We start from the raw sequence: 72,089 nt of genomic DNA, 5'->3' as shown, positions 1-72,089 counted from the left end.
CTATAGACGAGAAATTTTCCACAAATTGTCTATAATAACTTGCCAATCCCGAAAAACTTCGAACTTCATGATCAGTTGTAGGTCTAGGCCAAGTCATTACTGCCTCTATTTTTTAGGGATCCACAAAGATTCCTTCTCCACATATTACATGTCCAAGAAATGCTACTTGGTTCAACTAAAACTCGCATTTGCTAAACTTAGCATAAGGCGAATGTTCCCTCAAGGTCTGCAAAACAATCCTCGTGTGTCATTCATGCTCCTCATTACTCCTCGAGTAAATTAGGATATCATTGATAAAGACGATAACAAAATGGTCCAAATACTCCTTAAATACTCGATGTATTAAGTCCATAAATGCAGCTGGGGAATTAGTTAATCCAAACGCCATAACCGTAAATTCATAATGCTCATATCTCGTCCTAAACGCCGTTTTCAGTATGTCCTCTTTCTTTATCCGCAACCGATGATAACCCGTCCTCAAGTCTATCTTAGAAAACATTGAGGCTCCATGTAACTGATCAAACAAATCATCAATCCTTGACAACGAATACTTATTCTTAATAGTCACTTGATTCAGTTGCCTATAATCAATGCATAGTCGTAACGACCCATCCTTTTTCCTCACAAATGCATCGGTGCCCCCCCAAGGTGACACACTCGGCCGAATAAATCCCTTGTCTAACAATTCTTGCATCCGAACCTTAAGTTCCTTCGGTTCCGACAGGGGCATCCTATACGGTGCTTTTGAGATTGGCTCCGTCCTAGGGGCTAGTTCAATCACGAACTCAATTTCCCTCTCTGGTGGCAATCCCGGCAATTCTCGAGGAAAGACATCGGGAAATTCACGTACCACGGCAATACTCTCCAACCGAGGTTCCCCAACTATCGTATCCACTATCGAAGCCAAATAAGCTTGGCATCCCTCATTCAACAGCTTTACTACCTCAAATGACGAGATTAAAGGAATCGAGGTCCCTCCTCGACTTCCTACGAATTCGAATCTAGAGTGATCATCCGAATTGAATCGCATTACCCTGCTACCACAATCAACTACAGCCATTTGCTTACTTAACTAATCCATTCCAATAATCATATCAAAATCATATATAGGCAGCACCACCAAATCTATTCTTTTCTCATTATCACCAACGATTATGCTACAGTCCGCACACCCTAATGAAACTATCACTTTATCCTTTAACGGGGTAATAACACGCAGCATCACATCCAACAATTTCAATTCAATACCAGCCACATTAGCAAACTAAGCAGATACAAACGAATGTGATGATCCATGATCAAATAAAGCATAGGCAAGATAATCGCATAATTTAACTGTACCAGTAACCATGCCAGACGCTTCCTCCGCCTCTCTACGTGCCAAAGCATAAACTCGTCCTTGTAGTGGCGGTCTATTCAAATGGTCTCGCGGGGCTACAGCTAGCGGTCTTGCTCGAGGTCGCGGTACTTACAATCCGGGTCCCGGGGCTTGAGTCGGGCAATTCCGGATGTGATGGCTTAGCTGGCCACACTTGAAATACACACCCGTTCTAGTTGGGTAAGGTCCGTTCCCATGTCTTCTACCGCATAGACGGCAAATCCAGTTCGATTGATGCGGTGGCTTTCCAATATTCCTCTTAATGGGAGGGACAAAGCGTTTATTGCTTAACATCGGCCTCTTGCCGAACCGGCGATTTTCCCTCAACGGAGCAAACCGTGATCCAAATGCGGTAGCTCTTTCCTTCATATCCCTCTCTATCATCCGGCTCCCTTCATATATCTCTTTATAAGTTCTTAGATTCAAAGCCACCATCCGATCGCGGAGTTCCAACTTCAACCCATCTCGAAACCTCCGTACTTTCTCCTGCGGATCCTCAACCGATCTCGGCGCATACCTCGACAATCTAGCAAACTCAGCCTCATACCAATCCACGCTTAGTTGATTCTGACGCAACCGCAAGAATTCTACTAACTTCTATTGTTAGCTAGTGAATTCACCTAGAGGGGCTGAATAGGTGATAACGTGCGAGTTTAAGATTTTATTGTGGAATTCAAGTCACACGGTGTAAAACAGAAATCTTAGATGATCAAGCAATTCAATTGATGCTAGAAATGTAATAGGATCAATGCGTATTGTCCGTGTGCGGTTTAGCTATCACAAAATATTTAGAAAGATCAGAGTAAGAGATAAGGAAAACTGCACATAGGGATTATAGTGGTTCGGCTTTGGTTAAGCCTACGTCCACTTCTTCGGCGGACAGCCAATCGGCTGGATTCCACTATTAATCTGCTCGGAGGTTACGGATCGGTGATCTCCTTGACACGTAGGACTTCACACCTAGCGTTCAACACTCTTGTGTACACCTCCTCACAATTACAATGGATAGATCAAGAAGTGTGTTAAAAAAATGGAGTACACTCTATCTAGGAATTATGAACACTTTTCCCTCTTTATGCCGATCTCTTTTCCTTTCGTCTTCGAGATGTCTTTTATACTTTTCCGCCTCCAATCTAGCCATTGCAAGGCATCCAGAAGAGATCTCTCCAAATCTACCTTTTTGGACGAGATGTTTGCAAAAAGAAGATCTCTTAGCCGTTGGGGATCGCCAAAGGAAAGTCTTCCCTATTTGGATCAAATCGCCCATACAATTATGATCCCGAGTTTCCATAGATGGCTTCTTCCATTTAGAAAGTCTTGGTTTGTCTCCTTGATTCCGCATCCTTGATTGATCTTAGTCACCGAAATCTACAAGAATGATCCAGCTCGATGGCATCCGTTGATATGCATCAATTAAGCTCAATTTGAATTCCTCTTGAAATTCTGATTATCGCTAGTAAAGTACTTCTCTCGAAGCTTAAGCGTCATTCCAACGTCTAAGCTATCCCCACTCAACGTATGAGCTCGAAACAGCATCTAAAACTCTCAGAAATAACATCCGAGCCAAATCCTTTTGCCAGATTCAATCATGTGCATCTCCGCACCAAAAGATAATCCGCAAAACAAGTAAATCACAGCATTATCTCAAAATACGAGAATACTAAGATTGTTTTGTCAACTTCAAAACCGTCTAGAGATTTTTCTCAACAATCTCCCCCTTTTTGATGATGACAAAACGATCTATTGTAGTAATGAAGAAATTGAGTTTAGAAAAGAATGAGCAACTTCAACAAAGTTACTCTAGAAATAATCTTGCTAAGTAATAATTTTGAAATGTCGTTCATTGTACTTTTAGCAAGAATAAGTTCTGAAAAAAAAAATCATTTATATGCTATGATGAGCAATCTTCAGAACTTATATTATCTCAATCGAAAAGTTTGTATTCTAAATGCTTTGAGATATTAAACAGTTTCAAATATGAACAAGTATGAAGATTGTAACTCCTCAAATCATCACGCTTTTGTTGATGCTCAGAACTTGTCTTGTTTAGTCAGAGCTTTCAAATATGTGATGTTGAAAAAGTGGAACTTGTTCACCTGTTCTGTTTAAGAGAAGACGTATGTTCCTTCTCAGATGATGTCTCCAAAATTCATGCTTTTGTATTCCGCAAAACATGCATCCCGTATTTATGGATATTTGCCAGAATACACATATATCTAATAGATAACACCATCAAAATATTAATTTTCTCCCCCTTTTTGTCATCGACATTAGGGAATATCCTACATAGTCAGATAGTGATAAAACATTGCTCCCCCTGAATTCAAGGCATGTTCATGCAATGTACTCAATACAAACTAGCATTAAAAAATGAATCATCAAATTAGATGCTAGCATTCAAATTGTCAATCTTTCAATCAAAGAAGAATATAGTGCAGAGTAAGATTCAGAGTACAGATCCAAATCATCAAAGAAAATTTTCTTTTAAAACATTAATCTTTTGGTGTTTGGTCCGGATGAGAAGATGTTGGGGCTTGAACTGAAGTAGAGGCTTGGTCCGTAGGTAGTTGAACAAGGATAAACTTTGATAGCTGATTCAGCTTTAAGTCCGGATCCTTCTTCAGAGTGAGGATCCTGTTGTCCAAGAAACCCAGCTGAGATTCCGAATGATCATGAACAGTTCTCTAAATGTTTGCAACCTCAGCATCTACCTTTGTGCTTAGGCCTTCAACTTCTGAGCGCAGAGAGGACCAAAGGTCCGACCATTTTTGGTCCATTTCTTGTTGCCTCTATGCTATTTCCCTAAGAAGATCCGAGGTACTGTCTGTCTCATCCGTCCGAGTTCCTACATTTGTTGACTCCCCCCGAGTCCTTGCATGGTGTTCGGATGATGAAGCGGATCTATCCGGGAGATTTGCTATTTCAGCAGCATTGGTTTCTATTTCAGCTTGCTCCCTCCGAGACATTTCTTCTTGTAGAAGTGGCCCCTCTGTCTCCGTTCCCTGTTCTGGAACAGATGATGTTTCTTCTCTTTCTTGAGCTCCTCCCGCTTTTGTGTCCTCTTTCTCCTTTTCCTGCTGTTCCAATTGAATGGCAGTCTCATCCTCATAAGTTGTTTGTACAATCGTTTGGATCAGCTTTTCTAGTTCTGAATCATCCGCCGCTAAGCTATCCGAGATATGCTCTTTTTCAATCCCGTCAAGCAGCACCTTAGCAAGTTTTCTTCTCTTGCTAGAAGGTCTAGTTGATTTGTGAGCAATCATCTTGATCCTTCTATTTCAATGGACTCGGAGGATAGTTATGAAGACTTGTTCGGGGAGGATTCAACAAAGGCCTCCTTTTGAGGAAGGTCTATGAAGATCACTTTCTTCTTTCTATCCCTCCAGCTTCCATTCTCAAATCCGTAACCCATCTTTGTGAGCATAGTCTCACCCACACTTCCCCGGGGAAGCTCTATGGATCTGAGCTCCAGAGGTACCACTATTCGCAGGTACTCAAAAATTCTGCTTATCAAAGAACCATAGGGCAGCTGACCCTTGTTCTTCTTTACTGCTCTCATCATATGTAGAAAGATTAAATGAGGCAAAGAGAAGGGTTGTCCATTTAGAATGGCCCAGATAAGCTTTGCCTCATACTTTGAGACATCTGTTTTTGAGGAGCCCTTTGATCTTAGGCGCTTGATAACTACCTTATGCGGTATAATAGTCCTAAGAGGAAAGTGATGATGCTCAATGTGTGGCTTGTTGGCTCTTGACAAGTCAGGGTTACCAGATAGCTTCTTATAGACATCTTCATCCGAGACATGGATTTTGGCGAAGTTGAACAACTCGGCCTGAATAATATCTGCCATGTCTTCAGCACTCGGAATGATGTTCTGTCCTTTGTAGGAAAACTGAATTGTATTTCTATCAATCATTGTGAAGTTTGAATAGAAATAGGCAATCGGTTCAGTGTAAGTTGGTGTAGATAAGGAGCAGAAATTGTGAAGCTGCGGGTTTGTGAGAGGATAAAGAATCTGCAGACCATTCCTTTCGAAAAGTCTCGAATCAATAGGTATGTTAGGCATGACTCCTCTAGCAAGTAATGCCTTGTAGAATTGTTCATGTTCTTTTGATCCGAACAATTTGTCTGCCTCTTCTTCATCAGCCAAAAATTTCATGGGCACAGACTTGAAAAAGGAATAAATCAATTCATCATCATCGTCTCTCATATGTTCTTTGTCCAAGGCGCCCAAACCGGCGAGAACCAACCGCTGAAGATTTCTGTGCGGAGGGATTTGTGGGTGCCATGAGGAATGAGATTTGTTGGGTAATCCCGATCGTAGAGCTCTGAAGGTTTTAGGGTTTTTGGATTTCGTAGGGTGAGAGAGTGGTTTTTGAGATTGAACGAGTGGAGAAGGTTTAGGGTATATGAAGCGTTTTCTCGGAAGGGAATTCTTTTTAGAAAAGATTTTGAGAATATTTTCAACTCAATCAATCAATCAAGGCAATCAAATATTCAATCACAACAATCAGCACAATCACAAAATATTTGCCGAATATTTAGGAAGATTGTGTTGATGCGTACCTTATTTATTGCCAAAAATAAAATAAAAACGACTTACTCACCAAGATTTCGAACGATCAAATCTTTTGTCGTATCTCGCTCGAAGATGTTGTCTACAGACGATTTTCCACGTTCTGAGATCCGTAAGTTCCTTTAGAAGATGCTTTCAAGCTTTGAAGTCACTAAAGGTCTTCGGATGATACTTTCCAAGTTTTGAAGAAATTTCTCCTGTCTAGATCTCAACTCAAATAGGAATCACGGTAATACCCAACTCTTGTCTAATGTACTCAAATGTATTTGTATCGAGTGCCTTAGTGAATATGTCAGCTAATTGATGTTTAGAATCAACAAATTGAATGTTGACATCACGCTTTATGAACATGATCACGAATGAAATGATGCTTAATTTCAATATGCTTAGCTCGTGAGTGCGAAACCGGGTTCTTTGTGAGGTTGATGGCACTTGTGTTGTCACATTTGATTTCCACATTGTGAGCTTCAACACTAAAGTCCTTCGATTGTTGCTTCATCCATAGTATTTGGGCGCAATGACTTCCTAGTGCAATATATTCAGCTTCTGCGGTTGATAGAGCTACGGTGTTCGTTTCTTGGAGAACCAAGACACCAGCATTGATCCCGAAGTTGACATGTGCCCTGAAGTACTTTTTCTATCCAACTTACAACCTGCAAGATCAGCATCCGAATAGCCATGTAATATAAGATATGATGTTTTGGGATACCATAATCCTAGATTTGGATTAGTTCTTATATACTTGATAATTCTTTTGACAACAGACATATGAGATTCCTTAGGGTCAGATTGAAATCTCGCACACATGCATACATTGAATATAATATCAGGTCGAGATGCGGTAAGATATAACAAAGAACCAATCATGCTCCCGTATAGCTTCTAATCAACCTGTTTGCCATGTTCATCCTTGTCTAGTTTGGATGAGGTAGACATAGGTGATTCTATTTTCTTGCAATTGTTTTAACCAAACTTCTTCACTAGTTCCAAGGCATATTTTTCTTGATGTATGAATGTGCCCTGATTAGTGTGATTTACTTGTAGCCCTAGGAAGAATTTAAGTTCACCCATCATGTTCATCTCAAACTCATTCTGCATGTTTTGAGAGAAATTCTCACAAAGATGTTGAGACGAGCCAAAGATAATATCATCAACATATATCCGGATAAGCGGAATGTCTTTACCTTCCCTTCTGATAAAAAGGGTTGTATCAACTTTACCGTTTTCGAAACCTTTTTCGGTTAGAAAGTTACTTAACCTTTCATACCAAGCTCGAGGTGTTTGCTTCAGCCCATAAAGAGCCTTCTTCGCTTTGTACACATGATCCGAGTTCTTTGGATCTTCAAAACCTGGAGGTTGTTTGACATAAACTTCCTCCTTGATGTACCCATTTAGAAATGCGCTCTTAACATCCATCCGGTACAACTTGAAGTCATGATGGCAAGCGTAAGCAAGTAGCAATCCGATAGCTTCCGGTCTTGCCACCGGTGCATAGGTTTCATCATAATCAATCCCTTCTTCCCGTGAGTAACCTTGTGCAACAAGTCTTGCTTTGTTCCTAACTACCTGTCCTTTGTCATCCAACTTATTCCGAAACACCCATTTGGTTTCGATGATAGGATGATTCTTTGGTTTGGGTACAAGTTCCCAAACTTCATTCGATTTGAATTGTTGTAGTTCTTGTTGCATAGCTTCGGTCCAACTTTTATCTTCGAGAGCTTCTTCAATTCTTTTGGGTTCAACTTCAAAAACTACATCAAAGGCATTTATTGTATGCTTGAGTCTAGATCTAGTTCTGACTCCTTCATTTATATTCCCAATAACCCGATCTGCGGGATGACTTGATCTGTATTTCCAGCTTCTATTTGATTTGTCATGATCGGTCTCAGTGGGGTCTTCATCATTTGATCCTTCGGATGATGTGCCTTGCAAGTTGTTTTCCATGTTTTGAAATATTTCGACTAGTTTTGCGTCTTCGGATGATGGTTTTTCTTTTTCAGATGATGTGTTCTGAATTCCAGATCTTGTTGTTTCTTCAAAATCCATCGTCCGAGTAATCCGCTCTTCTTCAAATTTGACATTCATTGATTCTTCAACTGTTTGAGAATTCTTGTTGAAAACTCGGTATGCTTTACGAGTAGTGGACTAACCCAATAATACACTTTCGTCCGATCTTTCATCAAACTTACCAGTCCTATCATTTGCATTCTTAAGAATATAACATTTACTACCAAACGCATGAAAATATGAAATATTTGGTTTTCTTCCCTTATAGAGTTCATAGGGAGTTTTCTCAATCAATGGTCTGAGAAAAACACGATTGATTACATAACATGCAATCGAAACAACTTCAGCCGAGAAATAAGGTGGAACTTTACTTTCAATTAAAAAAGTTCGTGCCATTTCTTGCAAAGATCTATTTTTCCTTTCAACAACTCCATTTTGTTGAGGAGTATAAGGAGAAGAAAAATTGTGTTGAAAACCATTTTGATCACAGAATTCAGCAAAGTAATTATTTTCAAATTCTCTTCCGCGATCGGTTTTGATACTAGTAATTGAATAACCTTTTTCATTTTGAACTTTTCTAGAAAAGGTTTTAAAGAATGAGAATGCATCACTCTTGTGAGTAAGAAAGAATACCCAAGTGAATCTTGTATAGTCATCCATAATAACAAGACAATACTTTTTACCTCAAATACTCTGTGTTAGAGTGGGTCCGAAAATATCCATGTGCAATAGTTGCAGAGCATGAGTAGTGATGACTTCATTAATGGGTTTGTAAGAATTTCTTACTTGCTTTCCGAGTGTGCATGCTTCGCAAAGTTTTGTCTTTTCAAATCTGGCATTTGGAAGTCCTCTCACCAGCTTCTTTTTGGAGAGCTTGCTTATTTGCTTGAAGCTTATATGTCCCAGCTTTACGTGCCATAGTTCTAGATCGTCTTTGACCGATAGAAGACATTTTTCATCTTCAGATGATGTATCCAAAAGGTACATGTTCCCATTTCTTCGTCCGATAAATGAAGACTTGTTGTCTTAGCTTGTACACGAGCACTTATTTTCTGCAAAAGAAATTTTGTATCCAATATCGCATAATTGGCTAATACTAACAAGATTGAAATTCAAACTAATGAAACATCTTTGATGAGTAGATTGCCAATCTTCACGGTTCCTTTGTCGATAATTGTTCCTTTGTTGTTGCCTCCAAAGGACACATTTCCTCCATCAAATTTTTTGAGATTAATGAATATGGATGAATCACCAGTCATATGTCTAGAGCACTCGCTATCAAGGTACCATTTGTTTATCCTTTTGTTTAGTATCCGCAATGATCAAAGATTCTCACTTTTTCTTTGGTACCCAAATTTGTTTAGGTCCTTTGAGGTTAGTCGTAGAAGTGTATCTAAGAATGTCACGAGTTGATCGATTGATCTTTAAGAAATTGCTCCTGGAGTGTTTCGGATCACCACAATTTGAACATCCCGAGAAATAGTGACCTTCAAATCTTACAAATTGTTTCCTAAAATGACTTTGATAAGCACGTTTGGAAGATCGTTGCTTAAGTCTTCTTTTACGTTTGGAAAATAATTTTTCTCATCACTTTCTTTTTGAAAACCAAGTCCAGACTTGTTATAGTAGGGAACTTGTATACAAAGTATGTGTTGCAAAGTTTTTGAACCGGATGAGAATTTTTTGTGTATCTCTAAAACTTCCTTTTTCAAAACAGAATTCTCTTTTGCGAGAATATCTTTTTCCGTTTTCAGAGAAAGATTTTCCTTTTCAAAATGATTTCTTTCCTTTTTAAAGAAATCGTTTTCTTTTTCAAGAGATTCTATCCTTGATTTTAATTGCAAATTTTCGCAAGATATAGAATCGGATTTCTCATTTAGTTGACAATATTCCTTTTCGAGAAAGCAGATTTTATCTTTTTGCGAAATATCCTTCTGTCTAAAAATGGCAACTTCCTTCTTCAATTCGGAAAGTCTCTTAAGAGTAGCTTTGTATTCTAAACATAGTTCATCTATATACGCAGATATTTCAGGAGAGATGTTTGGGTGAGTTACCTCGATATCATCATTTGAATCTGCCATTAGACAAACATTTGCATATTCTTCATCACTTTCACATTCGGTGTCGCATCAAGTTTCTGCTTTCAAGGCTTTCTTGGATTTTTCATCTTGTCCTTCTTCTTTAACAAAGGGCAATTGGGTTTGATGTGGCCTCTTTTCTTACATTCGAAGCAGATGACTTCTTGGCCTTTATTTTTGGTCTCAGATGATCTTCTCTGATTGAATTGTCCGAGATCCATTCTGTTTTTGAAATTCCTGCCTTGTTTGGCCATTCGTCTAAATCTTTTGACCAAGAGCGCTAACTCTTCATCATCTTCGACTTCGAAATCGAAACATCATAATCAACATTAGATTTTAAGGCAATTGACTTCTTACCTCTAGTTGTGGTTTCATCATTGATCATTTCTTCTTCATAGGATTGAAGAGTTCCAATGAGCTCATCCATTGACAAGGGAGATATTCTTTGAGTCTCTCGAATTGAAGTTTTAATGTTGTCCCATTCCTTTGTAAGAGCTCGTAGTAGTTTGTTGATTCTCATAGGTCCAGACCGGTTGCCCGTGATATGTGAAACCATTCACTATTTCGATAAACCGTCAAACATCTCTTTCACTGTCTCATCGGGCTTCATTTTGAATGCTTCATATTGTCCGAGTAGAAAGTTGACTTTTGTCTCCTTTACTCTGTCTGTTTCTTTGTAGGTGACGTGAAGCTTATCCCAAATTTCTTTTGATGAAGAGCAATCCGCAATACGTCTATATTCGGTAGGAGATAATGCAATATAAAATGAATAAATGGCCTTTGCATCAAGATCATCTTTCTTAGTTATCTCTGTTGCGATTAGTGCGATCATCGTGTTATCCCCCGCACTTGTAGTCTCCGTCGCTGGATTTACTCCTCTTTGTACGACATCCCAGATTTGAGGATCCCGACATCCGAGAAATGCTTTAAATTTGTTCTCGCGATCGCTATAATCTTTTCCTTCAAAATATGGTGGCCTGTTGTTGCTTCCACCTTCAATCCAAGAAGGAGAGAAATTGCTAGCCATAAAGATCGTTAGCTCAGAAGTAAAAACACTTCACAAAATACGAGAACCTGGCTCTGATACCAATTGTTGTTGGCTAGTAAATTCACCTAGAGGGGGGTGAATAGGTGATAACGTGCGAGTTTAAGATTTTATTGCGGAATTCAAGTCACACGGTGTAAAACAAAAATCTCAGATGATCAAGCAATTCAATTGATGCTAGAAATGTAATAGGATCAATGCTTATTATCCGTGTGCGGTTTAGCTATCACAAAATATTTAGAAAGATCAGAGTAAGAGATAAGGAAAACTGCACATGGGGATTATAGTGGTTCGACTTTGGTTAAGCCTACGTCCACTTCTTCGGCTGACAACCAATCGGCCGGATTCCACTATTAATCTCCTCGGAGGTTACGGATCGGTGATCTCCTTGACACGTAGGACTTCACACCTAGCGTTCAACACTCTTGTATACACCTCCTCACAATTACAATGGATGGATCAAGAAGTGTGTTAAAAAAATGGAGTACACTCTATCTAGGAATTATGAACAATTTTCCCTCTTTACGCCAATCTCTCTTCCCTTCGTCTTCGAGATGTCTTTTATACTCTTTCGCCTCCAATTTAGCCATTGCAAGGCATCCAAAAGAGATCTCTCAAAATCAACCCTTTTGGACGAGATGTTTGCAAAAAGAAGATCTCTTAGCCGTTGGGGATCGCCAAAGGAAAGTCTTTCCCGTTTGGATCAAATCGCCCATACAATTATGATCCCAAGTTTCCATAGATGGTTTCTTCCATTTAGAAAGTCTTGGTTTGTCTCCTTGATTCCGCATCCTTGATTGATCTTAGTCACTGAAAATCTACAAGAATGATTCAGCTCGATGGCGTCCATTGATATGCATCAATTAAGCTCAATTTGAATTCCTCTTGAAATTCTGATTCATGCTAGTAAAATACTTCTCTCGGAGCTTGAGCGTCATTCCAACGTCTGAGCTCAAAACAGCATCCGAGACTCTCAGAAACAACATCCGAGCCAAATCCTTTTGCCGTATTCAATCATGTGCATCCCCACACCAAAGGATAATCTGCAAGAGAAGTAAATCACAGCATTATCTCAAAATACAAGAGTACTATGATTGTTTTGTCAACTTCAAAACCGTCTAGAGATTTTTCTCAACAACTTCCTTTCTCGCGCCATCTTTGAGAAATACTTATCATTGAAGGCGATCTTAAAAGCGGTCTAAGTCGAAGCAATGCCCTTTGGAAATACTCCAATCTTGGTGGCATTCCACTGGTCATTAGCGGTACCTTCCAGCTGGTAAACCGCTAGGAGTACCTTCTCCTCATCTGTGCATCTCAAGACTCCAAAAGCCTTTTTCAACTTTTCTATCCATCTTGGTGCCAGTTCGGGGTCTCTAGTACCATCGAATTGAGTGGGTTTTAACTTTATAAACTGTTCCACCAACCGACCCATCGGTCGATGCACGTTCTCATCTCTTTGGATATTAACAACCTCATTACCTTGATCATTATTCCCCTCATTGCCATTATTTCCATTAGCCTGATTGGCAGCAACCCACAACAACTTGGGCCGCCTTGCGCAATATCGGCATTCTTATCCTCGGACTCGTATATCCATCAAGTTGCCAATTCATTCTAAAGCTCTTATGACCCGATCTACTCTAGGGCCCTCTATTGTTTGCGGCCTCGAACTAAATGCTTCCCCTTTGGGTCTCCCGGGCCGATGGTTCATCTTGCTCCGACTTACAACACACGAATCACTATAATTCCCTCATGGAATTAGAGACCTAACCCAACTACTCAAGTCCGGTGATTCTACGTTACGCAGCAAGGAAACAATCACATATATACAACTAACCACTCAGTAGCAATCAAGAGCACATTAATCGGGGATTTACAATCATACTTCAAGTCCAGACGCATCTACAACTTAATATATTCACAATTAGCCATTGATTCACTAACCAGGCCATTCAACAACAACATTAAGTGCTAAGTACGGAGCTTGGTATTCTCATTATCAACCACGATGATGCCACTTCAATATGCCAATCACACGTGCCAAGTCAAATGATATGCATTTCATGCCTAATTCCAATGAATCTCTTAAGGTCTCACTACCAAATTGTCGCGACCCTCTTCGAAATGCCGGCGATTGGCGAGATTAACGATCGCCACCAATCAATTTTTTGGAGGGTATGATCGGGAACCCTATCGAGCGGTTGGGAGAAACCGTTCGATTCTACAAAAACCAGAGAATTGGTCCGGGGACTTGGTTACGCCGAGATTTGGATCAATGCCCTTTCGGTTACCGAAGTTGAGTGATTTTCTAACCTAAGAATTCATGCAGATGAAATTTAGGGCGAGGTAGGTTCTAACGATCTAGGATATCATGCAGAGGGGGATTTACTAACCTATCAATCACAATCAAGAATATGAAATGTGCAATCAAGATAATCGCAATCAAATCAATCAATCAATAAAATAGAACACGTCTAATATGGCCCTATCGGCCCATAGAAAGTCCTATTCAAGTTCCAGGGTGGTTCGGGAAATTTTTGGGGCGAAAGGCCCAAAAGGGTAAAACGGTCATTTGGAAGGTTCGGGACCCAAAAACCACAAAATAGGGTCGGACCAGTTGAATGTGGCCATTTCCCATTTTTTTGTGATTTTTTAGAATTTTTTGGAATTTTTCTAATTTTTTTTTGGATTTTTTTATTTTTTTATTTATTTTTCGAAAAATGAGTAATTTTTTAGATCGATGTAAATCAACCCTCAAAACTTTGAAATTTCTCGATCCAGACTATAAGAGTCTCGAATCGACCTAAACATTTTTTAAAATTTTTTTGGGAAAATCCGGGAATTTTTATGAATTTTTATGAATATTATTGATTTTTTTTTTGGATTTTTTGGAAAATTTTTATGTATTTTTATTAATTTTCTGGACCGGGTCAACCTAGTCAACGACCGGTCAACCCGATCCAGACCCGGCTCAGACCCGCTTGACCTCAAAACGACACCGTATCTCATTTATTTCTATTTTTTTTTCTAAAACTAATTTCCTAATATTCGAAAATATAGAAATAAATCGGATGGCTAAGATTAATCCTAGAGATGATCTCGACCGTTGGTTCACTCGCGCCTATATGCGCCTCACCACACTAGATTTGGTCCGCCCCTCGCATAAAATGATGCCGCATCAAATAATGAACGGACGGCCACAATTAAACCTAGACTCGATCTTGGCCGTTTGTTCATCCAAGCTATAAATCGACGACGCATTCGCCTTATATTTTAAACGACGCTACACACTACTTACACAAAACGGCACCGTTTTTGCATTATTTTTTTTTCTAACTAATAAACGAATTATCAAAAAATACAAAAATTCGATCCAACGGCCTAAAATCAAATTTATCTAATTATCGCAACCGTTCAATCAAGTTTGACTCAACCAAGGCGTGACACCTTAGACTTTGACTTGCTGACCTACCGGGTCAGCTTCGTCTTCTTCCTCGCGATGACGACTAAACTAACGGCTGACATTTCTCCGGCGAGATCTAATGGTGAGATCTCGCCAGAATGACGCAAAACCACCTCCAATCAACTCGACTCGCCGAATAGATCAACATATCCTAAAATCAAGCAATTTCATCAGACAAATCACGAGTTATGAACTACGCACGATCGGCCATCATCGAGTTCAAACATGCAAAATCAAGCCAAATCAGGTTAATCAATTCATACACAAGCATCATAAGAGGTTCATGAAGCTTACCTCGAGCTCCGATTGAGCTCGCGATGGCTAGAAATGCCTGGCCGATGTTCGACTAGACCGAGGTGTGTGGGAGGTTCGACTCGGGTATATCGCGCAAAATCAATGCAAAAACGAGATGCGATCATGGTTAGTGAGGTATGGGGAGCAAAATGCACACATCAATTGAGAGAATTATGCTCGTGATAATATGATGCCATGAACGCACAGAATGAAGCTTGAGAAGTCGACTCACCGATTTTGGAGATCACTAGCCAATTGAGCTGGTGCGATCGCTTCCTCCTAGCTCAAGCGAACTTTCGATGATGATCCGTCGCCTTGATTTGGCTTGGATTGGTCGGGCTGAAGATGCGAAGTCTCGGTTTGAAGCTCTCGCAATGGCGAGATGCGAGAGCTTCTCTCTCTCCCTTCTCTCTCTCTCTCTACTCTATTCGGTTTCTCGACGAGCACAAATGAGCCTCCCTCCTCTTCGCGAATCTTCCCAACTTTTATATCAAGTTTTTGAAAATTGGTGCGCATGGGAGGAGCTTCGCCGACCTTCCTTCGCACGTGCCTAAGCGTGCGAAGATGTGCAAACAGCGACGGCAACGGTGAGGAATTCCATCCAACCTATCTCATGCTCCAACGTGCGCGAACTGTCGTTTGATCGATTTTGTGAAATGTTGACTTTTTGTGCCGTCGGGACTTTGACTACTCCGCCGATGCTCCTCCGGCGACCATTGGTTTTGTCGTTGGATCCCAATCGACGCGTATTGACCTAAGGAACAAAACGCCCAAGGTAATTGGTTCAATTAAGCTCGAATTGATCTTCAATTTGATCACCAAAATTCATTGTTCAATCTGTTCAATGGCGCAGAGTTGGGGAAGAAGATGACACTATTTGGACATGTTCGACCGGCGGTCAGACCGGTCCGAACCGGTTCAGACTTAGAATTTTCAAAATTAATCAAAATTTGTGGGGAATTTTTACAATTAAACCTCAAAATTGAACTTAGGGGCCTAAATATTATCTAGAAATGTGATTTTGCCCAAAAGTTCCCATCAATTTCTACAAAAACCCCAAATTTTTCTAAAATTGCAAATTGGGGAAAAGCTCAATTGAGTGCCAAATTGATCAAATTGGATCAAATTACCCCTGCCAATCGATTCAAAATGTATGAAAACCTTAGGGGGTAGTCCAATTTTGCTATGAAAGTCCCTGGATTAAAAGTAATTTCAAAAATTGAAAATCCTATGGACTAAATTGCAAAGATTTTGGGGATTCTTGCCCAATTCGTGCAATTCGTGCAATTGAGGGTGTAATTGATCAAATTGAAGTTGCAGAGGACTGAGATTGAATGTCTTGACTCAAGATGTGCAAAAATTACAAATAAAAAGACTCAAATTGTATTTTTTAGGCGAATTCAACCCTTGGTGTTGTGAAGAAACACCTAAAATTGAATTCAATTTTTGATTTTTCTTGAGGTCAATATGAAGAGGGAATTAAAAGAAAAATATGGAACATTTTTCTATATTTTTGTGACCTCGGGAAGTATTTTTTATGAATTTTCTTGTATTTTTCTATTTTTCAAAAATATTAAAAAATGTGAAAAATATGAAAAAATTATTTTTTGCTCAAAAATGGTTCCTTATGCTTGGTCAAGGCTACCAAACTTGATTTTTCAATTTTTTGATTTTTTTATGAATTTTTGTGAATTTTATGAAATAAAACTAAGAAATATTTGATTAAAAATTAGGTGTCAACAATTGCCCCTCTTTGAAAGTAATCTCGGTTAGAGGTTGCTTTCAAAGACAAGGTGACACCTGAATCTTTAATCGACTCTACTGGGGAAAAGTTTAAGGAAAAGGAGTTTCAACATTCAATCATCTTACCTTTGTCGTTGAAGCTCAAAATTCTATGGAGAAATTACTTCGGCTCATTTTTTATGTGAGAGAGAAATGAGGAGAGAGAGATTTACTTGTAGCTCACCTGTCGGTGGTTTGAAGATTGTTGGTCGGAGGTTGATAGGATGAGTGTATAGAATTACCTTTGAATAGTTCGTGAGGTCCTTTTAAAGATCAGCGTCCGTCCGATGTTAAGTGTCTTTTCGTGGCGGTTTGAAGGTTAAAAGGAAGGTTTACCCCGTAATAAGGGATTTACCTTGAAAGATTCAAAAAGGAAGGAGATTGGCTATCCTGTAAGAAGGAATTCACCGATTAAAAAGGAATTGGCTATTCTTGTAGAAAGGAGTTCACCTATTAAAAGAGAACTAGCTATCCCGTAGAAAGGAATTCACCGATTAAAAGCGGTTTGGCTATGCTATAGGAAGGAATTCGCCGATTAAAAGGAGAATTGGCTATCCCGTAGAAAGGAATTCACCATTTAAAAGGGGATTGGCTATCCTGTAGAAAAGAATTCACTATTTTAAAAGGAGATGGGCTATCCCGTAGGAAGGAATTCACCGATTAAAAGAGAATCGGCTATCCCGTAGAAAGGAATTCACCATTTAAAAGGAGATAGACTATCCCGTAGAAAGGAGTTCACCTATTAAAAAGAGTATCGGCTATCCCGTAGAAAGGAATTCACTATTTTAAAAGGAGATGGGTGCCATCTAGGAAGGACCTAGGATTAATAAGAGAACCTACGTATGCTCAAACCGGAATTTCACCATTTAAAAGGAGGATGTGACCATCCCGAGGACCTAGGAGTTCACCAATTAAAAGAGAACGCTATCATGTAGCTCAAACCCGAATTTCAACATTTAAAAGGTGAGGGTGCCATCCCGAGAATAGGATTCACCTAGCAAAAAAATACCCTCAACTTCCTTCAGGATTGACAGATTTTAAAAGGATAGTTTCAAGGACCTAGATTACTAAACCTTTGGAAACTGAACTTAACTCTATTAAAGGAGATGGGTGCCATCCGAGGACCTAGGATTACTAGCGTACCTACGAAAGCTCAAACCCGGATTTTCAAATTTTAAAAGAGTAGGGTGCCATCCGAGGACCTAGGATTACTAGAGAACCTACAAAAGCTCGAACTTGTTTTTCAGATTTTGCAAGACGATAATGCCATCGGAGGACCTAGGATTACTAGAGAACCTTCAGAAGCTCAAACCCTATTTTTTAGATTTTAAAAGGGAGAAGGTGCCATCTGAGGACCTAGGATTACTAGAGAACCTACAGAAGCTCAAACCCAATTTTCAGATTTTAAAAGGGAGGATCCGAGGACCCGGGGATGCTAGAAGACCTGCAGAAAATCCAAATTAGTCAGATCTTTAAAAATGTAGTTATTCCGAGGATTTGGGAACACCAGGGAACCCGCAGAAATTCAACTGAACATCATTAGAGTTGCTTTCTGAGCAATCCAATGGGTTGAGACCCTTGGATTATGATAAAAGAGTGGTGATCCTAAATTCTGGGGAGAAACTTAGGAATCCCAAACAGATTTTCAAATTGCATTTGTGAAGGAAGCGTGTCCAAACACATTGTCGAATAGCACATCATGTTCAAATCTCCACTAGGGATGAATTTTGAATGTCATTACCTGAGTATTCTTCAAAAAGGTTGTTTTAAAAGTTTTTCAAAAGGGGTTTCCTTCATCCAAGAGGGCTTCTCACCATTTGGGAAGGCTTTTCTCAAAACTCGAATTTGCTCACAGAACACCTAACCTTGAGGTTTCGGGATCATTCGAGATGCATACAATCCGATTGATCGGAGAAGGCATTTAAAAGGGACCGTAATTCAGGCTAGGTCAAAGGTTTATCAAAGGATATTCATCTTGAGGCTAAGAAATGAACCTTGATCGAGAATAGCTTCTTCGGGTCTACAAGTCAAGAACCCTGAAGATATGATAAGACAAGATTGTACTTACCTCTTTAAGCGGTAGCTTCCTATGTGATCTCTCGCATCAACCCGAGACATCTCTAGATCAGAAAATTTTTGGGGATAGGTTGTATCTTGGTTCAAGGTGGGTTTTTTGAAAAAGGCCATATTTTCAAAAGAGGGGTGAACATGGGTGATCACCTTGATATTTTTACCAGCAGTCATTTGCTTTAAGGAAGATTCATGAATGTTTTTCTTCAGTTGACTTTGAGGATTTTCCTCCTTTCATTGTGATTTTTCAAACTTTGTCCCTTTACGGGATGCTTTTAAATGGGCTTTGGCCTTTGCTTTTACCAGGCACTTTGCTTTTTCTAGCCCTTTTGTCTCTTGTTATTTTTCGCATTGACTAGCTCTTTTCGAGACCGGGATTGAAAATTCTTCCGATTATGCTTTTGACTTATTGCTGGTAATTCCTTTGTTTTGCCCCAGTATAGGGAGGTGATCACCAACAATGGTTTAGAAATGAAGATTATAAAGGCTCAAATTGGCTCTTCAAAGGATAAAGTGTTTGGGGATATAGAAATGAAATACTTTTCTTCACTTGAAGGTGTTCCAAGCCTCCACAAGAAATCACCTGAAGCTATCACAAAAAGATTGATGCAGGTTAGCACAATAAAGTCTTACCTTGATCTTTTCTCCAAGGAATCAACAAACGAACCTCCAAATATGCCCCAGTGTGGGGTGGTTCTTGACAGGGTTTTATCCATAAAATTTCTCCCTTTTTTGGTTCGAAATGGTTGTCAAGGGATATAAATGTGTATGGAAAATTTGAAATGAGAATGCCTTTCGTCATTTCAATCCATGTAATCACCGCGAATGATCCCTACGTCCCAAGATTAAGCTTTTTCTCTCTGTCACTTTCACTCATCGCTCAAGTGTATCGGGGACGTGTTTGAGGATAAGGTTTGCCTCTTTTCATCCGAAGGATCATCCTCTTGAAAAGCTTTCAAAACATACCCTTTTATAGAACCTCAAGGCGTTTTCATCAAAATTCACCATTTGTGGAAATTTTCATCACAAAAGATATATTCAAAAGGTGTTTGTTGAAATTTAAAGGGGATGTTTCTTTAAAAGGAGGCCTTGCGGCTTTGTAAATTAAAAATTTTTCAGTGTGAAGCATGATAACATTTTTTATTGAAGATGAGTATCCTTCATAAAAGGAGAGAACCTCAAACCTTTTTCTTCAAATGTCGATTCATGTTCCCTGGATAAACAAAAGGAACCAATCGATTATGGATATTCAAAATTTTTCAAATCGAAATGATTTCCTGTTTGATCAATCGCTCTACAGGATTCTTCATGACTCCGAAGCTCCCTACAAAATACAAACATATGCAAATGCAGGTATGCAGATGTCATGCGAATGCAAAGTTTTATGTGACTCAGATTTGCTCATCAATCACTTCGAAGCTTGATTTTATTTCGGGGATAGTATTTCTTCACGGCATCTGCATTTACCGGACTTGCTAATTCTTCTCCATCCATGTTTACAAGGATAAGAGCTCCCCCGGATAAAACTTTTTGAATCACGTAGGGGCCTTCATAGTTTGGCGTAAATTTGCCTCCCGGGTGTTGAGCATTTGGGAGTATCTTTCTCACAACTAGCATCCCCGCTTCAAAATTCCTAGGCTTGACTTTCTTGTTAAAAGCTCCGGCCACTTTCTTCTAATAGCTTTGACCATGGCAAATGGCCTTTAGTCGCTTTTCATCAATCAGATTTAATTGCTCATGCCTTTGCTGATTCCACTCATCTTCCGAGAGTTTAACCTGAGAAAGGATCCTTAAAGAGGGAATTTCAACTTCTATTGGCGGGATTGCTTCCATACCATATACCAAAGAGTAGGGAGTTGCCCCGGTTGAAGTACGAATCGAAGTTCAATAGGCCATGAGAGCATATGGCAATCTTTCGTGCCAATCTCGATATTTCTTAGCGGTCTTGGCCAATATTTTCTTGATATTCTTATTTGCCGCTTCCACGACTCCATTCATTTGTGGGCGGTAAGGTGAAGAATTAAGGTGTCGTACCTTAAATTGATCCAACAAGTGATCCACAATCTTGTTGTTCAGATTGGAGCCATTATCTATAATGATTGCTCTTGGGACTCCATATCTTGAGATGATATCTCGCTTGATAAATTTAGCCACACCGTTTGCGGTGACGTTGGCATATGAGCTGGCTTCAATCCATTTGGTGAAGTAATCAATGGCCACTAGAATAAAAAGATGTCCATTTGAGGCCTTTGGGTTGATGGGACCAATCATATCAATCCCCCACATAGAGAATGGCCAGGGTTCTGACATTTGATGCGATTCATTTGGCGGCGCATTTATCTTGTCGCCATATACCTAGCACTGATGACAAGACCTAACATGTTGATTGCAATCTGACTCAATAGTCATCCAAGAATATCCGAGTCTCATGATCTTCTTGGCGAGGAGATGACCATTCATGTGCGGCCCGCATTCTCCTTCATGGATCTCTTTCATAATGAGATTTGCTTCTTTGGCGTTTACGCACCTTAGCAAGACCGAATCAAAGGATCTCTTGTATAGGATCTGTCCACCGAGGAAGAATTTAGAAGACATCTTGCTGATGTACTTTTTATCTTCTGGTTGGCTGTTTTGTGGGAATTCGCCCTTCAAAGAGTAATTTTTGATATCATGATACCATGGTTCTTCATCAGGTTCTTCTTCGATGACCATGCAGTATGCTGGTTGATTAAGGATGTCAATCCTCAATGGTTCTATCTCAAGGCCATCTTGTACTTGTAACATGGCCGATAATGTGGCTAAAGCATCGGCAAAGTGGTTCTAAGTTCTTGGTAAATACTCAAATGTGATCTCCTCAAAATGTTGGATCAGCTCTTCAAGGAATTTATGATAAGGGATAAGCTTAGGATCCTTTGTTTTCCACGCTCCCTAGGTTTGTAAGATGATGAGCATGGAATCTCCATATACCAACAACTTCTTTACTTTCAATGAAATGGCCAGTTGTAACCCAAGGATGCAAGCTTCATATTTAGAAATGTTGTTGGTGCACGGGAATACCAACTTGGCCGAGACGGGATAATGTTAATCTTCGGGGGATATTAAGACGCCCCAAGCACCTAATCCAGAGAGATTCATAACGCCATCAAAGTACATTGTCCATTTGTCTTCAGATATGTTCAAAATTTGACCTCCATCATTTTGCTTTGGGATGTCCTTAGGGGGATTTTCGGCCAACATGTCAGCGATCGCTCTTCCCTTGATAGATTTTTGGGGAGAGGTTCTTATGTCGAACTCCAAAAGGAGCACTTGCCATTTGGCCATCTTTCCCAACAAAGCTGGTTTTTTTAGGAGGTACTTGATAGGGTCATTTTCAGTGACCAATTGGATATGATAATGCAAGGTATATTGCCTCAATCTATGGAGGACCCAAACCAATGCTATACAAGTTCTTTCCACTGATGAGTATTTAACTTCAGATGTGGTGAACTTTTTGCTCAAATAGTAGATGGCTCGTTCCTTTCGATCCTTGGGGTTAGTTTGGGCAAGTAAAGCTCCCAAGGACTCATCATGAACTGTCGGATATAAAGTCAAAGGAACGTTAGGGATAGGAGGTACCAGTACTAGGAGGTTGTACCAAATATTCCTTGATCTTCTCGAATGCTTGTTGACATTTGGAATCCCATTTCACTTTTGCTCCCCTTTTTAGGAGCTTGAAGAAGGGTTTCGCTATCTCCGACAATTGCGATATGAATCGGGATATGTAATTCAACCTTCCAAGTAGACCCCTTACTTCTTTAACGGTAGAAGGAGTCCCTATTTCCCATATAGCTTTGATCTTAGAAGGGTCGATTTCAATACCACGATTGCTTACGACAAATCCAAGTAGTTTTCCAAATCCGGCGCCAAATACGCATTTTGCGGGGTTCAGCTTGAGTTTGTATTTCCTTAGTCGATCAAATAACTTTCTTAGCACTTGAACATGATCTTCTCTAGGCTTGGATTTGGCGATCATATCATCCACATAGACTTCCACTTCTTTGTGTATCATATCGTGAAATAGAGTCACCATAGCTCTTTGATATGTTGCCCCTGCATTTTTCAATCCAAAAGGCATGACTTTATAGCAAAGATTCCCCATTGGGTGACGAACGAGGTCTTGATCTTGTCTTCTTCTTTTAGCATGATTTGGTTATATCCCGAGAAGCCATCCATGAAGGAGAACAATTCAAAGCCCGCGGTGCTATCGACGAGCACGTCAATATGCGGTAGGGGAAAGTCATCTTTTGGACTAGCTTTGTTCGGATCTCGATAGTCCACGCATATTCGGATTCTCCCATCCTTCTTCTTAACTGGTACAATGTTGGCGACCCAATCAGCATATGGGATAGCTTCGATGAACCCCACTTTAAGAAGCTTCATCACTTCTTCTTTGATTTTGTCGACAAGCTCGGGGTTCATTCTTCTGCATGGTTGGTTAACTGGTTTGCATGCGGGATTTGTGGGCAATGCATGTTCCACTATATTTCGGTCCAATCCCGGCATGTCAACATATGACCAGGTGAAGATATCCCGATATTCTTTAAGCAATCCCGTCATTCTCAAAACGTCGGTTGCAGATAAATGTCCCCCTATTTTCACCTCTTTAACACAAACCGAGTCTCCCAAGTTGACAATAATAGGTTCTTCAAAAATAGGAGGCTTGGACTCTTCAAAACAATCCCATTCTCTCTTGATATCACTCACATCTGCTTCTTCTATCATCAATCTCATATGAATAGTCATCGAGCTGATCTGAGTCACATATTAACCTATTATGCATGGGTGGGATGATATGCTTGAAATGCATCAAGAAAGGTTAGTATGCAAAAAATGATAAAATCACAAAATGCATGACCTATTTTGACAAAAAACATTTTTGAATTCCTTTTTGAAGGAAAAGAACAAGGAAAAGAGAACTAGTCCTTGATCTTTCGGACATCCTGGTTCTCAAAATGCTATTTTAAAACCCAGGATCATATGGCGGATCGGGCCTCAAGTTTCATGGTCAGGGCAATTGTCATCATCGGACCAATCCGTTGTTCCATATATCCTTAATAAAACTGGAGATGATTTTTATTGATAGATGCAACTAATGGCAATACAATATTGCACTTCTTGAATCACGATATGAGATCCAAAGGGTGCTTAAAAGAAGAAACAGCGAAAAGCTTTAGCTATAAGAAACAAATGCAGTAATTGAAATGCATTGAAAGGTAAAGTTCGAGAAGAGCCTTTTACTCGGGGGTGGGAAAGTCGTCATCGAGCCATTCAATGATCACATTCACCCGATTGTCCAAAAATGGGTTGAATAAGTCTGGCTCCGCAACATCAGAAATATCTTCATCCTCAAGCCATTTACCTCCTTTGGAGAATACTTCAAATAAGGGATTTTCAAACATTTTCCCTCTAGCTTTCCAGATATTAATGCCAATAAAGCGGCTACCTCGGTGTCCACGACGTCCTTGGTCTCCATAACATTTGTTTCGACCTCGGCCTCGACCCATATCATATCCTATTATCTCCTTATATCCCAAACCAACCTTGTGGTCATTTGAGTTAAGACTCAAGGGATTACGAATTCCCTGGTCATATTTCCCCAATCCGGTGCTAAGGATGAAACCATTTGTGAGGAGCACCTTTCCAGCCATAGTTGCATGTTTTGACAATTCTGGGATAGCTATCTTCGCATCGGATGGTACGTGCATAACGGATACGATATCAAAGGTGTGATAGCTAAGCTCATCCTCCTTTAGGGGCTCAATGTAGGGAACCATTCCTTTCAAGGAAGCACGATGTCCCGTTTCACCGTGGATAGTGATCAATTGGCCTCGGACCACAAATTTAACCTTCTGATGTAGAGAAGAAGGTACCGCTCCAGATACATGGATCCATGGTCTTCCCAAGAGCAAAGTAAAAGCACTAGGAATATCCAAAACTTGAAACGGTATGGAGAAAGTTACCGGCCCAATGGAGACATCCAATTCAATCTCGCCCACCACGTTCTTAGAAACTCCGTCGAATGAGCGGAATAGTCGCCTTTGGACGTCTTGATGAAGTCTTCATTTATCCCCAAGCTCTTCAGAGTGCTTAGAGGACACAGATTAAAAGCCGAGCCATTATCAATTAAGACATGAGGTACCTCTTTTCCATGGCACCTTACGGCGATATAGAGAGCCTTGTTGTGAACACGCCCTTCTCTCGGGAAATCTTCATCCGAGAAAGAAATCTGATCCTTTAAAAGGATGGCTCCCACGAAGTCTCCCAACTGGACTTCGTTAATAGTCTCGAGAATGTGCACTTCATCTAATACCTTCGGAAGGGCATTCTTGTGCTTCTCTGAATTCTTAAAAAGGTCAAGCAAGGAGATTTGTGCGGGCATTTTCCGAAGTTGGTCTACAACTTCGTACTCACTGGTTCTCACAATGGATTGAAGCCTTTCGACTTCTTCCACGGTTGGTGCTTTCTTCTCGAGTTCCGCCTCCCTCGGAGGATAACATCTCCCAGATCTCATCACGGCGTCAATTTCACCGGTCCCATAATCCCAATGTACCGCTTTAGGATCATATTCTTCTACGGGTGGCAGTTTAATCTTTATAGGTTTAATTCCATCGTCTCGACCTTTCGAGACTTCCGTTGCTTCCTCACAAGATGAATCTAGTGTTGGTGGCTTTTCCGAACCGGAAGCTTCCCGGTTATCCACCTTATTAGATCAATCACAAAACGGATCGGGACATCTACCATCCCAATCATCTCATCCTCATGGATGCTTTTAGGATTATGTTCGGGACATGGCCTTACCGGTATTGCATCAGCGGCGTTTCCTTCATCAAAGCGCCTTTGTTTTTCCCTCCTAACTCTCATGATTATGCCCTCTATTCTCATACCAATATCCACCATGTGTTGGAAGGAGGAATATGTGTATGCGTACATACGGTCAAAATATTCCGCCGATAACGATTTGAGCATGAATTCCAACATTTCCCTTTCCGATAGCGGCGGTTGCACCATCATAGCATGCTTTTTCCACCTTGTGGCGAAGAGCTCAAAACTCTCATCTTCCCCTTTTCTGATATTCAACAAGTTGGCTTTGGTGAAGTATCCTCTAATCCCAGCTTCAAAGTGCCGCACAAAGTGCTCTGATAGTTCTTCCCAACTTGGGACCCAATCTAGGTCAATTGATTGGAACCAAGCCAATGCGAGGCCGGTTAAACTATGTTTAAAATTCTGGATTAAGGTTTCATCATCTTCATGATGACCAACCATTTGGCGGAGGTAGTACGAGATATGTGCCAGAGGACACCCAGCACCATCATACTTCACGCGGAAAGTCACCCTCGGATTCACGCCTTGGGGCGGAATATTTCTAACTTGGGTGATTGGCGCGATCAACTCTTTCAGTTCGTCCATCTTCTTTGAAATGTCATCGCCTTGTTCTTGCAACAATGTGATACGTCGATTTTGCGTTTCAATAGTTCGCCGTATCTCCAGAATCTGCATATTTTCTTCCATCGTCGTGGTATTGTTCTTGACCACCGATTGAGATAACTCCGCCACCATATTTGTCGAATGACGTATGTGGGTTTCCAAATTAGAAAGTCGCATATCGGACTCTTGATTCTTTTGTTCATTTTGAGGGACCTCTTGATTCTTGACTTCATCAACTGTTCCCACGAACTCTTCACTCTCGGGGTCATCCATTCCACCCCAACCGTCGGGAACTATATCTCCAAAATCAATGAAAAAGCTTGGCGGTGCCGAATACAAGACTTTAAAGTTGTAACCGCCGCTATCTTCTCCAAGATTATCAACTATCTCGCCTCTTTCAAGAGCTTTCTCCATGAACCTTCTATCACCTCGGCGAGCTTTCTCAAGGCGGATTTCATAATCATCTAGCTCTTCAATTTCTTTGCCATCTTGGACATTCATCAAGTATCCCGAAGGAACTCTCCAAGTCTTCCCTCTTGTAGCTCTCATCATGAACTCCTCTGCCACCATATCAATGGTTACATAGGTCCCCTTAAAAGCGACGTCTTCCATTCTTCCGATGATGCCTAGATCGATCAGTCGTTCCAAACATGCATCTTTTTGTTCCCTCGAAATAGTTTCTCCCCCTAGGTATTGTGAAGCTAGCGTTAGGATGTCTTGCATTCTATCCACGTCCATTATGAACTCCAAGACCTCTTAAGGATCATCTTCAAATATCGCGTTCACCTCGCGATGTTCCGGTAAAGGGTTCTGTTGCACATTTGGTTCAGTCCTATCAAATTCCAGGACCTTACCATCGATCAAGGCTTGCACCTTGTATTTAAGAGCGAGACAATTGTCAACATTGTGCCCCCTTTCTCCCATGTGATACACACATGTCCAGGTCTCATCAAACCCAACGAACCTAGGAGGATTTGCTCTAGGAGGCTCCTTCGCAACCAATCGGTTCTCCAACAGCATGGGTAGTAGTTTAGACAAAGGTCGAGGTAGTGGGGTAAAAACGGGTTGGTTTCTCTTTCTTGGTTCCGGCGGTTTAGGGACGGTCCAAGAAGAAGCTCCTTGGGTAGGGGTAGAAGGTGAAAAATTTTTCGGTTTAGGTGGGTTAGGGACAAACGCCACATCCCATGTTTGCTCTCTATTATCCCTTCTCATGGGGTATTGGCGTCTAAAGGATGACTCGGGTATCTTCTTCTCCCGCAATGCCCATTCATGACGTTCCGCCACCTTAATCAAGTGCGCGAACGTTTGACACCCGTAGGTGTTCAACTTGTCAAAGTATTCGAAGGGTAATGCCTTGAGGAAGAGGTCCACCAACTCTTCTTCAGGGACAGGTGGTTTCACTTGCACAACCTAAGGCTCTCCACCTTTGAGCGTAGGCGCGAACGGCCTCATTCTTCCCTTTGGCGGTCCTCAAGAGGTCTTCCCTAGTAAGGGTCGTCAAAGTGTTAAATTTGTACTGCTTGAGGAATTCATCAGCTAACTTGTCCCAATCGGCGAGCCTTTCGGGTTCCAGCTCGATAAACCATGCCAAGGCTGCCCCAGATAGGCTTTCTTGGAAAGTGTTGACCAACAACGGGATATTGTCTAAAAATTGAGACATGCGGCGCAGGTAGTACTTCAGATGCGCCTTGGGACATCCGGTCCCATTATACTTCCTCACAAAATCGGGCTCCTTGTAATCAGAAGGAACCTCGATTTTCTCAAATGGTTTGACTTTATCAAATCTTGAGAGCTCGTATCCCCGACTAGCCAAGCATTCCTCAATCTTGGCGAGTCTCTTAATCTCTTCCTCCATCTTGAGGGCTTGTTTTTCTTTCTTCTCTAGATCAATTACAACTGGAGGGTCTTTAGGTGGCCGCTCTGGATTTGAAGAAGGGTGCATAGCGGGGGCCGGATTAGCACTTGTACCATCTAATGCGCTCGGAGGAGCTTGAGAGTTTGGATCAATGGGATATTTCCCTTGACTAGCAATCAGCATTGCCTTCATCTCTGCCACCATTGTGGCTATCATGTTCATCTAGTTCTCCAGGTTACCCACACGAGGTGCGAGTTCTTCTTGCTCCATTCTTATAAGGCGCGTTTTGCTACGAGTCCTCGTGATTATGAGTCACCTATTTTTCATGACATTAATCGGTCGAGAACGTATTCAAAATTTGAAAGGATTGATCCGTGGTAATTGTATTTCCTATATGATGATGCGTATGCATGTAACGCGCATAAAGGAAATAAGATGCATTTATTACAACCCAAATTGTTTAAAAGTGTTCAAAAAGATAACAATATGCAAAACTAAATGGGGGAATGGATCTATCCAAGCCGAGGACGCTTGCATTCTTCTTGTTCCTCCGATCCGTCCGAATCCCACAAATAAGGATCTTCTCCTTCTTCAGACATCCAAAGCTCCGGATCTTCGGGGATGTACGGCTCCACTCCCGGGACATATGGTACTATGTACTCGGGTACATAGGATTCCACTTCTTCAATGCGGGGAGATACGCACTCAGGTACATATAGGCTCGACCAATGATTTGCGGTACTCCTTGAACTTCTGAATATACTCCTTGGAAGCCCTATGGATGTTCATCTCATCATCTAAGTAGTCGGGCCATTCAACTTGTTGCAACAGGGAATTCTTCAAGGCATGAAGGATAAGCTTGATTCGGGCCCGATAGAGCTTCTTTGCTTCTTTGGTGAGCTTTCCATGTGACATATCAAATGAGAAGATCCCAGGACAAGTATCTGGTGGCACTTGTTGTAAAATGCCGAATTGCCTCACCACGCGAATAGGATAATAGGCCACTGCACCGGTATATCCCAATAGAGGAATAGGGCTATCATCAATACCAGTAATGCGAGCCTCCAAGATCTTAGGCCAAGTCAGACGCCATCGGATATGCTCGGGCTCCAAATCTCTCAATAGCTCAACCCATTTCTTGAAAGAATGCTTAGGTACGAGGGATTGGCACTTGAGGAAGGATTTTAGAGGGGATGAACATGCTCATTGATCTCATAACATCCCACTCGGAGTTGGAAAGTTTTTATGTGAGAAACGAACCACATGTGAAGTAGTCCGTTGGATGCTTGGAAAATGGCTTTTTTGGAAGTTTTAAAACGGTTTAGAGAGAGGAAGGTTTCAGCTAGGATCATGTAGGAATAGTTCCATCGGCAACATGCTTGTCGAGCTATGTGGACTATGGAAGGATCAAAAGTAGTCCTAGAAGTAGGAAATAGGACGAATGCAAAGAAAGCTAGAATGAACACCTTTCCCGATTTATGACCGGTTTCGGCGGATAGAGAAGAGTAATTGTCAAAAAGGAATGAGAAAGTGAATCTACCGGAGTTGGATTTGTAGACCTTTTCTATCTCGGAAGTTTTGAGGCGGAGGAAACTCGATAGAGAAAGGGTAGGATCCATATCTAGAGGAGGTTGAGCTATATGGTCATCAAACTTGGCCCCAATGATAGCAGAATATTCTTCGAGTGTAGGAGTCAACTCGAGGCCTTGAAAGTTGAAAGTCATCGTGTGCATATCCCATGTCTTGGCCAAAGCTTGAATAAGGGCCGGTTGATACTCTACTCTGATCAAATCCACTAGTCGGCCCAAGCGTCCTTCAACATATGCTTTGTTGATCGGGTTGAGACGGTCCCACCATTGAGAGAGTTCTTTGCGAGGCACCGGAATGATCTTGATATCTCCATTCCCCATGATCTAAAATATGCAAAATGATGATTCTAATGTCAATTACCACGGATTATGATGGATATGCATGAAATGTGATGCAAATGCACTAACCAAATTCCATGTCATCTTTTGGTAACATGAGGGTCAACTACTCCCATTTGACTCAAATAAATCAAATGGGGTAGTTATGGACCAAATCCCACCCAAAGATGGCATGTAATTGATTAGGATCGTTTAAGTGTAATCGGGGGAGAAAATCACTATTACAACTTTGAATCTTGACAACCCATGAAAATTCACAAGTCTAATTCAAAGAAAAGAATAAAAATATCTAAAGATGTTCGACCAATACATGTCAATGAAAATACAAAAACAACTCGGAGGAAATGCAATAAACCCTAAAAAAATGCCCCAAAGTCCAACTAAGACTAACTAGTCGAAGCGACGTCCTCATCCGACGATATCTCTATCAACTCGGGAGGATCAACTTCTTCATCATCGGAGGATATGACAACAATTTCCCTCTTCTTGATTGGAGAGTGATTTGGGATCGTCTTGATCGCACGAGGCCGCCTCATCAATTTTGCATATAGCTCTTGGATCCTTTCCTTTCCCCGTTTGAGCTCCAAATGTCGTGCGCAACTTGTATAGTCACAGTTTTCACCACGGATGCGGTTACGTCCATTGAGTTCCCTCCCATGGACAAATCATAAGACTTGGAATGTATCCGGCTCTCGATCCTTGCGTCGAATGGTCTTTCGCTCCCACATGAACACATCGGGGACATTGGTCCAACCTTGGGGCGTCATCTATCCTAAAAAGAAAAATTGACCTTCAACCCCAATCACTTAAACGATCTTACAAATTTTGATGATATGTTCGTGAAAAGACATGCTATGCATAATTTAAATTTACAAGTTCAAAAGGGGTAAAAAGCCTTACCAACCGATGTTACTCTTTTTTTTTTTTTTTTGGTTTTAGGTATACCAACCTTCCATTCACATGCGCATGAGACAAGTGAGGTTTAACTCTAAAGAAATCAAAAAGGCTCGGGTATGGACCTAAAAAGGCTCCCGCTATACGAATTGATGAGCCACCCACAAGCGCAATCAAACAACAAGTGGGTAGGATCATCAACCTCGCATAGCGAGCGGGATTAAATATGGTCAACCCCAGTGCAATCAAACACAGGAGCTTTGCATACCAATCCCTATCTAAGGCGACCTAAAAGGGTGATTCGCGGCTTGGGTTTAGGCGCTTGTGTGTGCAGTGTCGTGATCCTCAAAATATGCAATACATGCACAACAATTTATATCAAAACACCGCTTCAATATGTGCATAAATAAACACTTAAAACCCGAAACACCATATCTGCACAAAATTGGTTAGCATAGACGCCACCCCTTATAACTCCCATCTGCATCAACATTTAACACTTTTCGTTAGTGAACGTACCTCACCTTCAAGAGCATCTGCAGAAAACGAGGTTAGAAAACACTCAACTTTTTTATCGGCTTAAGTCCTCTTAATGATTTTGCAACCATTCTCCCCAGTGGAGTCGCTAGTCTGTCGCGACCCTCTTTAAACTTTTCAATGCGAGGCGAAGAATGAGGTTAACGAGCCGCGCTTCCGACCCAGTTGACGGTGGATCTTGGCGCGCGGGTCCCTCCCGAGACCCATTACTCGAATCGCGATGTGAAGAAAATTTTTATATCGAGGTCGACCTTAGTGTGGTCGGGTGACATGTGCATAGTGTACATGCATATGGAGTCGCCACCGATCAATTTTTGGAGGGTATGATCGGGAACCCTATCGAGCGGTTGGGAGAAACCGTTCGATTCTACGAGAACCAGAGATTTGGGTCCGGGGACTTGGTTACGCCGAGATTCGAATCGACGCCCTTTCGGTTACCGAAGTTGAGTGATTTTCTAACCTAAGAATTCATGCAGATGAAATTTAGGGCGAGGTAGGCTCTAACGATCTAGGATATCATGCGGACGGGAATTTTCTAACCTATCAATCACAATCAAGAAATTTAAATGCACAATCAAGATAATCGCAATCAAATCAATCCATCAATCAAAATGAGGATAATACGCCTAATATGGCCCTATCGGCCCATAGAAAAATCCAATCAGAGTTTCGGGATGGTTCGGAAAATTTTGGGGCGAAAGGCCCAAGAGGGTAAAATGGTCATTTTGGAAGGTTCGGGACCCAAAAATCACAAAATAGGGTCGGGCCAGTTGAATGTGGCCATTTCCCATTTTTTGTGATTTTTCAGAATTTTTTGGAATTTTTCTTTTTTTTATGGAATTTTTATTTATTTTCTAAAAAATAAAAATTTTCCGAATCGATGTGAATCGACCCTCGAAACTTCAAAATTTCTCGATCCAGACTATAAGAGTCCCAAATCGACCTAAACATTTTTTAGAAATTTTTTGGGAAAATCTAGGAATTTTTATGAATTTTCTATGAATTTTATTGATTTTATTGATTTTTTTAGAAAATTTTTATGATTTTTATTGATTTTTTATTAATATTTCGGACCGGGTCAACCCGGTCAACGCCCTATCAACCCGGCTTGGACCCGCTCGGACCCGCTCTAGACCAAAACGATGACATTTCTTATTTATTCTAACATTTTTTTTTTTTTCTAAAAAACTAATTTCCTAATATTCGAAAATATAGAAAATAAATGGACGGCCGAGATCAATCCTAGAATCAATCTCAGCCATCGACTCACTCGTGCTCGAATGTGCCTTGCTATACCATATCACGTTTGGCCCATGCATGAAACGACGCCGCATCGTTTAATGAATGAACGGCCACGATTAAAATTAGATTCGATCGAGGCCGTTAAATCACCTAGACTACAAAACGATGATGCTTTGGGCCTATACTCTAAACGATGCCGCACACAACCTACACAAACTAAACGGCACCGTTTTTGCATTTTTTTTATTTTCTATCTAATAAACGAATTATCAGAAAATACAAAAATTCGATCCAACGGTCCTAAATCAAACTCACCTATTTATCTCGACCGTTGGATCGGATTTGAGTCGGCTTATTCGCGCCAACGGTTAAGCTGACTCGGACACGAGCTGGACCTATCAAACAATGACACCTCAGACTTGTTGACTCGCTGACCTACCAGGTCAACTTGTCTTCTTCCTCGCGACACTGCCAGACTCAACGGCCGACATTTCTCCGGCGAGATCTAACGGTGAGATCTCGTCGGAATGACGTGAAACCAACTCCGTTCGACTCGCCCGAACTTCTCTATCAACATATCCAAAATCAAACGATTTCATCGACTAAATCACGAGATACATGCTACTACGCACAATCGACCATTGCAGAGTTCAAACATAAAGATTAAGGCCAAATCAAAGCAATTAATCCATACACAAGCATCATAGGAGGTTCAGGAAACTTACCTCGAGCTCCGATTGAGCTCGCAATGGCTAGGATTGCCCGGCCGGTGTTCGGCCGGACCGAGTTAGGTAGGAGGGTCGACTCAGGTTATTCAAGCGAAATCGATGCAAAAGAGAGATACAATCATGGTGATAGATGTTCCAGAAGTAAAATGCACACATCAATTGCAAGAATTAGGTTCGTGAATGCATGATGCCATGAATGCACGGAGAATGAGCTCGAGAAGTCGACTCACCGATTTTGGAGTTTACAAGTTGATTGAGCTGGTGCGATCGCTTCCTCCAAGCTCGGGCGGAGCTTCTAGAATGAATCCGCCGCTTTAATTTGCTCTGGATTGATCGGGCAAAGAGCTCATAGTTCGAGCTCAAGTCTCTCATCGCACATGGCGAAGGACGAGACCTCTCTCTCTACTCTCTCTCTCTCTCTCTCTATTCTATTAATCCTTGCTAGCACAATGAGCCTCCTCTTCTTCGCGAATCTTTGCCAACCTTTTATATCAAGTTTTTGAAAATTGGCATGCACGGGCGAGCTTCGCCGAGCCTTCCTCTCACGTGCACTCAGCATGCGATTGTGCAAACGGTGACGACGGAATCAGTTAGAATTCCGTCCAAGTCCGTTAGGCTCTCGACGTGAACCAAAACGAGCACGTAATTTGACTGATTTTTTTGAAAATGTTGACTTTTCTAAGTGCACGGGGACTTTGACTACTCTGCCGGCGCTCCTCTGGCAACCATTGGTCGTGCCATTGGTGTCAATCGACGCGTCTTGACCTGAGGAACAAAACGCCCAAGGTAATTGGTTCAATTAGGCTCGAATTGACCTTCAATTTGATCGCCAAAATCCATTGTTCAATCTACAAAATGGCGCTGCGTCAGGAAGAAGATGACATTGTTTGGACCGGTTCAACCGGTCCGACCAAATCGACCGGTTCAAACGTTTAGAAATTTTCAAAATTAATCAAAATCCGTGAGGAATTTTCACAATTAAACCTCAAAATTGAACTTAGGGGCCTAAATATTATCTAGAAATGTGATTTTTCCCAAAAGTTCTTATCAATTTCTACAAAAACCCCAAATTTTTCTAAAATTGCAAATTGGGGAAAACTTCAATTGAGTGCCCAATTGATCAAATTGGATCAAATTACCCCTGCCAATCGATTCAGAACATGTGAAAACCTTAGGGGGTAGTCCAATTTTTTTGTGAAAGTCCCTAGATTAAGAGTAATTTCAAAAATTGAAAATCTTAGGGACTAAATTGCAAAGATTTTGGGGATTCTTGCCCAATTTGTGCAATTCACGTAATTGAGGGTGTAATTGATCAAATTGAAGTTGCAGAGGACTGAAATTGAATGTTTTGACTCAAGATGTGCAAAAATTACAAATAAAAAGACTCAAATTGTATTTTTTATGCAAATTCAACCTTTGGCGTTACAAAGGAACACCTAAAATTGAATTCAATTTTTTATTTTTCTTGAGGTAATATGAAGAGGAAATTAAAATAAAAATATGGAACATTTTTCTATATTTTTGTGACCTCGGGAAGTATTTTTTGTGAATTTTCTTGTATTTTCCTATTTTTCAAAAATATTAAAAAATGTGAAAAATATGAAAAAATTATTTTTTGTTCAAAAATGGTTCCTTATGCTTGGCCAAGGCTACCAAACTTGATTTTTCAATTTTTTTATTTTTTATGAATTTTTGTGAATTAATTTTAAAAAATAAAAAAAAAAACAAAAAAAAAAAAAATAAAAAAAAATTTCTAAAAAAAAATAATTAATATAATTAATAATTTTTTATAAAAATCTAAAAAAAATTAAATAAAACCCCCCTTTTTTTTAATAAAAAAAAATAAAAAAAAAAAAACCAACGCCCCTTAACCCTAACCCCATTACGTAAATAAAAATTTAAAATTTTAAAAAATATTAAATTTTTCCTTTTTTTTTTTTTTATTTTTTCATTCCTTTTTCCTCCTTCCTTAACCCACCTTCCCTTTTTTTTAAAAAAAATAAAAAAAAAAAAAACACATTTTTCCACCCTTATCATTTTTCATATATTTTTATTTTATTTTATACTCCGGAGGCTGGATATGGTAAAAACAACGGCCTAATAAAAAAATCAAAAAAAAAAACCAAAAAAAAAAATAGGTACCCCGGTTTCTTATATTTAATTTATTTTTTATTTTAATTCTTTATGGAAGTAAAAAAAAAAAAAACATCCACTTGCTCTTTTTCCCTCCTAAACTTTTTTTTAAAAGAAGAACACTATCCCCTAACCCTCTCACCCCCACGTTAGTCTCATCTTCATCCTCGTTTTGGTTCGCTTCGGGGTTGTAATCAAAAGAACTGTCGGATCACACCTCGGTGGCATCCTCCTCCTCCTCCTCCTCCTCAAAATCAGAAACCTTAATTACTTCTATGTCTTCTTCGAGAGTAGTAGTTCTCTCGGGGATGTTTCTTGAACCAACCATACTAATCTCCCGTTCAACCTCATCTCGGATCGGATGACACCAAGTGGGCACGACTTCTCTAGGAACCTCGGTTGGCTTCAGTGGACTAGTGGTAATGTCTCCAACCCAGCGATACCATGCCTCAAAACAATGGGATATCAAATGGTCCTTCCCTTCTTCAACCCAGACGGCAGTCCATTTTCTAATATACACAAAACCTCTACCATCGGAAAACTCGTCAAAAGTGGAGGTCATCTCCTTGGGGTTACCCAAGCGAACATGTATCATCTTCGAGGTGCGGGATCTAAAAGAAGGATCCCACGACGGGGTGAGAATAAATCTCGGTAAATCAACCCTAACTATAGACTAAGCCACTAGTACCTCCGGACTACTTCTCAAATCAAAGATGTCCGAAGACGTCAATAAAAATAGTATAGATATGATGCAAGCACAAACATAGACATTGGCAATTTAAACAATCACAATAATCGGGCATTCAGTAGTTCAGAACCAAGCTCTACGTACTAATACGATAATCTCATTCTTGATATCAAGGCCCGCGTAATAACGCATCAAGCTATCTTGATGTACTTGGCAATACCAGCATAATAATGCATCGGGTTTATATATAATTGCCAGGACCCGCGTAATAACGCATCGGGTCAAATCCTGCGTTTAACGCCTCGGGATAATATCAAAGCCCTGCGTCATAATGCCTCGAGGTACAAATGATCTCATAACCCATGTCATGACGCATCAGGTTAACACAACTCATATATTCACCGGTCGATCGATCAAACTTAATCTCGATCAAAAATATTTCCCATTGGCCAAGGGTTCACAAATATGATTCTCATTTCAAACAACTTCATAATCGAGTACGGCTCGACTTAACGAGCATTTAATTCATAGCACACGAGAATACTCAAGGCCACATTATACTAGGCCCAGTACAAATTGCGTCACCATGCAATCAAGTCAACAAGCATAATTTTCATCAATTCAATCATAATTCATTATCGTGCCATACAAAAGATTAAATATTATACAGTCATTCAATTCATTCGATCATGCATAATTCAACTCATAAATCACCCGATTGGATCACAAATTGGTCCCTTAGTACCCTAATGTCTTAATAAAGGGTTAAGGGCAATTTATCTATTCCAAAGAGCTAGTCGCGACCTCCAATTCAAGCTTCCGAGTCCAAGATTAAATCTGTCCAAAACAGGGCAATCGCTAATTAAGTTTCGTCACGCCATTTAGTCACAATTCCAGCTCTAATCACCAAACCACTTCACATACTCTTCATTAACATACTAATATACGTCGTAGCATGTCTAAATGAAAAATTCAAGACAAGGAGACACCAATTCCAGCCTTGAACAGAACCAGACAGCACCTTCCCAGAACAAAGCGAAAACCGGTTCTGCTTATACCACCTCCAACAGTCCATAATTTCATCCTAAGCTCCAATTCAATATGAAATCAACTTGCTAAAACCTTCCTCTATATGTTTAATAGGTTCACCAAAAATTTGAAGCCAATTGAACACCTTGAAGACCTCCAATTAGTCTAATCCTTTCAAGTGTGCAAACTGTCAATTTCTACTCCTCAAAACCCATCTCAAAATAACCAAGAACACCCATCAATACTAAACTAAAATTATCATTCCAACTCAGCCAAGTCAAGTAATATATGTCTAGAACATCTCACAAAAATTTTGAAACAAAATGAGCTCTTGAAACTGTTGTAAGAGAGCTCTCTCTCAAACCGGGTCAGATTCAATCCCAACTGGACCTTTGTCCATTCAATCAAACCTATGGGAAAAACTACCAGGCCAAAATTTTTTCATAATATATCCCTGGAAATCCAAGACAATTATCTTTCAAATGGAGGTGACCTTACCTCAAAGAGACGTCGGACGAAGGAGATATGGCCGAAACAAAGAAGGGCGTTGGGGCTTGCCGAGGTGAGCGATTTTTTGTGGGTGTAGAAAAATGAAGAGGAAGATGGGCTGGCGTGGAGAGCAAGTGTGGTTGGTCTGCTGAAGCAAAAAGGAAGAAAGACAGAAGCTTCACCTCCATTATTGATTTAGTCAAGCTTGGAATAGTTAATCACATGGTCAATTAAGACCAAACCTCCAAAATTTGACACTTGTCCTCATGTTAATAATATCCCATGAGCATTGACCATCATTGACCTCATCATCTTCCAATTTCGGTAGCCTAAGGGAAACAAAAAGACCAAAATGCCCTTTAGATCACTTAAGGCAAGGTTAATGCTTGAGGGGTAAAATGGTCATTTTACACTTGTCGACCAAAAACTCCGATTTTTCCAAATCGAATTACTATTGATAAGGCGACATCCAATTCAAGACCAAAATTGGAATTCTTCATTTCCATTTTCTCAATTTCGAGTATCCATTTCCTAATTCATTTTCCTTCGAACGTAACTTCAGTTCATCTCAAACCGAAGGGCGGCTTTTGCATCGACATTACGCGTATCGACTCGGTGATTTTCATCACTCTTAGGCTTACTCAAGTCATGGTCATTTTGATTGTCATGTAATTGCGAAGATTTATTACTAGTCCACTAGATCTCGATCGTCAGAACCCAATTTAGGAATATTTTGCAAATTATACATTGGTTAAGTGGAATCACCCGTGCTCCAATCGTATAACACAAGCAAAGGATTCCATAGTCATTCATAGATCGACCTTTACTGGCTCTAAATATTCCCTCGACAATCCTTATGGTCAAAATGCCAATTATCATTCGAGTTTCTTAGATCCACATACATTGTCATGCTTTAGCCTTTCCCTTTTGGTTAGTATACTCGGGATTGATCAGATCCAAGCGAAATAAAACTGAAGTACATCGGTAGATAATCTTCATTCAATAGTCTCGAAATGGTATAAAATTCAGAATGTCACATATATGTTGTTTTTGTGATACAAAATATGAAACCATAAAGTAAATTTAACAACTCTCACTAGGCGGAGGGATAGTATGATGCATGATAAGTTGATATCTTATTGAACATAATGAAGTATTTGTATTGTCCAACTAACGAAAAAGATGATAGAAGTAGAAGTAATTTTTTGGTTAGCTTGATAAAAAAAATAATACATTGACGAGAGAAAGGAGGGTATTTAAGCCATTTAACTGAAAAAAGGGGGAAAAGTACACTAGAAGTGCCATAACTTGTGTACGGCGTTCACTTGAGTGCCACAACTTTCAAAACGTTCACTTAAGTGCCATAACTTGTAAAAATCGTTCACTTAAGTGCTACGTCGGAGCAAAATCGTTCACTTGAGTGCTACGGTAACTTTTCCGGCGTGCCACGTCGGCTTTCCGGCGTCTATAGTAACTTTCCCCGGCTGCCACATCGGTTTTTCCGATCGCCACGTCAACATGGCACTCAAGTGAATGATTTTTAAAAATTATGACACTTAAGTGAACGTTTTGAAAGTTATGGCACTCAAGTGAACGCCGTACAAAAGTTATGGCATTTCTAGTGTACTTTTCCCGAAAAGAGGATAAAAGATGTTCTCGAGTAAGTAAAACTTACCTTTTCTTTCTTCCGTGATAAAAAACCCACTCCACTTTCCATGGCATCTGTACTCGGTTCATAGAGTCCGGAATTTCCCTCGTTTTCCACACATTTATACTGGCTTCTTACTTCTTAGCCCGTAAGATGCATGCACCAAGTGTTATTGATGATCTTGTAAGCAACACCAGCAACAAAAGATAATGTTGTCTTGCACAATCCCACGTGATCTAATTTTCCTTTTAATTTTAAACTCCGTTTGTTTAGCGAAAAATGAATGATCTGCAAAATATTTTCCTAAAAATGACCACTTGTATCATTTGAAATATTAGTCAATGAAAAATATTAGATGATCACGTTGTCACCGCACTTTTTGTCAATTCCTTCAAGTTGTCTATTCATCACGTTGTCAATAATTTTATTTATAAATGAACAAATTATGTTCTCATTGACTAAATTTATCATATGACGATAATAACAAAAAATCAGACATTTTTTGTGCGAACAAATGGCCCCTTTAAAAGAATTGAATGATTCATCGGTCATTTGATTCTTATAAATTAGGTGGTTGAGAGTCATCATTTTCTCCCTTGTAATTGATAAATTTGATTTTTTATTGCCAAATTTTATCTTGGTTAGCTTCAACATTAGGCACATTTCATATGAAGTTCTCATGCTATCCTTTGGTCCGTTCTTAAGCAATTGCTCATACTTAGAAACTATCTTTGCGAGTTGAAAAAAATCAGTAAAATTTGGGCACTCGAATTTTTCTCTAAGATTGAATTTCAATCTACTAAAGCCAAATTGATGAACTCTTTCTCTGAGAGAGAAATAACGCATCTATTTCGAGCCCTCTTGTATCGAGCAACAAACAGATGACTTGAGTGCAATTTTCTGAAATTTTTTTAAAACTCATTTTCACTTTTATGGTAAGTTTTAGAATTTCAAATGCACTTCTCTTCAAAATTTAATGATAAACTTATACAGTCAATTGATGGCTAAGTTAAGCACATACTCAAAATCTAAATGAACTATAATCAACTTTCCCTATTAGGATGTTTCTTTTTAAGGAAAATTTATTATTAAAGAAAAAAAATTTCGTAAAATTATTTTTCAAGAAAATCTTATGCCCTTTTCAAGGTAGGGAATTGAATTTTTAGCATGGATATATATTCTTCTACCGTAAATGATTTTTCGTTGATTGATCATTTTCAGCAGATCAAAGGCATGAAAATTCACAAAGCTCATTCACAGAAAAAGGCTTTCACTAAAACAAACCCACCCATAATTCCAATTGTATCATTGCCCTAGATCCAATTGACTAGAGATGATCCGGTTGAGTTCGAACTGATCGTAAGCAGGTCTCGTTCTCAAGAACAATAGCAAACTGGAGGCCATTCCCACAACCGAAATGCATCCCCACCAAACAAATGTTAGGAAATAGCAGTCCTTCCCTATGCACACCGTCGAGTCGGTGACCATCCTTATGCCGTAGCTGGATCTCGTGTTTGCATCGTAGACAATGGCTGCAAGGAGCCCGTAGAACAGCGACCCGATGGGTATGTTGGTGATGAGGATGTTGTGGTTCACACCGACACTGTTGGGGCCAAACAGTTCGGATGTGATCGAGACTGCCGCTGCGAAGATGAACCCCGAGCTAAGTCCAATTAAGGCGGTACTCGCATGCAACGCTGTACTGTTGCTCGACGCAGCAAGCAGGAAGAAGGCGACCGGAGTGGGCAAGAGCGCAACCGTCATCCACCCGGTCCTTGCAAAGTAAAACTTCCTGCGAAAGGACAAAATATAAGGTTAGAGGCAACATTTGATCAAATTGGTTGTTCAGTTAACATTATTTTAATACATAAAAACTCCTACTTTTATGTGTAATTGCCTACGTCAATTTGGAATCGAGTGCAATGACCTTAGTTTACTTACGTTCGAATGTAGTCGGGAGTGGCGGAGAGCAAGCGGCCGAAGAAGGAGAAGGATGAGTAGAGCGTGACGAGCGTCGTGGTGTTCGAACTCTGTCCTAGGGATTGAGCAATCTGGCCTAGGTTGTTGCTATACACTAGTCCAATGGTCCCTCCGCAGAAGTACGCAATGTAGTACAACCAGAAATCCAACCTCCTCACAAGCAACTCCACAGGATGTTCTTCACCAAGCATTGCCAATTGATGCCTCCCCACAATGCTCTCGCAACATCCCTCGGCGTTGTGCCTCGTCAGCCCATATGACGATCCGTTATCGCTGATCAGGTGCCTCAGCCCGTTCTTGTGAATGCTTGCCTTGCGGGTTATCTGCTCTTTATGCAACTCGAGGTCATCGTCGTGGACCAGGATGAATGATGAGCCCTCGATGTGGAAGCTAGAGTGGATCGCCTGGCGGAACCAGGCCCGAGCGTACACGATTCCAGGGATGAAAAGCGGGAAGAACAGTAGGAACAGTGCTCCACCAAGGAGGAGGCGGGCTGAGGCGGTGTCGGATGAGGTTGAGCCTGTGAGGAGGAGGTAGACGCCCGTGATGATGGCAAGGATGTTGAGGATGAGGAAGATGAGGGAGTCGCGGCCAACCGCATCGGGCGGGAGGGGGTCAAGGGAGGGCTGTCGGAGGATCGGGATGAGCGACATGAAGGAGGTGATGAGGGGGACTAGGGCATTGAGGAGGAGGTAGAGAGCGCTGGAGGATGGGCTGATTGCGTCGGCGATCATAGTGTATAGGGCGGCGCTCACGCCGTTGAAGCTGATCGTGAGGGACAGTGCGAGCGCCCTATTGGTCGGGAAGTTCCGGATGCACAGGACGTAGCACACCGTGTTGAACCAACAGATGCTGCAACCGGCCAACAAGCATAGAAGAAAGACCTGCCACAACCACAACCAAATTCGGAGAATGGGGTTCACATTGGGTCAGGTTATCAGCGAACAAAGCAGAAACTTAAATTCAGAGTATATGGTAACGAAATATTGCGTCAAATTTCATAGAATATAATGAGGCATTCCTAAACTTTTCCCTGAGCACCGAGCTATAAAGTTATATAACTGTAATTTGATAGTCATCAATGCAAGCCAAACATGCTGGATTTTGACAAATAAAGTTATATAAGTTGTACGGGACAATTTGCATGCATTCAGAGAGATTGGTTGAACTCAAATGTCGAAATATCGCGTGTCATCGGGAAGCAAATTATAGAGGATTAGTTGAGCGCATCTCGGCTTGTCTATAGCTTATTCGTTCGGTCCAAGAAGCATTTCCTTAAGTAGTAAGGAGAGGATGTATTCCTTCTAATTAGAGGACATATAACTTTTTGCTAATCAACAAGGACAAAAAGAACTTGCCATGACAAAATCAACTCATATGCAATCCTAACTCGTGATAGATAAGCCATTTCAGTAGCTGATCCATCACATCAGGTCAAATTATAAGGCATTTCAAGAGAAATTTGTCCCATTTTTCTCAGTGCTATCATGACCAGACTATGTCGTGTATCTCTTAGCTAATTTATTCGGTGAACGGTACTACACGGGAATTTCACTTTCGCATTCAATGGCATGATAGGAATTGCATTAACTACTGCTAGGAGTAATTGAATTTTGCCAAAGAGTGGATGTATTTCCCTCAAAAGTAACACGATTAACTAACGATAGTAATCAAAGCGCTCACAAATGTTCTACAGAGTACATATAGAAGCAGATTCATGAAGATGAATCGGTTCAATAGTCGCATCATAACTCCTAAAAAATGGGTATTTATTCGAGAGAGAAACTTGCCTAAAACCCTAGAAATTGTCTCTTTCTTGGACAAGGAAAAAAGCAAAATTTCATGGGAAATCAAGTGGTACTAAACCTAAAAAAGTGGTACTATTTGGACCAAAAAAAAAAAGTGGTAAATTGTGGTACTAATATCATCCCGTAATGGTAGCAAAAATGAATTAGAGAAAAACATATTCAAGCTTAATGAAAACGCTTTGGTGTAAATTGTGATAAGAAAATGACATCATCTTCTATCAATTTGTTTTTTTAGACGATGAAAATTATCTCTTCAGAAAAATGATTTTTCATTTTATCTGTGAAATAAGCAACCCGAAATTGCACGTGTACTTATTTGATTGGTACGTGAGAGGTGCGAAGGGATTGATGTAAAAGATTATTTCGGAAGGGGACAAAAAATCCATGTGGTTGGTGTAACCGTGCTATCCACAAAACAAGCAGGTAGTCGAATTCAAACGCAACATTAAATGGATCTGTATGTGAAGCACGCCAAAAGAGAAAAGCGGAAATAAAAAGTTGGAGCCAAATTTGCTGAATTATATCGAGTAAGTTTACAATATTACTGCCCATTCTATTTTGTGTACACAAACACTAATCACCACTTAAAAAAAAGTATAAATGGCATCTTTGCAAGCATAGCATCCAGATGATGACTTCGACGGCCACAATGGATTTGAGGTTACGTAAGGTTTAGCCTATCACATATCACCTCTTGAACAGCCTGTGTCATCTAATTGCGCAGAAATCTCAGATTCTCATAATTTAGGCTCATTTGGATTCCAAATCAACCTAGGAAAACATGGCTCATATGAAATTATTGGAGTACCCATGTCAAGTAAGAAGCTACTTGTTTTTTCTCCGGAATTTATATGTCGCATCTTGTTGGGATCAAACATAGTGCATGTATAAATTGACCCATCAATATTGATTCTCTCTATATCGTCATAGTTTAGCCAAAACACCATTTTATGTCACTTTTATATTCCTAATAAATTACTCTTCCATTACATAGTACAAATACCACAGATCTTCCACCTACTTCATAAACTAACTACTTATATATGTATATGTATATATATGCATTGTATAATTTATGTTTGCCTCACTTCTTTGGATATTCCATTTTTTTTTTCCTTATATCTAAATACATACAGTACCAAAAGTCACTTTTTTGGACAAAAAAAAAAAAAAAAACCCTCGTCTACTTTATGAAATATCACTTAACATCCTCTAACAAAATCTCATTGCTAAAGACCAAATCGCCCCTTTTTAGAATTTCCAATCCTCCAAGTCCCCTACAAACCTTAACCTCAATCACCCACAAACCCTCACCTACTTCATCGGCTACCACCATCCACCGCCGTCATGACGGTGGGCACAGAGTCGGAAGCCTTCAGAGGCGACCGGTGGTGCAACTGAGTTTAGGGTTCGACGGTTACGTTTCTAGTTTAGTTTTGGTGTTTGGTGCGGTAGGATATTTAAGACATGGGCAAGGCAGTTTCGGAACCAAACCACGCTTTTGTTAATGAGATTAGGACATAAAGCAGTCCCCAACGACCAAATTCAATGTCTTAATTGGTGATTTCCAAAGTAGAGGAGGGCTAGTAGTAACGAAATGAACTATAAGGACGTCTTCTAGTATTTTCCCAAAATACGCAACTCCGGTGCAAAGAGACAAGAAGAAGCAGGAAAAAAACACAATATCGCGTAGGATACTCTGATGGAATATCTGGTAGCCCCAACACCTTCAAGGTCCCCACCACATTGAACAAACAAAATGAGAAAAAAACAAAATGGAAAGCACGAATTCTGTTTTTGGAAAGAGAAAAAAAAAAAAAACAAAGGAGAAGAGAAGAAGGGATCGAAACCTCAAAAGTCCAATAAATTATTGTCATTGCGGGGTCCAAAAATTTTTGTGCTAATCAAAATGACAAACTGCAATAAACAACATAAAATTGCGTCGTTGGGGGGATTTTATGACGCATGACATGCGAGCTGTCGATTGCTCGCAAGAAGAATTCAAGATGGTCAAACTACTTGCCGAAACACTAATTTTGCTCCCTTTTTTTTTTTTTTTCCTAATCCCTTAAATTTGAAAAAACAAATAGTGTTGTGACCAGTGAAAAATGAATAAGATATAGTTATTGTAAGAGAGGCTAGGAGTACGAAAAAATTTATATTACAAGGTTAGGCAGACATATTATCTTAAAAAATGAAAAAAGAGTCCCACTAGACAAACATTCATATAGTGATCCGCCTTGATTATTATAATCTTTTTTCGTCTCTCAACACGAATCTATGTCTAAACAAGGTTGTCTAAACAAACCTTGGAGTGCCCACTTTTTTGCAGCCACAGAAAAACAACACCTGTACAACTAGAAGATGTATACAAGCGAAGGAAGCAAAACTCACCCCTTAAAATGCATTCAAATTACAGGGATGAAGAACTAAAAGGCGTGGCTGTGATTTATTGAATAAAAATAAAAAACAGAGAGAGGAGAAGAAAGAAAGCTGAACCAATCATTTGAAACCAGGAAATGGTCAAAATCTCCAACACAAGGCCACCCAGCTGGAAACACGGGGACCTCTAGAATGGTAAAATCTGAAGCTCTCTCAAAACTTTTCTAATTTCCAAGAACTCACCAGAACCTGATTAAGAACAGGATATTGAGAACACTACTGGAGAAATTTACTAGTGACCTCGAGCACAACGTCGTGTAATGTGACTTAAGCTCCTATTGTTTCACGGAATATGAATGATCTGAAAAAAAAAATCCTAAAAATAATCACTTGCTTCACTTACAAAACCTTATTCATCCATAGAAATGATTTATCATTGACTCATTATTTCTTGTGATAAAAGCGATCATTTTTTAAAATGTATCTCTTAATTTATTCCTATTTCGAGAAATAAATGGAGCGCGAAGAAGTAAATATTGGATTATCAAGTCACTTCGGTGGATATGACTAGTGCAAGTGACGGGAGAAGAGTGTTTTTCCGCGCTCAATAGTTTTGTAGGGCCATACCATTTTCTGATCTCTGATTCATTATTCAGTACTACTGTAATTATGATGAACTCGGAGTTAAAACAATGAACTTTCTCCTTTTTTTAACCAGAAAGACAAGCAGTATCAGCATGGAGAGGAGGAAAAAGGAACCTAATTTTTTATGGAATTCATCACTCCCACGCAGTGGACCCAGAAGATCCCAAAAGGCATGACGTCCCAAATCTCAACAAGATCGACCGAAGATCAACTAGTCCTTCCAAATTCTTGCAATCACAATCCAATTTCAGACACCCAAATCATTTTTTACCCCCTTCTTCTTCTTTGTCGAGAGAGAGACAGAGAGAGAGAGAGAGAGAGAGAGAGAGATACCAGGATGTAGGGAAGGGTTATGATTTCCCTGATGACGAGCCACTGGAGGCCATAGCCGATGAACCCCATGAAGGCCGACATGAAGAGCACCACCCACAGGGGCACGTACATCAAGGCCAGTCCCGACGACCACCCCAAGACCTTCCCGAGGTCGGAGGCGACCGCGAGGTAGTTGAGCTGCACCTGTGAGACCCCAAGCACCGACTTGAGGCTCGACGAGTAGGCCGAGAAATCGAAATTGGTCCCCGTGAATGCCTGGATCCAGATCGTCGCCACCAGGATCATCCACTTCCGTGACTGCCCCGCCATGGCACAGAGAAGATGGCGTACGGAGCGTGACACGGCCTTCCGGGAGGGTGGAGGAGGAGGAGTTCCGTCCTGTTGGTGAGTGCCTGCGTCTACCGGGCTCTCTACGTGGTGTCTAACTAATATATATGGTCACGAGAGAGTTTGCCTTTCGCTGTGGAGAAGGGACGAGCCATTAATATTCGACGATTCGCTCTTTCTTTTTCTTTTTCTTTTTTTTCGCACTTCTTGAATATTGTTTTGAATATGCCTGAATTTTGTGCTTTTATGGTTGGTGAGAAATTAAATTTTGATAAGGAGTGATCTAATAGACCTTTTTAACTATCGCCAAGGGCGAGTCTAGTAAATTCAGATATATAATACGTTTTTGACTTGTAGAAACTGATATTTTAATAATTTTTTAATTTATTTATAAAATTACTTCTTCTTTGTTGCCGAGGGCCAACAAGGGCCGCCGACCATAGGCGAAGGTCGGAATGCCCACGCTGGCCATGGGCTTTGCGGCCTCGCCCGGTGGCCGGCGAGGATCAATCCTCAGCAAAAAAAAAAAACATAAAAGAAAAGAAAAATGAAAAACACCAAAAACAAATTATAAAAATTCAAGAATTTTTTAAAGTATTATTTGAAAATATCCATATTAGCGCAGACCGTGTCATGTAGGATAGTCGGCATCTGCATTAGCAATTTTAGGTCGAAATTGACACGATAGACTCAATTGGTATTAATACAAAAATATTTAGAACTGAATTGATGCAATTAAAAGGTTTATGCTCAAATTGGTACCAACACAATAAGTTTAGGAATTTTTTTTATACTTTTCCTCTCTTTTCATTACAGGTGAATGGAAATCACTTTTATCACTAGAGACTCAATGAGGATTCCGCCAAGAGATGACTATGTCCGCTATTCCGAACAGAACTGAAGACGATCTGGTCATCTAGGAACTCTAGGCCAATCTTCTTATTTTTTCCAATATTTAAGTTTTGAGACGAACTCGCTATTAAGTATTAGTTTACGAGAGTGTACAAAAACAGAACTGAGATTTGGAAAAAAAAAAAAATCTCCTATAATTAAATTTTTTAGACAAACTCGTTATTCAGCATTTTGCGCAATGGTGGGGACGGGATCCAACTACACGTCAGCTTACAGCTGGCACGTGTATCAAGCATGTTAGACTCCGACGTGGATGGATTATCCCATGCTTTGCTATGTAGAACCAACTAATTAATGGCATAATATCATCCAAATTTGGCCCATTGGCTTTCATCGGGAGTTGTTAGAAATCCCCCCTCTCTTTTTTATTTGCCATTATCGATAAGACGAAATTACATGTGATCTTAAGGTGAAGCTCACGTCTTTCAATACTAACTTCGTTTCTTTCGCAAGAAATGAACAATTTAAAAATTATTTTTGAAAAAATGATCTCTTATAGAGCTGACAAAAATATTGTCCATTGACTAATTATTCCAAGCGAGATGTGAGATCCTTTTTAGCATAATATTTTTCAAATCACTCACTTTCCACAAAACAAACAGGGAAATTCAATCGGTTCCACCTTTCAAAGTTGAACAAGTGTGTGTATATAAATATGTATTTGAAATTTTTTTGTCAAATTTCGTATATTTGGCATCCGTGGGTAAATATTCCTTTTGTAAAGCTTACTTTTGCAAAGAAGGTGATCGATCATTCTATTGGGTTACTATTGGATTTGACGCATAAGATAATCCTGCTAAAACTTTAGGGTGCGGTTTGGTCGTCGGGATTTACGGTCAGAATAGGATTGGATAGGATATGATAAGAAATCTAGGGATTTGGCCATATCATATCCATTGTTTGGTAAACTGTGGATTTAAAGTCGGATATTCTCATATCCTATCATATCTTGCATTTGGTAAAAATTGTATATCAATGTAAATGACATATATGCCCCTACGTAATACTCATGAAATATTCCGATCTTATTACTATAAAAATAACGTTCTCATACACACAAAAAAACTTGAAAATATATACATTTTATTAGATTTTCAAACCTCTTTGCAAAAAAAAAATAAATAAATAAAATGCAAATAGAAACAAATGAGACAAGAAAGTTGTCATCATTTTAAAAGTTAGCTTTTATATGACGGATAAGAGAAATCCTATCCGGCCTTATCCTACCTCCTCCCCTCGGATTTTTTTATCCAAGTTATATCCCCTTTATATCCGACATTATACTATCTGAGACACCTACCAAACACGGGATAGGATAAAACATATCATATCCCGAGTTTTATACAGACGACCAAACGCAGCGAAAATTTAACTGAAAAAAAAAATTACCGGTTGGGTTTCTTTTTCTTATTCGGTTCTGTGGAGATCATTTTCTTTGCCTGTTGGCAGAAACATTGAAGAACTTTATCAACCCTGTCTGAATTTTTGGTACGAATTGCTGTTGACGAGATAGCATCGATCTTCGAGAGTTACACCATAAACTTGGAAAATTAGGAATAATCGAATATGAGACCATGGGTGTCCTGTCCATACATGGACAGGGATTAACTAGAAATGTGTGAATCCAAATTTGATTTTTGCTCCCACTTCAACCAGCTGATCAACCTGGGAAGGCTTTTTTCGTTTGCACGTGATGCGGGATTTGCCCTCATCTTTTTTTGTCCTGGCGGAGATGCCCTAATTTTGACTTTTACACTTGGTTAAATCAAGTAAAATATAAGGACGGTGATGCTCTAGGTTTTCTGAAAAACATTACATTGGCAACATAAAAGAGTAAGTGGTGCGAAAAGAGTGGTTGGTGCAAAAGCTCCATATATTTTCCGAGAAAAATTTACTAAAAAAATCATAAATCTATTATAACTATGATAATTCAGTCCCTTTTTTTTTTTTTAGCCAATTGAATCACAAACCTTTTATATTTGTATCAATTCAGTTTAACGGCCAATATTGGCTAGAAATTACTGACATGGCGCCGTTGGTGCTGAGGTGGACAATCTTGAATAATATATTAATATTTTTTTTGAATTACTTATTCTTTTATGTTTTCCCTATCTTTTATTATTTTATTTTTTGTTAAGCCCGGCAAAAGGTCGCCGGCCTCCGAGCGAGGGCCTACAAGCCCTCGTCGGCCGTTGGATAAGGGCTCACAACCCTCATCGGTCGATAGGCGATACACAATGGCGTTGGCTGCGTCACTTCAGCAATTTCTGCCCAAAATTAGCCGGATAGACTAAATTAGTACAAATGCAAAAAGTTTATGATTCAATTGGCAAAAAAAAATTGTGACTGAATTAACGCAATTATAATATATTAAAAAAAAATTGGTAATATTCCCCTTTTTGTTGCTAAAACCAACTAGTCTTTCGTGGGGGATTTTGCCGATTCCAAACACCCTCACCTCGGATGACATGCTACGAATAAGAAAAGACATCAGATCAAACTCAAGCATTAAACGATCCCATCCAAGTTTCCCAATCAGTTCTAGCTTTGTTGATGTTCACGAAAGAACGAAACGAGTCTACCATTAAGATGACATCTTCAATGAACACACCGATGCTTGATTACGACTCTTTACCTAACAGATGTGCTGAGAGTTAATATTTTCGACACTCGAACTGAGTGAGTGCATTTGATAATCTTTAGCTTCACATTGGTTAATTGATTGACATAAGTCGAGAATCCTTTCATATTTTCAGTTAGTAAAGGTTCACCTTATCTGTCAAAGGAAAAAGTACAGAGAATTAGAATATTTATATTGCCACATACCTTACTAAAACAGGTAAATTACCAAAAAGGTTCTAAACATATTCACTACAAAAAAATAAGAATTTAGCCACGGATTTTGCCACGAGAAATTGACCAAAATTCGTCGCTAAACTGATTTGCGACGAAAATTAGCAACGAAAAAATATTCGTTGTCAATTCGGCGTCGCAAAATTTAGCGACGAAAAACTAACATTTGTCGCTAATTAGCGATGAATTTTGCGACGCATACGTATCCGTGGCTAATTAGTGACGAATAAGTTTTGTCGCTAATTGGCCACAAATTTTGCGACGAATTACCCTCCGTGGCAAATCAGCGACGCAACTTATTCGTCGCTAATTAACTGCAAATTTTGCCACGAAAATAACTTTCATCGCTAAATTTAGTGACGAATTTTTTGGTCGTCGCTAAATTTAGCGACGAAAACACAATGTTTCGTCGCTAAATTTTGCGACGAAAACACAATGTTTCGTCGCTAAATTTTGCGACGCCCGGATTAGCCATGATTTTTTTTGTGGCCAAATTCGTTGTAAAACCCAATTAGCGATGAATTTAGCCACGAAAATATTATTCGTCTCTAATTTCACTAAAAAAACAAGGATTTAGCCATGGAATTTCCCACGAAAATTCTGGCAATTAGCGACGAAATCATTCATGGCAAAAGTCATCGCTAAATTATTCGTGGCAAAAGTCGTCGCTAATGTTTGATGAAATTATTCGTGGAAAATGTCGTCGCTAATGGGGCAACGAAAGTTTTCGCAGCCAATTTTGTCGCTAATATTTTGATTTGCCACAAAAGTAAAGACGAAAAAATTTTCGTCGCCAATTGGCAGTACAAAAATTTAGCAACGGAAAATTAATTTTCATCGCTAAATTGCGACGAAAAGTAAAATTTCGTCGCTAATTTGCCACGACGTCTGTCGTGGAAAATGTCATCCCCGATTAGCGACGAATGATTTTGTTGCCAATTTCATTGCTAATTAGTGACAAAGATTTAGCTACAGCATTTGCCACAAAAACTTTCGTGGCTAAAGTGATTTGCGACGAAAATAGTAACGAAATTTTGTTTCGTCACCAATTGCGCGTGGCAAAATTTAGCGACAAAATATGTTACTTCAGTCGCTAAATTGCAACAAAAATAGAGATTTGTCGCTAATTTATGGAAAAAATCGTGGCCGATTAGCGACAAATTTAGCGGTTCCGGTGACGAATTTTTTTTAATTTTTTAATCTTCTCTAGCAATGGATTTTGCGACGATCGGGCGGGGACGAATTTTGCAACGAACATTTATAATTTGTGACCGTATGATAAAATAATTTCTTTTATTTTTTTGATTTTAAATCTAATTAAATGCATAATTAATTTCTAGAATTTATATTTAACATTGATTAAGAGATTAATAAGTTCTAAATATTATAATAATATGAAAACGAAATACATTCAAAACTGGTTTGGTTTTTCCTTGCCAATGTCAAGTCTAGCACCTGAAAGAAGAGTAATCCAGCAAATTGTTGGAAATATTTGGACTAGCATCAAATACAACGGAAGTCAGCCGATCAGCAGGGAAAACTAAATGCAACCAACCATTCCCTCCATCCTAGAGGTGAATTGACCACTACATTGTTGCTTCAGATTGGTCAAAAATACCTCTCACGATCATCATGAGCCGCCTTGCAAGCTTTTTCCTACCAGAGTTCACAAAAAATTGATTCTGTCAACATGGTTTGCCCCCAGGGAACTTCTGTCAATTATGGTTTGCCCCCGGAAAAGCCACAGACCCTTCACCTTGAAAGGTGAAGGGTAGCAATTGCACCTAATGCCCTCTTCAAGGTAGCAATTGCAGCTTCCTCAACCTTCACGCAGAATTTTATAATTAGCATCATGATTAGCACGGAGTGTCATGAAATAAAAAGCTAGAATACCATTATAAAAAAATACACAAGGTCCCATGTAGAATTAGCCAGCCACCATCACATAACAAAGCGGAATGCTTTCATAAATGGCACCTTTTAGGCATCGCATTAGTTAGATACTTAAGTTACTTCTAGAATAGAAACTTACAATTTGTCTTTACTAAAAAAACAGATTGAAGAAACTCGCTTAATAAAATGGGCAGTCGACAAAAGCTTTCCTTCCAAACAGATGGGATATGATCTTCCATGATACAGTAATTTGACATGGATTTCTCCTGTGAAGAAAATGATCCTACTGTACTGGAAAATACTTCATCATGTGTTGAGATAAAAAATGACAAGTCCAAAAAATTGTTGAAACACTACACTTGACATCAACAAAGGTAACTTACCGGAGGAAGGTACACTGCCCGTCGCATTCTTGGTCGAAACCAATTAATAAGGTTGGCATTATTTTGAAAGATGAGAAATCAATCCATTGTTCGATATGAGCCTGCCAATGAGAAGTCACAAGTATATGAGAAACACACGGCCAATTTCTCAACATAAAATAAAGTAGTACACAGTGAGGGAATATCTTCAGCAACAACATAAAGTCCAAATTGTCACTAGACCATCTTACACCTAAACTAAACAAGGTGAAAAAAAAAATTCCATCGATTCACAGTTTCTTCCTGCAGTTCAAATGAAACTGTTGGCTCACCTGATACATGACAGCTTGCTAGGAAAGAAAGGGAAAAAAGGAATGCTGAACCATCAAGGACTTTAATGGATTTCACTTTGGATTATGAAATTAACATAATTGCCTCTAAATACCTTTCCAATAGGGTTCATCTTCAAGCATGCTGTTTAACCAATAAGACATCTAACAAAATCATCATCATCATCAGCAACCTCATCATCATTGTGTTGCTCATCGTTGTACCCATCACCTATTTGATTAGTGGGAGATACAGGAGGAATTTGTTATGTTCTTGAGGGTCGGAGGAAGGGCCAATGTGTCCATGTTGTCCATCAACATGTAGTTGTTGAGGGTTTAGGGAAGGGGAAGAGGAAATGGACATGGACGATGAAGGGGAGGGGGAAGGAAGGGGCTGGCCTTCTTTGTAAAACTGCACCATGCATGTGACCTCCACGTTTGTTCTGACAGGTAGGAAGGTTAGACAAACATCTTAAAAAAGATGAACTTGTGTTAAGGACACATAATGATGTACATCATGAAGCTTACCATTATTTTTCAGAGAGCAAGAGATAAAACTTGAGAAAATGAAACGAACCGGCTATCGCCTCTAATAAAATTGTTGCTCCACTTGAGCTCTATCTCGTAAATTGAAAAATACATAGATCCGATAAGCATCTAATGCATGGAGGAAACACTAGTTCATGCCACGTTCGGTGTGGTTTGCTAACCCTAAGTGCATCAAGGTGAGGAGAGATTGATAACTTACAAAACCATTTGAAACTAGCAAAACAGGAAAAGGTGAGAAGAGAGATTGATAACTTACAGCTTCATATTAATTGTGGAACTTATTCAGTGAAAGAAAATGTTCATATAACATTGTTTACTCTCGTGAAAGCATCTAATCACTACATAGAGAAAGGTAGATGATGTGTACATGTACATGCAACTAGCATGTGTGCCTTCTAGATGTAGTGTGTGTGTACAACTCTATCCGAGCATGGAGGGATCTTAAGAAAGAACCCCGATTTAAATATTTAATGAAGCAGATACTCACTTATTGAAGCATAAAAGAGAAGGATGAAGAGCACCATAATGTATGACACTCCTAGTTTAAAACCAAGGTACTTTCAAGCACATGTTCAACCCCTTCATTTCTTAATGAAGTTCCTCAAGAGGCCATAACCAATATACAAGAGGTAAATACACAAAGACTCCCTCCATTTACATAATTAAACACATCAAACTCCCAATTTTACAGTTGAACCCAATCAAATTAAATTCATGAAAGATTCAATCTCCGCCCCTTGTTTAACAGTGTCAAAGTTTGTGGGGGGAAACCTCATCGACTAAGTCCTTTTGCATACCAACACGTAACCAAGTTAGAATACTTTAAGCAGTGTTTCTGCTTTACTTTGGAAATGTTCAATATTCTTTAGTTTCCTCTATGACAATGCCATCTGTAGACCTTCAATCAGCATAAAGAACTGAGAGACTTTAAAGGAGTAGTATAGTGCTCTAGAATCTTATTTTCATGCAAATGTGAAAAGAAGAATTCTTCTTGAAGAATAAATACTACAATTCCATAAGTAAGCTATGCTTAAGAAAATATAATGGTTCAAATGATCATGGAAAAGGGAACTACTATTGCATAATATCTACTCTAGCATTCAAGCATCATTTCGTTCCCTTCTTTGAGGGAAAAACTGAGTGCAAACTCTTTAACAAAAGCTACATTTGAAGTTGCAAATTTTCAGTTAAACATAAGTGTCGGGCTGATCATACTCACCAATCACAATCTTCTCTAATTAAAACATGCTCTCTGAAGCTCAAAGCGAGCACCGAATTAAAAAATATCATTAGTCTCCCACCGAAAAAAAAGTAAAATTCTTTCCTAGATGCACTTAAATTACACCACAGAGCAAAATGATAAAGGAAAAAAGAACAACACAGAGCCCCAAAGTAGTAAATAATTAACTGAATCACTAAGCATCATGCAAACAAAGATGAACCAGCCTCACCAATTTCCTTGTCGGTATAAAAAATGAAAACAACAAAGCCAAAATAAAGAACCCAAATCTAAACCAATCAATGAATTTAAATCCAGTTGAAAAGCAATATACCTATTGGCGTGAAGCAAGGCAGCTAGCCCTAAGTAAGACTCAAGGTTCCACCAATAACTAGAGCAAGAAGTGCTACAGCGGGGGTGTGATTATTCACGACGAAGTAGGGAGTGACCTCGATCTCCGAAAGACAGAGGATATGTGAGCAAGATTGCGAGTTTGTCGTAGGATGATGACCGGGCCGAGAAAATACGAAAGTGGGAGACAGATGACTCGTCGAGTGGAGGAGATAGACGGTGACAGAGCGCGAATAGAGAGTATGAAGGAGAAGAGGCGAAGAAGATGCGAACAAAGAGTGTGAAGGAGAAGGCAATTAGGGTTGCGTCTTTCTTTGTTTCGGTCTTAAAAATTTGCGACAAAGCCTTTTTTGGCTATATCCGTCGTCAATTAGCGACGAGGGAACAAAATTCGTTGCTACTTTTGTGACGAATTTAGCGACGTCGCTAATTAGCGACGAATTTAGCAACGAAAATCTTAATGCATTACCAATTTTGCGACGAAGACGGTCTGTCGTTAATTAGTGACGAATTTGGCGACGAACTTTTAATTTCACAATTCCGTGGATGAAAATCTATTTTGCGACGAATGATTTTTTGTCGCTAATTAGCGATGAATGATTTTTTGTCGCTAATTAGCGACGAATAATTTAGCGATGAACTTTTAATTTCACAATTCCGCGGATGAAAATCAATTTTGCGACGAATGATTTTTTGTTGCTAATTAGCGACGAATTTAGCGACGGACTTTTACACAATTCCGCGGACGAAATCAAATTTGCAACGAATGATTTTTTGTCACTAATTAGCGATGAATTTCGTGATGAATAATTTAGCGACGAACACTTTAATTTCACAATTCCGCCGACAAAATTCAATTTTGCGACGAACGATTTTTTGTCGCTAATTAGCAACGAATTTTGCGACGAATAATTTAGCGACAAAATTAGCGGCGAAATTTTAATTTATCAATTCCGCCGACGAAATTCAATTTTGTGACGAATGATTTTTTGTTGCTAATTAGCGACGAATTTCGCGACGAATAATTTAGCGAAGAAATTAGCGACGAAATTTTAATTTCACAATTCCGCTGACGAAATTCAATTTTGCGACAAATGATTTTTTGTCGCTAATTAGTGACGAATTTCGCGACGAATAATTTAGCGACGAACTTTTAATTTCACAATTCTGCGAATAAAATTAATTTTGCGACGAATGATTTTTTGTTGCTAATTAGCGACGAACTTCACGACGAATAATTTAGCGACGAAATTTTAATTTTTTTAATTTTTCTTGAGGTTAATACGAAGATGGAATTAAAAAAAAATATGGAACATTTTTACATATTTTTGTGACCTCGGGAAGTATTTTTTTATGAATTTTCCTGTATTTTCCTATTTTCCGAAAATATTAAAAAATGCGAAAAATATGGACAATTTTTTTTGTTCAAAATGCTTCCTTATGCTTGGCCAAAGCTACCAAACTTGATTTTTCAATTTTTTGACTTTTTATGAATTTTTGTGAATTTTGTGAAATAAAACTAAGAAACACTTGATCAAAAATCGTGTGTCAACACCTAGTTGCTATCCTTGTTCATCAATGTATTTAATGTCGGGGTTGTGTTTCTTTTCTCTTCCACTTGCGTGTTTCATCTCATGGTCCGCCATGTGAGTCGTATCTTGGGTTAAAGGCGGTTTTGGTGGATGTGCCGTGCCCTCAAAGGACCGCGGGACGTGACATCCCCCATTTTGCTTGGTATTAGAGCAAAGTCGGCTCAATCCAAGTTGATTGAGGATTGGAGTGATAAGGAGTGATGGAATTTGGATGGTGGGGGTAGTGAGACCATAGGGAGAACTCGATAGAGTTAAGCACGAAATGCATGGCATATGAATTGGCGTAAGTGATTCACATCTTAAATTAGCATGATTGTGGTGAATAGGTGATGATGACCAAGTATCGTACTAGCACATGAATTGATTATGGATGTTGGCTTGATGAGTGAATAATTGTTTTGATTATACTAAGTTGCGGATGCGATCGGACTTGAGGTACGATCGTGCATCCTTGATTAATGTGTTACGGTGTGTGATTGAGTGGTTGGATGTTGTGATTATGATTGCTACTTGAGTAATGTATAATTACTAGACTTGAGTAGATGACGGAGGCCTCTAATTCTGTGACGGAATTCTAGTGAATCAAGTGCGGTAAGTGTGAACCAAGATGAATCGCAAACCTGGGAGACCTAAGGGTAGAGCTTCTAGCTCGAAGTCACTTATGGCGAAGAATCCTAGAATGGATGAAGTCCCGAGAGCCTTGGAACGAATTGGTGATTTATTAGACAGGCAAGCTCAAGATAGAGATGCCGCTATTGCCCAAGCCGTAGGAGCTGCCATGGCTGCTGTTAACGCGATGAATAATAACATTGGAGATGACGGGACGAATAACAACAATGGTCAGGGCGTTGGAGTTGGTAACGCCCGGGTTAACGAGAATAATGACCAGGGTGTTGAGATAGGCAATGCTTAGAATGAAGGGAATCCGGCTAGGCAGATGGGTCGATTAGTTGAGCGGTTTATGAGACCGAAGCCGACCTAGTTTGATGGCACCGAAGATCCCGAGCTAGCGTCAAGATGGATAGAAAAGTTAGAGAAAGCTTTTGAAGTATTGAAATGCACAGACGAGGAAAGGGTATTGTTGACTGCGTTTCAATTGGATGGCACAACCAATGATTGGTGGAATGCTATGAAAGATGGGGTGTTTCTTAGAGGCACTGCCATGACTTGGGCTGCCTTCACTGTTGCGTTTAACGATAAGTACTTCTTGAAAACAAGACGAGAAAGGAGTGGAATTCCAGCAATTGCACCGTAATCAACCGACGGTGGATCGGTATAAAGCTAAGTTCACTAGACTGTTGAAGTACACGCCGAGGTCGCTTGAGGACCCATTGGAGAAGGCGCGAAGATTCAAAGATGGATTGAGGCTAAAACTTTGCAGTCATATGGTGGCCATGAATTTGAGGACTTATAAGGAAATTTATGAGCGAAGCCAAATGATACGAGAGGATATGAAAGAAAGAGCCGTCGCTTCTGGATCGCGATTCGCTCCTTCGAGAGATAATAGGCGATTTGGTAAGAGACCGATGGTGGATAATAGACGCTTTGTACCTCCTGTTCAAAAGAATATCAATCGAATGGGAGTTGTCGTCTTTGTGGTAGAAGGCATGGAAGCGGGCCATGTCCCGATGGGACGAGTGCATGTTTTAAGTGTGGCTAGTTGGGTCACCACATAAGGAATTATCCGAGTCAAGCTCTGGGGAACCGAACTCAAGGTCAAAGATCACAGATTGGATAGTCAGCCATAATTCAATACAACGATCAAAATCAGCCGCCAGCTCAAGGAAGAGTTTATGTTGTGGCACGCGAAAAGGCGGAGGAAGTGTCTAGCATGGTCACGGGTATGGTCTATTTATGTGATCAAGTTGCATATGCTTTATTTGATCCTGGAGCTTCACATTCCTTTATATCCGCTCGGTTCTTGATTTGGTGGGTATGGAATTGAAACCGCTGAATGTGATATTGCATGTTAGTACACCGTTAAAGGATGATGTGCTAGTCTTGCTAGGTTGTGCAGACCGTAGGATAGTTATTGGTAGTAACGAAGAAAGGATAGATTTGGTCGTGCTGCCTATGTATGATTTTGATGTGATTATTGGGATGGATTGGCTGAGTAAACAAAAAGCTCTAGTTGATTGTAGTAACCGAGTGATTTAGTTTAACCCCGATAGTCGTCCTAGCTATGGATTGGTAGAGAGTCGTGGTGAAACCTTGATTCCTTTAATATCGTCACTCGAAGTGGAGAAGTCAATCGCAGAAGGATGCCAAGTGTATTTGGCTGCGGTTGTAGACATGACTGTGTGGGAACTCAAGTTGGAGGATATTGCGGTAGTACGAGAATTTCCCGACGTATTTCCTCAAGAATTACCAGAATTATCTCGAGAAAGGGAAATTGAATTCATAATTGAGTTAGCCCTTGGAATGGAATTGATTGCTAAGGCACCTTATAGAATGTCGTTGTCAGAATTGAAAGAACTGAAAGTTCAAACGCAAGAGTTGCAAGATAAGGGATTCATTCGACCGAGTGTGTCGCCTTGGGGAGCACCGGTGTTATTTGTAAGGAAAAATGATAGATCTCTGCGTTTATGTATTGATTACGAGCGATTAAATCAGGTGACTATTAAAAATAAATATCTCTTGCCAAGGATTGATGATATGTTTGATCAATTACAAAGAGCTTCGGTGTTTTCTAAAATAGATATGAGAACTGGTTATCACCAATTGAGGATTAAGAAAGAGGACATACCGAAGACGGCTTTCAGAACGAGGTATGGACACTATGAGTTCACGGTTATGCCTTTCGGGTTAACTAATGCCCTAGCTGCATTTATGGGTTTAATGTATCGAGTGTTGAAGGAATTCTAGGATCGGTTTGTCATTGTCTTCATCAATGACATCTTGATTTACTCAAGGAGTAATGAGGAACATGAAAGACATCTGAGGATTATCCTACAGAGTTTGAGGGAGCATTCGCTCTACGCCAAGTTTAGTAAATGCGAATTTTAGCTGAATAAAGTGACTTTCCTTGCAAAGATTGAGGCAGTGATAAATTGGCCTCGACCCACAATAGTTACCGAAGTTCGAAGTTTTCCGGGATTGGCAGGTTACTATAGGCAATTTGTGAAAAAGTTTTCATCCATAGCTACTCTGTTGATGAGGTTAACTAGGAAAGATGTGAGATTCGAGTGGACGGATAAGTGTGAAAGGAGTTTCTAGGAACTTAAGCATCGTTTAACGATCGCACCAGTATTAACAATCCCTTCTAGACCTGGAGGTTATGAGATATATAGCGACGCTTCGCTAAAGGATTAGGGTGTGTGTTGATGCAGCATGAAAAAGTCATCGCTTATGCCTCGCGACAGTTGAGACCTCATGAGAAGAACTATCCTACGCACAAGTTGGAATTAGCTGCGATTGTTTTCGCCCTGAAAATCTGGATGCATTACTTGTGTGGCGAACGATTCCAAATTTATACGGATCATCAGAGTTGAAGTACTTATTTTTGCAAAAGGAATTAAACATGAGGTAGCGTGGATGGATGGAACTACTCAAGGATTACAATTACGACATTACGTACCACTCGAGCAAAGCAAACAGAGTGGCGGATGCACTCGCTTGAAAGTCAAGCATAGCGTGTTTGTTGGTTAAAGGATGGTCTTTGCTCGAAGGACTAAGGGATTCTGAATTTAAGTTGGAGGTTTGTCGGCATTCGAGTTTATAGCAACCTTAAGGATTGAACCCAAAATCTGAGAACGAATCAAGGCTTTGCGGTCTACGGATCCCGAGATTCAGAAAATCCTCGAGATGGACATTGCGAAAAGAAAACCCGAGTTTCAAGTGTCAGAAGATGGGATTTTGAAATTTCACGGACGTTTATGTGTACCTGCTGACGAGGAACTTGAAGAAAGGATTTTATCCGAAGCTCATAGGAGCAATTACGGTATTCATCCCGGTAGCACAAAAATGTATCAGAATTTACGTTAGCACTACTGGTGGAATGGAATGAAGGTGGATGTGGCTAAGTATGTCGCAAAGTGTTTAACATGCCAACAAATAAAGGGGCAATATTGCAAGCCTAGTGGATTACTCCAGCCTTTAGAAATTCCGGAATGGAAATGGGAGCATGTAACAATGGACTTTGTGATGGGATTACCGAGGAGTCAGAGGGGACATGACTCGATTTGGGTAGTCGTAGATAGGCTGACCAAATCTGAACATTTCATTCCTGTGCGCAAGGATTTTGCAATGGATAAATATGCCGAATTATACATGCGTCAAATTGTACAATTGCATGGAGTGCCAATCACAATAACGACGAATAGGGATCCTAAGTTTATGGCAAATTTCTAGAAGAGTCTTCAGGATGCCATGGGAACAAAGTTGTAGTTTAGTACAGCATACCATCCACGGGCTGATGGACAATACGAAAGGACAATACAAACACTCGAGGATATGCTGTGAGCATGTGTTATTGATTTTAAAGGTAGATGGGAGGGCCGACTGCATTTAGTGGAATTCACTTATAATAATAGCTACCAGCAAAGCATCCGAATGGCACCATTTAAGGCACTTTATGGCGAGCATGCTTGAACACCAATATGCTGGAATGAGGTTGGCGAAAGGAGTATAACATGCCTAGAATTGGTGGAGCAATCAATTGAGGCTATTAAGGTTATTTGAGAAAGACTTAAAACAGCTCAGAGTCGTCAGAAAAGCTATGCCGATAAAAGACGCAAGCCTTTGGAGTTCCAGGTGGGTGATCACGTCTTTCTCAAGGTGTCACCTATGCGAGGGCTATCTCGGTTCGGTAAGAAAGGGAAGTTAAGCCCAAGGTATGTAGGTCCATTCGAGATATTGGAAAGAATTGGGACATTGGCATATCGTCTTGCTTTGCCACCAAGTTTGTCGCAGATTCACAATATATTCCATGTGTCGATGTTGAGAAAGTACGAGCCCGACCCGACTCATGTTTTAGACTATGAGACTATCGAGGTAGACGACAGAGTGTCGTATGTAGAAAATCTAGTTAGAATCGAGGATCGAAAGGAGCAAGTTCGAGGAATAAGACAATTCCGTCGGTCAAAGTAGTTTGGGAGCATCACGGAATTGAAGGCGCTACATGGGTAAGCAAAGAAATGATGAGGTGTCAATATCCCCATTTGTTTGAATAGTTGTAAGTTGTAGCAAATTTCGAGAACGAAATTTTTGTAAGGGAGAAGAGTTGTGACATTCTAAATTTCCTACCATTTTGAGACTATTGAATGAAGAATATCTATCGTTGTAATTCAGTTTTATTTCGCTTGGACCCGATCAATCCCGAGTACACCGACCGGAAAGGGAAAGGCTAACGCACAACAAGGTACGTGACCTAGGAAACTCGAATAGGAATTGGCATTTTGACCATAATCATTGCCAAGGGAATATTTAGAACTGGTAAAGGCTGATTTAAGGACGATTATGAAATCCATTGCTAGCATTATATAATTGGGGCATAGGTGATTCCGCTTAACCAATGTATGATTTGCGAGATTTTTCTAAATCGAACGCTAATGATTGAGACTTAAGGGACTAGTGATAAACCTTCACAATTACATGACAACCAAAATGGTCATGACTTGAGTAAACCTAAGAACGATAAAAATCACCGAGTCGATACACGTAATGTTGCTGCAAAAGCCACCCGTTCTTTTGAGATAAACTGAAGCTACGTTCGAAAGAAAATGAATCGGCAAGTGGAATCTCGAAATTGGGAAAAATGGAAATGAAGAATTCCAACATTGGATATGAATTTGGACGTCACCTCGTCGATGGTAATTTGATTTGGAAAAAAATCGAAATTTTTGGACCACAAGTGTAAAATTACCATTTTGCCCATTAAGCCTAAACCTTGCTTTAAGTTATTTAAAGGGCATTTTAGTCAATTGGCTCTACTCCATGGCTGCCGAAAATGTGAGATGAAGACGGTCAATGGTGGTCAATGATTTTCAAGATATTTATGAAAATAAGGCCAAATGTAAATTTTTGGATAATTATTCATTATTGACCATTTGACCTACTCTTCTTTTCTCACGAGCGTAACCTACTCACCCGACTAGCCCTGACCGCCATCTTCGTTGATCTCGAGCGGCTTCTACGGTGATCATCTCACTGTGCGCCAACTACCTACATCACGCTTAGCCTCTCCTTTACAAGTACCAAGTGGTAGTTTGTTGATTGGAGGTCCCATTTGGCCGAACCGGACCCAAACCTAAAAGTGGACAGAATCTGTCCAAGCTGAGATAAAGCCTTCATTCTTCCTCTTAGAGACTTCGATTGGCTTCAAATTTTTTGTGAGATCTTCTAGACATCTTGTACTAGGGTTGGCTGAGTCAGGGTTGCAAGTTTAGTTGAGATTTGAAAAGTTTTCATGGCTGATTTGAGGTGATTTACGGAGGACAGATTCTGACCATTTGCACACCTAAAGGAATCGGAATCAGAATCGGACTAATTGGAGGTCTTAAAGGCGTCATTTTGACTTCAAATTTTCGGTGAGTATACTAGACATGTAGATTGAGGTTTTGGCAAGTTAATCTCGTGATAAAATGAAGCTTGGGATTGATTTATGGACTGATTGATATGGGGTACAGCAGAACCGAAAACTACCCTATTCTGAGACTTAGTGAACCGAATCAATTAGGGGTTGTGGATGGTGTCGCCTTGTCTTAAATTCATCGTTAAGGCACCTTAGGATGTTAATTGATGTGTTGGCGAAGTATTGGCACAATGGATTTGAGAAATGAATGAGTTTCGATGAAATTTTCGTAGGTACACGCGAATTGCTCTTGTGGCCGTGATCGAGCTAAGCTAGGAGGTTCATTTTGATTGGAAATTTGCTAGCTTGACCTATGTGTAAGTGTTCTATAAACCTTACTTGAACACTTGGACGCAATTGGACGAATTGGGTTGCGAAATTGATTGATTGGTGAATTATGTGATTGAGATTGGTTGTAGAGCCCTCATATTATTGAAATTAGCTGTAGAGCCCTTGTATTATTTAAATTGGTTGTAAAGCCCTTATATGACTGAAATTGGCTCTAGAGCCCTTATATAGTTGGAATTGCCTATTGAGCCCTTTGAGAAACACATCACGGCTAGGAGGCCTTGGCGATGAGAGTATGTAGTAATACTATGATAATTTATAAAGTTATTAACTCATTCTATGCTAGTGCGATAATTTGGGTCTCATGGTGTATATGTGATGTATTTGACAATTATTCTTGTTCGTGCCAATTTTATGGAAGCGTTTGATGTTTATTTGCCATGAGCTAGGCGTATTGGTGCATTCCCGCTTGTGACTGCCTTGTATAGTCCGGTGGGACGGGTGGTCTAGTTTAGGTTTAGGGTTCATTTGCTGAGATGTAAATCTCACCCCGTTGTGGGATTCATTTTCCAAACCCCAAGCTGTGAGATATGTTACCGAAATGCTTAGGCAATCGAAAGGAGATGACTGCGGAGTTTGACGAGTTTCCAACGAGAAAGGGTATAGTGTATGTTAGGAAGCGCACTACGGTTTAGGTCGGCGAGGGTAAGGAAAATTTGCAACCACACTGTTTTGAAGCCTGGTTTCGCCGTGTCGGGAATAGTGGCACTATGGGTCGATTACACCCTTCTAAAGTACCTTTAGGAGTAGTCCCAGATTGGTGTCATCCCACTTGTCTTGAGATCGAGGTTGAGGCATATGCCTTAGTGGTAGGTTCCCGAAATATCCCTAAGAAGACCCCGATAGCTGAAGATGACCATGAAGTGATCGAGATATCCTACTCAAAGGACGTCATGGAGGACGATACTTTAGGTGGACACTTTGAGACTTTCTCCGAATATGTTCCAATCGAAGAAGAAGCAGAAGACGATGATGAGATGGACAGTTCTACCGAGTAGTTAGGTTGCCTAGGTGAAGATCCGGAGGAGCACTCTTTTGAGTTAGACTTTTGATGGGTGGTGTCGTAGTATTTTGATGTCAACCCTAGACCTTCCGACTTATCTTTAGGTGTGTTTAGTTTATTAACCTTTCTGACTTTTATGTGTAGACCTGAATGTGAATATTATATTTATATGCTTACCTAGTTGCTATCCCTGTTCATCCATGTATTTAATGTCGGGGTTGTATTTCTTTTCTCTTTCGCTTGCGTGTTTCATCTCATGGTCTGTCGTGTGAGTCATATCTTGGGTTAGAGGCGGTTTTGGTGGATGTGCCGCACCCTCAAAGGACCGTGGGGCGTGACAGGTTTTTTCGGTGAGTTTTGTTCGTGATATTATGTCAACTATTCAAGTATCGAAGCCGATTAAATTTTGTGTTAAATTTTGTGTTAATTCTTTCATGAGACTGAGAGATTATTTCATTATGAATTATGAGGGCTAAACACTTGTGGTTTATTTAATATAATTAGGGCTGAGCAACACTTAAAGTATTTGAATGACTCGAGTTTAGTTTGTAATCTTCGTGTATCATTTATTTTATAGTGGAATTCATTGTTGCCCTCCTTGTGGATGTAGGTCTTTACGACCGAACCTCGTGCATCCGGTGTCCGATTTAATTTTTTGTTCTGTCTATTTTATTATTCGATCGCTTATTCCGTACAATATGGACAGTTCCGGTGGTTAAGTTGTAACTTATTAATAGTACATAAAAAAAACTCATCACAAAAAAAGTACACATGTGGGCCCAATGGATTGTCATAGCCAAGTAATCTAGCAAGTAGAGCCGATTAATTATTTTTTTGAAGGAAGCCGCTAGCTTGGACAGTCGACAATACTGTCATTATTTTTGAGCCCGTGATATTCTAATTAATGAGTGTCTTATACAAAATACGCGGTGGTGGTATATGGATCTATGATCGGAAATAACCGATAGTATTGTCGGACTGTCAGAAACGCATTCTTTGTTTTTAAATTACGCCCGCAACATTAAGATCGAGAAACATATCTGCTTTAAATTCTAAGCCAACTAACCATCAACGCACTCAAGAGTCTTTTATTGCAAGACCGCTCGGTAGCAACAAACTCAAATACGGCTGAACCAAATACGAAACAAGAAAACAATTATGTCCACTTTACATTGGGTTCCTTTCAATTTTTAGCACATTTCACTACTGAATTTCACATTTCGTCGTGTCGCAACAATCTAAGTTCATCTTTCTCAAAAATAGACCGAAAGGCCTTATTGATTTATATATTTATTTATTTTTCTACCTGGGCGGAAGATGTTAAAATTAATACTACTCCTTATTCAGTGAAATGGACATCAACGAGAATGAAGGCAAAACCACGTACCTCCACATCACTCGACTCCAATCACTGACATCGTTGTCTCTGTTAACGCTAAATTATTTTTGTCAAGTAGTCCCTCCCTTGGGATTGATCATTGTGTCGATTTTGCAGACCCCGACGTCCACGACAGGATCGATCGGATCATGAGAGTGTAGGAATAGTTTACATAACTTCCTGTGAGGTACATAAAAGGTGATGTCTTGTGAGATCACTATTGATTATTTTAAAATTTTATGTTATTCGATGATGTGTTGTTTAATATCTAAGTATTCTAACACGTCTATGAAAAAATGTAATTAGAGAGATGAATAAATGTCTGTAAAGATTTGAATTCAAGACTTCCTTATCTAATACCATGTGAAGCTGTTAGAGGAATGTGTGGCTTAAGATTTAAATATTCTATTAGTCCCTCTCCATGCTTGATACTAAGCGTGAAAATAATTCATTAGGGAAGCAAGTAAGGACTAGAAAGATTTGACTCAAGACCTCTTGTTTCGACGCCATGTGAGATTTTATGAGACCACTGATAAATGTTTTTAAAAACTTAAACTGTTAGACCTCTTTAGTGCATTTGTTGAATGATGTCAAAAAAGAACTCGTCTAAGTGCTGAAATTCTTTCGACCCAAAAAAATAAATAAATAAATGCTGAAATCCATCTTGTGGGTTCGAGTGGGTTCCGTCTATAAGCCGGCTTAACATTTAGTTTTTCTCTCTCGTCTTCAATTTACTTATTAAAAAAAGAAAAGTTTGCAATGTGAATGTATCGTTTTAATTTAGCGCTTGGCATGCATGCAAATTATTTGATAAACAATCCATATGGAGCCTTTCAATTTTAGAGTTGTACATATATTCATTTAGTAAACAACTGGGCAGGTACGTTTCGAATAAAGCCTGCGGATCCTCTTTTATCTAATATTTCCTGATTTTTTTTTTTAGGATCCTATTATTTTAGTCCTCACGAGTGACGTCAACTCTGTGGATCGTGCAATGTAGTATGCCATCACATGTTGTCCCAATTAATGAGGTCTCCAAATTAAATGCCTTCTTCCAAAACATGCCACCAACTAGTTCACCACACTTTTGACGACATATTACTAGAATCCGACCGAAAAAAGAAAGAAAGAAAGAAAGAGAGAGAGAGATGAATGCAACAGGCAAAATATGCTGAACCTAGTCCAAAAAATTTAAAGTGAATTATATGGCGCATGGCATGTGTACATTTAAGTAAGCGCCTCACATTCACTGACCCATCTTACGCATCGGTTAATACATATTATACCTAAGTACGATTAAAACACTACGATGCTACCAACTGATATCTTCTACAGGAGAGTAAATCACGTTTACAAGAATGTCAAAAGGCTCATATTTACGAGGGAATGTTTCAAATAAAGGCTTGACATAGATATTGTTTCAAACATGAGCCTAAATTGTCCATGTCGGTCTTAAAGAAGGGCCTCATCTCTGTGGCTGGCCAAAACTTGTGGCCGGTCAACGGCATTTTCGTCATTTATGTTTTCTGAAAAATTTTCATCATTTTCTTTCTTGTTTTTTTTTTTTTTGTTTTCTCCCTCCCTTTTCACTGGTGGCCGATCTCGGGCCCTGACGGCCACTAGAGAGGGCAAGGCGAGGTTGCCTCTTCTATGGCCGTTGAGAGTGCGCTCGCCTAGACCCTCGCCCAAGTGAGGCCCAACCTCCCCCGGGTGAGTCATCGGGCCCTCACAAGCAACAACAAAGGAAAAGAAAGAAATGGGAAAAGAAAAGAAAAAGAGAAAAAAATCAAAAAAGTAAAGAACGACAATGTCATTGAGCAGCCCAAGGAGGTCGATCTTTTTTGAGAATGACATAGCTACTTCAAGCTCTTATTTGAAACAAGATCCACTTCAAGCTCTTATTTGATAAAATAAGAGCATTTCAGTCCTTTATTTGAAAGAAGGTCCACTTCAAAACCTTATTTGAGATTTTCACAATTTATTATTACTAATTTAAAAAGCATAAAGAGGTATAGAAATTTTTAATATTTCAAAAGATGATTTAATTGAGCACGTAGCAAGAAAGTTAATATTTTCAAAATTGAAGATTTATTTTCATAATTAGAAAACTAAGTGTGTTTAAGAGCACTTGTGAGGCAAATTCTTATAATGAACGCAACTATTTGAGTTTTTGTTTACTCTATCATTAGGCTTGAGATCAACGTCCCCATTCTCAGTTTCATGCTAATTAAGAATTTTTCGGATTTGTTGATGCCTGGATCTGAAAATTGTTCGTACGAAATCACCAAATACAAAACATGAACTTTTTTCCTTAATTATCCGCTTCAATTCATAACTTATTAACGGCACGTGAATGTTTGCAGCGAGGGTACATCGGTGTGCGCAGTGCTCTCGTACTGAACTATTTTTTATTTTTTTATTCGCCTCTGTTGCTAATTAATCAAATGCAGACATAAGTAAAAACATCTAAGAAGGCCGACACAAGGGTGGACCTTGGTGATCCAATGGATTGATTTGACAATTGTAAGGGATGTATTTATATTCGTGGATTAAGTGTATGCATTGTATAAATCTGATTTCACATACTGTTAGTAAATCGTATACACGGATCCCTCACTCGAATTTCAACTCACGTCGTAAGGTAGAGTTTATTTCTAAATAGAGGATACTAAAGAAATCGAAATCCCATCTTAATGGTGACCGCTACAGTAATTATGATAATCATATGTTAAAGTCCCACTTAGAAGGTACCGTAAAAAAAAAAAAAAGCTAATCAAGATTTTGCTTGGTTAGATCACTTGTATCACTTGAAATAATTAGTTAATGAAAAAATACTCCCAATATCTATAACAATTTATGTCTAACCATTTACTTGAAAGTGTTGGCTGGGTTCACTTCTATGTGAAGAAAGCCCAATGAAGTGCAAGCCCATAGGCTTGAGCTCGTATGATGATACATATGGAGAAATAGGGTTTCTCACTATCTTTTAAATCGTAGCCACAAAAGATGTTCTTTTTTATCAGACATGGAAGCAAGAAAGAAAGAGAGAAGAAAATCTGAAAAGAGGGTACCGTTCGGTTTTCATCGAGCTTACATCAAAGGTCGATTCGTGGTCCGATTGCTCTCGAATCCGATCGGTTTGATTTTCATCTAGATCTTCTTTCATCAGATTTTTCATGGGTAGATATAAACTTGCGTTTTGGTGAGATTTATTGTTGATATCTTACGAATTCACATGTATTGCCAAGAATGGTGTTCTTGATGTATTTTCTACTTTGTACCTCTAATATTAACTAGAGAAGAACATTGTCTACCCAATTCATTGATAGTGAAGTTTTTGGGTGAGCTCCGGTCTCGTGATTTTTTATCTCCTCACATTGGGGAGATTTTTCATGCAAAAATTCCCTTGTGTTCGTGGGTGCTTGGTATTTATATATTTTGTTAGATATATATTTCTATTATTTCGTTTCCTATTAGGTTTGCACAAGAGGGGAGATTTCTTTATTTCACTGCGATAATTCGCTATTGTTCGGATTGTCGTTGATTTCCTAACAGAAATACGGAGATATTTTTCATTAATTCATTTTTATAAGTAATGGATGTGATCATTTTTTTCCATATTATTCATTTTCTTGCCAAATAAACGAAGCTAAGTAACTTTTCTTTTTCTCTATCACCTGGACTTCACTTGCTATTTTGTTCTCATGATTGTGACTTCTAGAATGTGTAACTACGGTGATTCGGCACTCAAAACTTGAGTAAGGAGTTATGAATATGCTTGTTACGGGCCTAGCGTTTGGGATCGACCCGCACGGCGACTCGGGCTTCCTTTGTATCATTAGAGCGCTCGAGCTAAGCCTTTTCTCTATATTTCACCTGGATCTTCATAAAGAGAGAGAAAGAGAGAGAGAGAGAGAGAAACTCGGGGGAGGAATGCTTTGTGATATTCGTTTTGTGGATGATCAAATGACAAAGATGACGCCCCTTTATATAGTAGGAGGTCTTGAATTACAACCATAGATCTCTATCTCATATAACGGCTAGGATCGTACCTCCCATTTCCCTAACTACCGACATTCATTAGGAAACTTCTAGAGAGAGGGGACAATTATCGATTTACCCTGCCTCGGGAATATTCTAGAACATCATAGAAAACCCTAGACAAACCCTAAGGGACCAAGATACATCAAGTTTTGGGGATCATCTCGGCCATCAGCATGACTGGTTAGGGCATGAAAATCTTGGCCCGTATCATTTTCCTCCACCCATTTGAGCGCTGTCCTCTATGCTCTTGGCTCAAGGTGTTTCTTCGCAGCGAAATTTTTCTTTTGGCCACCCACATCTTTCTCCTAAATCGTCCGTTTCTTCCGGTTTTTGTTGTGTCGTCCACAAGAGCGCTTCTTCTTCAGCTTCGGGACTTGAGGTTTTATCGGTGCTTGGACCGCTTCATGAGCCATCGGCGGCTCGTTCTTTGTCTTGACCGCATCAATGTCTTCTACCTTTGGGAACAACATATTGATCGACAAAGTGTTTTGTGTTTGCGTAGGCAGCTCCCACTCTTCCTTTGGCTTCTCCAAAGATCTATTCTTCGTGCTTGACTCAAGCAATGTCTCAATACTTGTCTTTCTCTCCACGAGTTAAATCGTGTTGATGTTCTTTGTCTCTTCTATCCCTTTGAACATTGTTATGATCGAGGGGCATTTAGGATCGTTGATGATTATTGACTTTATTCTCGGATCAACCATTGCACTAGCCCTATCAAAGAAGCCCATACCCAATAGGAGATCATAATCGTCGAGCGGAATTATGTCGAAACAAGCTTTCTTTTCCAACCGCCGACTTGAATCTCAACGCCTCTAACAATGCCTTTAGTTGGCTGTTCTTTGAATTGAGCGACTTGAAGAAATGTTTAGTAGGTTCTACGCGAAGTCCCAACCACTTAGCCGCTTCACTCGAGAGGATTAGGTTTGTCGCCCCTGTATCAACTAAGGCAACGAACGTCTTGCCGTGTACCTTGACTTCCATGAAGTTTAGCGTTGACGCCCTTGAGGATTTCTTTGAAGGTGATTGAGTTCACACGTGTTGAGTTGAGCTACGCCACCAAGTCACGTACCCTTTGGTTCTTCTTCTTTTTGCTCCTCGCCACCATTATCCTTGACGACGATAGAGTATAGAGTTTTTCCATTATTTCTCTTTGGACATTGCTGAGTCCAATGGCCGCCTTTGCAAATCGTCTACGGCTGCAGAGGAGGATGTTTGAACTTGTCATCCGAGTTGATGTAGCTGTTTTGGGGTCGGTTACCCCAATGTTGGTAGGGTTGATGTCATGGGGTTGGTTACCCCGAGTTTGACATTGCCTCGACCAGCTTGATGCTCGTCAACCTCACGAACAGCTCGTCTCTACGTCGCTCCGATACCACTTGTCACGAGCCTGGAGTTTGGGATCGACCCACGGGGCAACTCAGGTTTCCTTTGTATCGTTGGAGCACCCGAGCTAAGCCTTTTCTCTATATTTCACCTAGATCATCATAGAGAGAGAGAGAGAGAGAGAGAGAGAGAGAGAGTTCTAAAGAGAGAGACTTTGGGGAGGAATGTTTTGTGATATTCGTTTTGTGGATGATCAAATGACAAAGAGGACTCCCCTTGATATAGTAGGGGACCTTGAATTACAACCATAGATCTCTATCTCATCTAACGGTTACGATCGCACCTCCCGTTTCCTCAATTGCCGACATTCATTAGGAAACTTCTAGAGAGATGGGATAATTACCGACTTACCCGCTCTCGGAAATATTCTAGAATATCATAGAAAACCCTAGACAAATCTTAGGGGACCAAGACACAGCAAGTTTGGGGATCATCTCGGCCATCTGCACAATCGGTTGGGGCACGAAAACCTTGGCTTGTGTCACTTGCAACTTGAACA

At 39.8% G+C, this 72,089-nt stretch overlaps 1 protein-coding gene and 1 pseudogene across 1 annotated transcript; one reads left to right on the top strand and one right to left on the bottom strand.

Moving 5' to 3' along the window:
* Window positions 1-40,585: 40,585 nt before the first annotated feature.
* LOC115757181 (protein NUCLEAR FUSION DEFECTIVE 4) lies at window positions 40,586-46,996 on the bottom strand. The gene is made up of 3 exons (XM_048285198.1): window positions 46,477-46,996; window positions 41,270-42,192; window positions 40,586-41,120 (listed from the first exon to the last, which is right to left on the bottom strand). The coding sequence occupies exons 1-3, from the start codon at window positions 46,783-46,785 to the stop codon at window positions 40,634-40,636; spliced, it is 1,719 nt and encodes a 572-aa protein (XP_048141155.1). The 5' UTR covers window positions 46,786-46,996; the 3' UTR covers window positions 40,586-40,633.
* Window positions 46,997-57,470: 10,474 nt separating this feature from the next.
* On the top strand, window positions 57,471-62,034 carry LOC125316429 (annotated as a pseudogene).
* The last annotated feature ends 10,055 nt before the right edge of the window (window positions 62,035-72,089 follow it).

The sequence above is a fragment of the Rhodamnia argentea genome, chromosome 9, assembly GCF_020921035.1.
Source record: "Rhodamnia argentea isolate NSW1041297 chromosome 9, ASM2092103v1, whole genome shotgun sequence".
Lineage (NCBI taxonomy): Eukaryota > Viridiplantae > Streptophyta > Magnoliopsida > Myrtales > Myrtaceae > Rhodamnia > Rhodamnia argentea.
Note: the sequence above shows the minus strand (reverse complement) of the source record. Positions and strands in the feature narration are given on the sequence as shown.

Coding starts and splice junctions, on each gene's coding strand:
- LOC115757181 (XM_048285198.1), bottom strand. CDS start 46,785: ATGGCGGGGCAGTCACGGAAGTGGATGATCCTGGTGGCGACGATCTGG. Junction 42,193..46,476: donor TAACCCTTCCCTACATCCTG/GTATCTCTCTCT, acceptor TGGTTGTGGCAG/GTCTTTCTTCTATGCTTGTT. Junction 41,121..41,269: donor ACTCCCGACTACATTCGAAC/GTAAGTAAACTA, acceptor GTCCTTTCGCAG/GAAGTTTTACTTTGCAAGGA.